Source organism: Myripristis murdjan, chromosome 19 (genome assembly GCF_902150065.1).
Source record: "Myripristis murdjan chromosome 19, fMyrMur1.1, whole genome shotgun sequence".
Lineage (NCBI taxonomy): Eukaryota > Metazoa > Chordata > Actinopteri > Holocentriformes > Holocentridae > Myripristis > Myripristis murdjan.
The window spans coordinates 4850609-4922336 of NC_043998.1; the positions used below are offsets into that span (position 1 = coordinate 4850609).

Here is a 71728-nt window from a genome sequence, read left to right on the forward strand (position 1 = left end):
GCACATTTTCTGCTTGGGTCAGCCTTTCAATGCGGTGAGGATCACTCTTTGTGCATTAATAACTGCACCATCCTTTTTGCTTATTATCATTTTTTTTTTTTTTTTTTTTTTTTTTTTTTATCTTACCTGGCAGAGTCAAACTGTCTGGCAAAAAGAACTGATACCATAGGTGGACAGTCATCATCAACCATCTATGGAACTCAGTTCTCAAGGCCAAACAATCATTTACACCATTCCATCTCTCTTTTAAGTCCCATAGCCATCCATCCCTCCCTTCAAACACACAAATCTGCATGACAGGATTTAACACTTTATAAACTCACAAGATCTTGGCAGCACCTGACTGATATCCAGGTGCAAGGTTTAAAAACCCTCCTCTAAGCTGCCCTCCTCCCCTCATCTGTGTTCATGATATATTTAATGATAATGGAAGGAAAATATATTCCTCTGGCAGGTACAAGTGCTCCCAGTATTTTGTACCATCACGAATAAAAAGCCCAGGCCAAGAGATTAGCCTAGGACTTTCACAATAAGTGAGATTTGGAAAGAAAAAAAAAAAAAAAAACACTGAAAACATTGAAAAGGAAACAAGGCTATCTCTTGGCTTCATTCTGGATCAGTATACCCAGATATTGTTGTTAATTTGTGCATTTTGTGTGTATTCATATGTTGTTTAGTGTTGGTGTTTTTCTTTTTCCCTGTGACAGTTTGTGAAAACGAATTTCCCTTTGGGACAATAAAGGCCATCTGTCTATCATATTATACTGGCAGTATGAGTCAACAGGCTATGTCTGGGTTAAGTCTGATTTAGTGAGCTACATGGGGGAGGGGAGTAACTTTCACAATACAGTTTATTAACGATTAGATTGCCTGCTATAATATGATTGCGTTCATTTACATTTTAGTTAGGCTCTAAAATGCATATATAGTGTTATTTAGACGTTTGCTCACTGCTGTAATCTGAGCAGTATGACTGTGGTGTGTCCTACCTGCACCAACCATTAGAGCTATAAACTTCTGTTGTACTCTCACAGTCTAGAGTTTCCTTGAGTATGTTTAGTCTGCAGAGTCTAAGGAAGTAGTGTATTGTCCTGCCTCGTGAAAGCTACCTGTAATCTGAACATGTTTGTGTTTGTTTTCAACAAATCTGCAACAGATTACTATGTCCCTGTTACACATGCAGGCGTAATCCTCAGCTTTGGCTACAAGTCAGACAGACAGAGCTCAGACTTTGTTCATTAACTTCATTTTGAGATTATCACCAGTTTGTGAGTAAGAGACAAAATAAGAAATGGACAGGGAGAGAGAGAAAGCTTTTTAACGTCATCACAGTGTAGCCTGCATGTCATGTAATGGCACACTTGACATTTGAACTGTGTTTCAAGACTGTTTAACTTCAATATATTCTCATATGAGAGATCTTTAAAAATAGTGCATTTACCTTGGTTTTTGGCTTTAATTCCTACATCAGTCACAGGCCAAGTAGCTGTTGATGCCCACTGAACCATTTGAATGTCCTCCTCCGCTCTCATTCTGTATCTGTCCATGTCTGTCTCTCTTGCCCTCTCTCTCTCTCATTTCATTTCCAACAGAAAAGAAAAGAGTGGGTGGGAACTTGTGAGTCAAATACACAAAGCAGTTCCAAGAAGAGGGAAACAGCTGACTGTCTACAGTTTTCTGGTTCCCATATCAAACACAAAAAGGAGTTGTTTGGAGGAGGAACTACAGGAATTCCCCTGGTGATGACAAGGAGCTGTAAAATGGGGGGAGGCTATATGGTAAAAAAAAAAAAAAAGAAAGAAAGAAAAAAGAAAAAGAAAGAAAAAGAAAAAAGAAAAAATGCTGCCTTCTAGGAAATGTAACTTAAAGCTCCATCTCTCATAAATATGTGGATTTTTAATACCCTAATTGTTCTAGTTTTTTTTTTTTTTTTGCTGTTGATGTTAAACCAATGTGACGGCCTCCATGCAGGCATGCGGTTTGCATGTCCATCTCTCTTCCAGCAGGGGGCAGTCATGAAACACCCAGCAGGTCCAGTACATTGCAGACTGTTTGGATTTGGAGAGAAACTGCTGAACTAATTTGTGCATATAGCCCACTTTTTATCTCAATATTTAAACTTAAAAAAGAAGAGGAAAAAATAGGTTTGCAAATGAGGGCAGCTAAAATACTCATAAAATATCACAGAAACAACCAGGTTACTCTTACGGAAACGGTTCTTATAATATTGTGAGTAACGTTTAATTAAGTTAAATTAAGCAAGTTAATTAAGTTAAACTTTTAATTAGTGCTATTGTCTAATTTGGTATCGCTACAGTGTATCAGTTAGGCTACTTGATGGTTGATGGATAGCTGAAGTCATTAGGGTTTTGTTTGCTTGTTTATTTATTAGTGTGTTTGTGTTGTAGCTAGCTACATTGCTGTTTTATGCTATTTTAAAATGCATGCATGGTTGTAAGCGTACAATCGTATTTGTGAATTTATGAGCATTAATGCATGGGTGCATGTAGGTATATAGTTTTATATTTTTATGATCTACAATCATATGTACGTTTTATTCACGTAAACTCTGCTTGTATTCAGTTGTCAGCTGTGAGCATGAATGTAGCTAAACTCAAACCTCTTTACTTTGGGTACGTACAGTCTGTCTGCTGTATTTGATAGTGAGTTGTTGACCATGTGACACTAATGATACCATTGTATCACTATAATATTCTTAGACTTATTCCTGTATGATATTGCAGAATATAAAATGTTGCTGCCGTTTCTACTGAAGGTTGTCATTAGTAAAGATTTATTTCTTTATTAACGGACAAATGAATGGAGTATAGAAGAATGGCAAAAATGTAGACAGAGGAAGGTCGACTTATTGGCTGCTGCTGTGAAAGCGTGTGTGTGTGTGTGTGTGTGTGTGTGTGTGTGTGTGTGTGAGAGAGAGAGAGAGAGAGAGAGAGAGAGAGAGAGAGACGTGTGTATGAGCAGAGGAGGACTGAAAGCTGCGCAGAGTAGCTCTCTTCTCACCAGGACGAGGAGGAGGAGAACGACACGGAGGATTTTTTGCAGACTCCGCCAGGCGCCCAGGTGAGTCCGCACACTTTATCTACACTGGAACCGAGACACTTCATCTATCCACACAGGCTTTGTATGTAGATTTCCACCCAGGTGAAGGCGACTTTATAGTGTGTGTGTGTGTGTGTGTGTGTGTGTGTGTGTGTGTGTGTGTGTGTGTGTGTGTGGTGTGCGCTTTGTCTTCTCCCCCCGTGCTGCAGTCCAGTCCGGACAGGTGCACATGGTGGAGGAGCCAGTTTTAAGGTGATCGCCCGGTGCAGCTCAACGCATACTCGCTTAGGCTGCATTGATAAAACAATAGGTGTTATGTGTGGAAAGTGTTTTCACCGCCTTGAGTCTAGCTGAGGTTAATGAAAAGAGCCCATAACCCACTTACCCCGTCCTGACTGTGCTGTTCCCTGCGGGGAGTCAGATCTAGGTCTGAAAAATAACCTAAACGTGCGAGTTTGCGTGGATATGCATGAGAGAGATTAAACTGTTTTTATTCCGACTGCTCAACAGCCCGGAGTGGTTTGTAGTTAAAGGTTTATAACCAACTTACAGGTCGAAACTTATGAGAGCAGATGCCAGGGGTCTTTGTTCTTCATTTGGCATGGATGGGATAATAAATGACTCTCCCAGAGCTGCAACTTTGATCCAAAATTAGTTTTGTAAGTTCATTTAATAAGGATCTGCAGTGTGCTTGAAGTGGTAATCTCAGCTCTCAAACTCACTTGATTCAAGGGCTCAGGAGATGAGTGGAGGAGGAGGAGATCTGTGTTTTCACACTGGATTTCTCTGATCCTGAAATATGCCTCCAATTTCTAGCCTGAAAATTTTCTTTGTATCCCAAGCAGCTCCATTTCAAGTCGCAATATCCATGTGACAGAGAGAGAGAGAGAGAGAGAGAGAGAGAGAGAGAGAGAGAGAGAGCAGTTACTGTTTGCAAATTTGATTTACATTCTTCACCTGCAGGGATTGCAATATACATTACAAGATGTGGTTGTCTTACACAGGGTTGTAGGATGAAGTGGGGGCGGGAGAGTAAATGACATCAAATCAGCGATTCATATCATCCTCCTCCTCTGTTTTCTTGTCAGTCACAGACTAATAACTAATATAAACCCTAATCCGCAATGCTGGGTTGATGTACAACACGGTTTCATAGTAATGAATAGTAGACAGACTTTGTTAATGTTTGTCTTTTACATCCAAATTTGAGATGGGTTTTTTTACACCATAATGTTAACAGTTCTGACCTAAAAATGTCTCCACATCCCCCAGAAGACCAATTTAGCTCTTAGATATCTTTTCCATCCTCCAACTCATTCTCAATGAAGATACAATTGGTGAGATTAAGCGGGTGGATGACTTTAATAATCAGATAAACTGCAAATTAACCCCAGAGAACAATTGAGACTATTCACAAGTTCAGACCTAACCTTCCCAGTGCAGAGGAAAACCCTATTTGAATGTTAAGATATATTAAGTATATCCCTTTAATTCAATTATAATAAATCTTGTGAAGCCTTTTTATTTTCATATCTGTAAATGAATGACATTTAATGAGGGATTTTGTCAGCTCTAATTATTTTACAGACTAACAGAGCAGCAATTCCCTGACAGATAGTATATTTCCACTCCAGAATGGCAGATTATTTGGGACACAATTGCAAATTCACGCTTCTCAGAGGAGATTTGTCTTAAGATTTCCCCATGACAGAGTGAATTTGCCCCACAGGGTGAGCCCACTCATTCTCCCTTTTGCTTGTGATTAATCTCTTTAGTGATGGTTCATGCTTTTCTCAGCTATTAGCCTGCTACAGTTGGCTTTGGGTAAGGAAAAAAAAAAAAAGCATGTCATGTATGAGTATCATGTTTGAGTATCATGTACTCATAAGCCCCGTAGTATATTTATCTTGTATTTGTCAAGAAAATTTGTTGTAACAAATTCATTGTTGCATTGTAAGGCCAGCAGTGACTCCACCTAGAGATTTTCAATGGACAGAAACTATCACAGAAATGAAGCCAGAGGTGCACACCAGCTCTCCAAATGACAAGCCAGTAGGTCTGTTGCAGCATCACGGATCAATAAACAGGAAGATATTGACAGATGTTGCCAGGTAAAATGAGCTTCAGACACAACCTGCTGTTTGGTTCGATTCCCCCCGACACGTGTGCCATGTTAGGCGTGCCAGTGCCAGGGCAGATGTGTTTACCTTTCCTTGTGGAGTTTCCATCCTTTCATCAGTGAGGTAACAACATGCTGTCATCGCCTTTGCCACCTACAACAGTGCACATCACACAAAGGCAGATGTGTGGAGGAAAAAACAGTGTTTGCCTTGCGCTCCACATGATGATAGCATGCAACAAAACGCACTCAAGGGCTCCTCCGTGCCATCACCAGGGTGCCTGCTTGGATGCTGTACGTGTTGTCATACGTTGGGCGGTCAGTGGTGTTGACAGCACACAAAAAGGCCAGGACACGTAGCAAGAAGCAGGTCGCACACCTGCTTGCTGCACTGCTGCTGCTCCAACACCAAGTGGAACGTTTTAGAAAGCCCTGTAGTTCTAGATAATGTAAGGCAATGGAACCCCCACAACAACACACACTTAAAATCATGATTATATTGTCATGTCAAAATATCAAGATATTCAATAAGATCAAACCTACACTGTAACAATCCATTTATTTTATTTGATTCTTCTTGAAACGCTCCTAAAATTATATGATTTATATGCATGAATTTAAAATATACAGTAAATTGCCACACTATTATTGATATTTTGTGCATCTATCTTCTGCAAAGTTTTAGGAAACTTGGTACAAGCTGCAGTGCCGACAATTTAACAAACTGTTTTGTTGTATTGATGTGATTGTTTGACACTGATGAAAGTCTCTATGGGCCTGAAATATATCTGTGTATTATTATTTGCAAGATTGGTGTGTGGGAGTGTTATCTGTAATGTGAACTTTTTACACCCCAACACACCCACACTGAGGAAAGAACTCAGGATGTGGCAGTTTCCAAATTGATTTAGTCAGTAAACAGTAAACAAAACTTAAAAAAAAAAAAGCAATGGGAGGTTTGATTTTAAAGATAAAACCACATATGGCCACACGTATTGCGATACTCAATATTATCAGATATCGGCCCAAGCCTACTTCCTCTCTCTCTATCTGCCCGTCACTCTCTCGCTCTCTCCCGCTCTCCCCAATTCTCTGTAATCTCATAGGTTGATTTCGTAGAAGCCAAACACCCATCCTGCGAACACAGAGGTCATTAGCCTTGTTGTGTTTCATGCTGAGAAGTGACTGGCAGCAGCAGCAGCACTGGAGATTAAGCTGGAAATTCTCCTGTGTCACTGTGCAGAGGAGCGGGATCCACGGTGCTGGCCCTTTGATCACTAACAGAACTAGAGAGCGGGGCAGCCAGGCGGAGATTGTACTGATGGCACGGCGCCTAATCGCTAGATTATCCATCATTCAGCTTCAGCGTGCACACAGCTAATTATGAAGTGGTGTTGTGCATCACAACTTCACAGGGGCACACCGTTTCAGTCCCAAAACATTTTTTTTTCAGCTGTGTTTTACATAACTGCACCTTAGTCATTAATTTTGGCTAATTGGTTGTAATCAGAGAGTGATGATGCATAGCCCATCAGCAAGTCATGTGGTCATGTAGTTCAAGTTCACGCGCAGTTTCTCTTGTCAGCAAAGTTCAGCGGAGTTAATCACAGCCACTTATTATCTGTGTTTTGAAATATCTGAAGGCACATGAAGGGCGCCCTCAGATATTTCCACACTTCCTGAGGCGGCACAAGATATGCTGATGGCTCGGTCTAGTGATGAGGGGGCGGCACGGTGGCTCAGTAGCTCAGTGGCTAGCACCGTCCTCTCACAGCAACAAGGTCCCCCAACACAGCCCAGAGACATGCAACCTGGCAGACTGGAGATCCTAAATCAGCCATAGATGTGAACGTGGGTGTGAGTGTGAATATCTGCATATCTGGGTTAATGCTGCGATGGACTGGTAAGATGTCCCGTGTGTTTCCCTGTCCTCCACCCACTCTATCCTCACTGTATGATATGATAAGCTTCATTTATCCATGACCTTAAATAGGAATAAGCGAGTAATGTCAGTGAAGGGACAAATTAAATAAACACATGAAAAGTTTCATTTTAAAATGCCATACACTGATTTTCTAAAAGTATTACCCCTGGAAATTCATCAGGTAAGGTTTGAAAAGCATAAATGATTGTGGCTTTAAAACATTAATAAAGTATACTAAGATAACATAACTTTATTATGAACCCATAATTTGCTTCATTTTTCTGCCTGCAGTCAATATGTGAGTGTTAAAAGTCATTTTTGGTGAAAAATGTTCCTCTCTACGTTTGACTGCTTTTTCTCCTGTGTACTTGTTTTAGCCTCTTTCTTCTCATATGTACCGTTCTTTCTGTTTACACTGATCTTCCCAAACTCCATTTCGAACTGGGAAGTGAAGCTGAACTTTCAGCCTTGAGTTGGGTATGTTGGTCCAAAGTCTGTTTTCATTGCAACCAGTGCATCTGTATTTAGCACTTTGCTTTCTCTCTTTTGTTTGTCTGCAGCTCAAGGATGAGTTAGAAGCGTGCATCTAACCAGGGAGACAGACAGAAGACACACTTGTTCTCACGCTGAAATTGTGTGTATGCGCAACCGGTTGAGTGCAATAGAAAACAAGCTTGGACCAAATCAGTCCGTCGAATATGAGGGACAAGAGATCAATCGAGCCCCTGCTGCTGCTGCTCCTGCTGCTGCTCGCCAGGCTGTCACAGCTGTGGGCCTTCCCCTTCAGTCCTTCCCTGGACCTGGACGTCACCCCGAGGACCACTGTGTTCTCCAAAGGTGAGCGGGACGCCTGCTGAACAGACAAAAACACATCAAAGTCACAAGGAAATGCCATTTTGAGAGCCTCCTGCTTCCTGAATTTTAGGTTTTTCTAGTTGAAAAATGTCACTGAAAGGCAGAGAGGTGGATTTTGAAAGTGTAAACCAATTGGTGATGAGAGAGAAAGGCAGTTTTAATTGATGGGAGAGGTGTGATTTTTCAAAAATGTGATGTTTTTATGGCTTGAAATCATTGACATCACTATTTTACGTACTAGATGCAGATGTGATGGGATTTTGATATAAAAGTATGTTATTAAAATATCCAAATTTAGTATTTTTTTTCCATTTCTTGTTAATAAGCTGAATATTAGAGGATGTAAACTTGACTTAACATTGTTGAAGAGGTCATCTCGAATTTCACTGTGACACACATGCACACCACAGATAGAGACATAAACACAGTAAACACACACCATACTGCCCTGATTCAGCGCTGTTCCGGTTCCTTCCTCCCCTCCCCTCTAAAGAAATGGCACAGTTTTTGAAGTTGGCCCTGAGGACAGCTTCTTTATCCTCAGAGTTATTAATCGCCTCTCCAGCCCTGTCCTAGATCACACCGCTCACCACACACCTCTAATGAAACAATAGACAAGAGGCTCTCTCAGCCCCCATAAAGCAGGACCTCTGCACGCCGGCCCTGATTAGCGCCTGCGTACTGAATACTGCTGAATAGGTGTGTTTTGGCCAAAGAGTGGGTTTTTACGCAGAAGCTCAGCACCTCTGCCATCCTCCCACCTTAAACCCACCCCCCGCTGCACACCCCACTCCCTCCCCCCTTCATCACTGCGGCAGAGGCTACCGCTGCAGCTGCAGAGGGAAGGGAACTCCGGCGCTGGCAGCCTCTTCAGATGGCTGTGCTGTACTTCCACTCCTCTTCAGTCCTCAGAGGACAAGTATTATTAGAGGAGAGGCAGAGTGGGCTGTATTGCCAGACCGGCTCCCTGATGCAGTGTCGTAAGACCTACGGAAACTGTTCCGGTGCGCAGTGGTGTTTTGGAGACGGTATATGCTGCTCGACGTTCTGAGTCATAATTACTCAGGGAAATTAAAGTACTACAGAAGCACTTGTGGTAGAAAGGAACCAATTTTTACCGGGCACTTGGTTCAATATGTTGCAGACTGTTTTCCTGCCCTGAGAGGAATTTATGTAGAAAATTAATCATTTGCTCTCTGTTGGGAGATGGAAGAAATTCTTCTGACAACTTGTCACTTCAGGGACACATTTTGCTTCACAGTATGTTAATTTTATTGCGCTTTTAATGCATTTTCTGTCAGTACCGAAGAGAAATGCAATAACAACTACTGCGGCACTAATACAGAAATACATAGATGTGAATGTAGTTTGATGGCTACTATTGTACTGCTGTCTCCTGCAGACAATGACTGCGGTCTATGGGAGAAGATGGCACTGTACTAATAACTAACATCAATACAGTCACTGTATCAGCTAAATGAGAGGAACGCACCACATTAAGTCTGAAGGGTTTGTCAGATGGGGCGGCACCATAGATCATTAAGCCTCATTTAGTAAGTTTGTAATAATATCTCAGACAGAATACTCTGCCGACAATGTCTATTCTGACGGCGCCAACTCCCATTTGCTCTGCCCCTGGCTATTTATTTAAACATCTCACTGCTCTCCCTCTGTCTTGGATTATAAATCGTACATCCTCAGCTCACTGTGGGCACTTTCTGGTGCTGCAGCCAGAGCCAGTCTGTCATCACAGATCTTATTTCTCTCCTTGCCCTCGTAGAAAGATGTCCTTGACCTACTTTCTAGCCATCAGGGGATGTGTGCGCCGGCGTGTGTGTGAATATATTATGTGTGCGTGTCTGCGTGTGTTTCAGCACGTCTGCATGCACCGCGTGTAGGGATGTATGCAAGCGCAGTCGTTTTTGTGTGTGTGTGTGTGTGTGTGTATCTAGGTGCATCCGTGTGTGTCTGCATATGTGTGCATTTTTGTTTTTTGTTTTTTGTGCAAAGCATGCAGTTACATTTAAAATCTGCACACATGCACCCTCTGTCACAGTCCCTTTGGAGACACTCGGTGAGGTGGAGAGTGCAGAGAGAAGCACATCATAATGATGATCCGTCCGCCTGACACTTGACTGGAGAGTGTATAGAAATGAGAAGGATGCTTTATGTGGGCGGAGCTGCCTCAACCACACCACTACCTATGGGAATGCGTCTGTATTAGTTTGCCTCTGTGGGTGGATTTGTAATGTGTTTCTCAGTTGGGGTGAGGGGGTGCTCGTTCATTTACAGTATGCTTTACAGATGGCGCATGCAAGCAAGAGAATGAGGATATGGAGTGGAAAGCGAGTCCAGATTTATAAGACACATAATGTATAGTATTTCAGAAATCCCATCGTGCAGCTTTCTCTGGCTACGTTTGACCCTTAAAGCAGCTGCCTCAGTGTGTGTGACTGTGTGAGCGTGCCCCTGTTTGGAGATTAATACCTGACAGCGTTGTGAACTCTCCCCTGTGCCCATGGGGTGCCTCTCTTGGCCTGCTTTTTCTGCCTCTGTCTACCAGACCTGAAATAATAAGCACCTGAAATATTGATGCACTGTAAGTTGTCTGCTGTTGCCATGACAAGCTGAGAGGGCAAAAAAAGGTCCACATAGTAACAGTCCCCTTTTTTATGAATAGCAAAGGGAGGATTATGACGCTGCTAATAAACCGTGTCAGCCAGATGTTTGACTGTCTTTGAGGTGTTTCCGTCATGAAGCATGGTTGTTGGCGCATGTAGCAATGTTTAGGAGTCAGACCTCTGCTGATCACTGATTTAGTATTCAGCCTAGTGTCTTTTTCCCCCGACAAGCAGGCAAAGCAGCTGCATGTTCTGCATATTGAACACAGAAGACAAACATGACTCTCTTACGTTATCGACTTCGCCGGGGCTGCTTCCCCGCAAATCGTTTCATCTCCCCCTCTCGCCCCCGTGGAGAGGAGGCAGTGTTGTACTATGTTGGCCCCGTGGTTCATTTGTTTTCCCACCAACGCTGCCACACGCACAAGTTTCCCTCTCTGTAGTGACACGTCTCCTGTGACAAAAGTGGGGATCGGACCCCAAATCCTCACTGAGACTTCCATGAGTGCTGCCGCTTTGATACATTCCCGTCTGATTGAGGCAAGGATCTTACTGGTGACTCTCTGATAGCATCTACCTAGCCCTGAAATAACACCGGCGCTGTTTGGGTATTGTACGTGTTGGTTGCGCTCGGCTTTCTTCGCTGAGATGAAAGTCTCGGCTGTCTTTCATCTCACTCTGCAATCTCCCCGGTAAAACAAAAGTCTTGTGGAAGTTTTGGATCTGACAAGTGCAGTGAAAGATGTTGCAGTGTACCGCTGGCATCACAGGAGTTGTGGCGCACATGACACACTGTGGTTGTTGGCATGATACTTAAAAAGCGTGTTTTATTCTGACGGCGGGTGACATCTTTATTCATGAAGAAGTAGGCACAGACTCTTCTGACTCGGAAGTTCCCGTTTTGTCTTGCACGCCATGAGATTTCTCAAGAAGTGGTGGATTGTACGAGGCTTGGACAAACTTTAACACATAAAATGCACATTAATATTCATGCCAAATTTTGAAGTTTCATTTTGAGGATACATAGCCTTGTGCCTTAACATTACATACTAGGGCTGAACAATATTACAAAAAAAAAAAAAAAAAAATCAGATAGATATTACAACTGATATTATTCAAAATTTTACTGGACATGGTAATTTCTGCATAATAATTTTCATTTTCACTGAAAAAAACCCTATTAAAATGATGATAATAAGATAAGATAAGATAAGATAAGATACTCCTTTATTAGTCCCACAGTGGGGAAATTTCACGCATTGCAGCAGCAAAGTGGATAGCAAGATATGAAGCATAATTTACATTATAAACAGATAATAAATAGCAAAAAGCAATATAAGCATTATAAAAAAGGAATATAGAAAAACAAAATAGAAATATGAACAATTTAAATTTTTGCGATTTTTGCTGTTTTCTTATGAGTGGAGAGTATGATTTGTAGGCCAGGGCGTCTCATTAGCACAACGCTTCATTTGTAATGGTATTTTGTCACAGATTGTACCTTTATCGAAACATTGCAGCTCCTGCAAATTGGATATTGCCCTTGGCCATACTGCATTTTCAATACCACTTGTTTTTTTCATACCTTGTGAAGAATGTAGTAAAATATTTACTTATACACTAAAATATGTGATTAAAGTATAAATGTGTAGTATTGTGCATTTTTTCAGATCAGAGGCATGTCCAACGTCTCTCAAGCCTGATAATGAAGCCTGTGCTTATATAACACTGATTGAGTTGACAGCAGCTGACAGTTCTCACACTGTCCAAAGCGGTTAAGTCACGGGCTTTCCTCCCAGCATTTGTACCCAAAACTTTGTATAAGTGTGTGTGTGTGTGTGTGTGTGTTTGTGTGTTTGTGTGTTTATGTGTGTGTGTCATGTGCCTGTCTAGTCTGAAAGGGCCCCACGAGTGATCACTGAGTCACACAGGAAGTCACGCACTGCATTGACTTCAGTAGCCGCAGACAAACACACACACACACACACACATACACACACACACACACACATGCACACACTCACACATATACAAACATACACTGGATTTACGATGATCTTGGACCCCATATGGAGGATTACAAATATGTCTGGAAGTGAGTACACACAGCCTGTGATGCGCCACCTGTAATGGCTCAGTGTTGGGACAGACGAGCTCAGAGTTCTGGCAAACTCAAACATCCCACACTCCTCAGAGCCTCAGACCGTCTGAGTCACTGACGGAGGAGCCTCACTCTTTCTCAAGAGACAGTTGAAGGGTAAAGTAACTCTGAAAAAAGTCAATGCTTTGGTGTCCTCACTGGAAAATCTGACAGATGTTTCAGAGGGTTGTTTTGACCTCTTACTCTTGCGCATGTGCCAGACTGTTCTCTGAACATACACAAACAAGGCCACGCGAAAGCACACACACACACACACACACACACACACACACACACACACACACAGACTCCCTCATATGTATGCATACATGATGACAACAGAAACTAGAAACCAGCCAGCGGGCTGAGAGGTTTCTGGCACACCCCAGCGCTCTGTTGATTCTCTTCATCGATTTGTAACGGAGCACAAGGTACTGTGTGTGTGTGTGTGTGTGTGTGTGTGTGTGCGCGTGTGTGCGTGCGTACAAAACAGTGGCCTCAGGGCAGGGTAGGTCTACTTTAAATTAGACTGTTGGCACAGTCGGCCTGTTTATGGCTATGCTAATGTTATAGATTGAAACATAAAGTTTTTTAATATGGCTTATGCCTCCACCTTTATTGGTCAGTCAGGTTCAAATATCCATCGCAGCACGTTTATGCAGTTTCAGTACTAACATAATAAAATTTGAATTGTATTAACAAATTTTCCGTGTAGTTCTTTGAGGTTAAGAAAAAGCCAAATAAAATGTAATCATGGGAAATAAGGATGTGATCAAAGCCTTTTTTTTTTTTTTAAACAAGCTCTCTGTAGCTGCCTGTTTTTATCTCCATAGTCTTAACTGTACTGTCCGTGCATGAGGGAGAGTAAGAGAGAGTTAGCACAAGTTGTTTTCTTCTTTATCTTTCCTCTTGAGCTGACAGATTTGGTTCGAAGCAAGACTGTGTTCGCACTCTATTGATTTCCGCTCATGAGATGACTTCAGAGCACGCTGAGCGTTGCTTTTATCTGCTTCATAAATTCTGGCCTGTTATCACAGAGATGTGAAGAGGCAGCAAGTGTCCAAAAAACGTGCCAACAAGGCAGCGTTGCTTGTGTAAAACAAGGCACCGGTCATGCCGGGTCCAAGACCAAGGTCGCTGTGGCTGCGCTGCCTCGGGCCGGGGACGTTTCCTACGTCACCACAGTCCTTCTCTTAAGCGCCACGCTTGTTATATCATTGGGCCACTATTTTTGTAAGATAGAACCCAAGGCTCGTGTTCACTCTTGGATGACTCACGAGTAGTGGGCTCTTTACATTGCCTAGGGCCGTTGTTGTGTTTGCATAACTTTTTCTTTAAGCGTGATCTCAGAGGATAACCAATGTTCCCATGAGGGGGTTGATGTGTTGTCACTTCTGCCTTTATGTGTGTGTGTGTGTGTGTGTGTGTGAGTGCACGTGCAATGTCTTACCTCTTTTTCTTGATGTCCCCCTCTTTGTCACTGTTTTTTCCACAATGTATGTCCCATTTATAGCATCAGTGTACACTGTAAAAAGAAAAACCTTGCTCAAATTAAAAAAATTTGATGTTCAATGGTCACATCTAAAATATTTGACTTCACATAATCTAAATTGAGTCACTTGTTATGAGCTGATTCTTCTATGTTGATGTAAACCATATTACTGCACTTGACCCAACCTTAATTCTTTGTCTTGATCCAAATGAACTAACCTAATGTATTTACATTGCACCAAATAAATAATTAATGTTTGCGTTGACACCAGTAAATTCATTTACACATAATCAAACTATATTCTTCACATTTCATTTTACTTCAATGCATTTCCCATCTTACACTCTATAAAAGATAAGACACTTGGCCAATACATTATTTCAAAAATTATTTATTCTTTCAACATTCAACTTTCAACAACTTTCAAAGTGCTTCATAATCTTAGAGAAGTGTATTGCAAAATAAATAAATAAATAAATAAAAACATAAAACATTTGTCCTGGTTTCACAGCTAACCTTTGAAAAATGTGTCTGGAATGAAGAAAAAATTACAGTCAAATGTGGACCAGCGATTTTCTCGACCATGACCCTCAGTTAAATTTGGTATCTTCACGACAACACCAGAGCTAATGTTCCAAAAGCATGCAAAGAGGGCGAGCTAGCTTTGGTGGTGGCTGATTAGCCAGCTTCAATGGGGCCATTCTTTGCCATTTTGCCAACACAAAACACTAAAAGTTTGAGTATCTCCTTCTGCTGTGCAACTTACATTTATTTTCGGGTGTAATCCATAAAAGATGTCTGCGACGATGCCTCTCACCCGTCAGGCCATGCAAAAAGAGAACTGTTTCTGGTGGGGCACATGTGATCTCACGCGAATCACATTTGACTCAAAATAAAAAATATTATCTGCTGAACATGAACTAAAAAATATATCCGAGAGAAATCAATAACAAAGTGTTGTGTCCTTTGGGCGGATATTTAGTTCTGTATAAATCAAAACTGATGTCTCAAAATCCAAAAAGAAAGACTTTCACAATCAAATCAATAATTTTATTCTGTTTTCAATGGAAGTTATTAGATTGAATGAACAACTGCATGTTAGACTTTTTACAGTGTAGTGATTTACGTATGTATTTTTCTGAGTGTATGTGTTTCTCGTGTGTGCCTGTGAGTGTGAGTGTGTGTGTGTGTGTGTGTGTGTGTGAGAGAGAGAGAGGGTGCCCTGCTGCGTGATGGCAGCCCCTTCATCCCAGAGCCCACAGCTTCACATGAATCCCCCCCGGCGTGTCCTGACCTTTGGCTTTGTCAGAGGAGCTGCTCATTGTCCACTCATGGCTGTGCTTGACTCGCAATTAGAAATAACATGAGACAATCGCACACTCCAAAACATTTCACTTCTTGGTCTTAGTGCATCATGGAGACGTACAAAATTATTCATCATTCCTGAGGGGGAAACGCATCTGAATTTCAGATGTGGTGAGGTGAACTCAAATGAACTTTTCAACCTCTTCATGAAATGTGTGGTATTTAATGTCCAGTCAGAGTCTTTCTGAATCTCCTTTATTGCTACGTTATTAATCCTATTACTAAAGCTTCTTCCATATGAAATTGTAATAAAAAATGCCTAAAAGAGTAAATAAAAGGCCACATTTTTTTTAGTCTGCATCTAAAAACGGTGATGTTGTTAGCACTTATAAAATTTAATACCACATTTCCCATAAGCCATGTTGCTTCATTTCACAAAGAGGATGTTGCCACTGGCAGTGTAGAAGCCAACAAAGGCTGCCAGCTTCTCAGTGGCATTGTACATTTACAGTAATTACACTAACGTTTCATAATTAATGTGTTATGATTTATTGATGTTAAAATTCTGCACGTTAAATGTCACCGCTCTCGGTGCCGCGGCAAGGCCGACTTCTCGGAGATTTCCTGGAGATTCCCTTCCACAAGGAGCTGCATGTCATGTCATCCCTGCTATCATGCATAAGATGGGTCTGACAGAGAGATATGATAATTATGGAGCGGTGAGAGGGCCCGTGTGGTTGGCTGGCTGTCACTCATCCTCCCAACATAAAAGGCGAGCAGGAAGGAAGGTGGGCAGCAGGAGAGGCATGAGCTGCAGTCTGACTCAGCGTGGTGTCGTATGGAGAGTCAGTCGAGGGCTTTCTAGCAGCTCCTCTGTCATCACCCGCTGTGTCCATGTGACGCTGAGACAGGCAGACAGTCATGTGGGAGAGGAGACTCTCTCCATGTGATGTCGGGGAAACGCAAAAAAATGTTTGATCGGGATTTTGTTATTTTTGTGCAAGATCCAACACGCCGGTGAAAGTCATCATCATCATTATCATCATCATCACTGTTGTTGTTGGCATCATCATTCTCACCAACAGCTCTAGTTGCAGTAGCAGTAGCACAGTAAAGTAGCAGTAATAGAAAAAAAAAAACAAAAAACAGAAAACTCAACACTAGTTTGGCCAAGGGTGCCATTTTTCATCAGTTTAAAGAAAAATGTGTAAATGTCAGGACATGTAGCTTGATTAAAAATGAGTGTTACAGTGCTATTGATGAAATGGATAGGCTCTGCCATTTATGTGTGTTAAAGGGAATTTAAAATGACATGCATTTTGACTTATTTTGTCCTTTGTATTATGATTTGAGGAAGTTTTTGGAGTTTTAGGGAACATCTTGATTATTTTTCAATGGAAGAATATTTGGATAAAGCATTTTCACAAAGAAAATAGATGTTTAAACAGATATGTTGTCTGATGTGGTCTAAGTGACTTGAAAGTCTGTGTTTTATGTTGCTTTAATTGTGTGTCATGTAATCTGTGGTGGGACGGGCCATTGAGATGATATGACATGAAGATAACAAAAAAAAAAAAATCATTCATTCATTCTTTCATTCATTCAGTCGTGGCAGCAGTTGTGGTGGGACATGCAGACTCTTCAGACATCTGCGTCTGTTTTTTTCGTCTCTGTGTTGTATAAACATGGATTTCAGTTGTCTGTTTAAGTTGGAGGGAGGGTCCCTGAACCAGTTTGGCAGCATTGCGTAACTGACTACAACCTGGCCACAGACAAACACCTTGTCGTTTTTGTCGTCACCATTTCCTGCTTATGAATTGGAGGAAACGGCTCCAAATACTTACCAGTTGTAGCGTTACAGTCCACAAGGAGGAGTTTTTTTTTTTTTTTTTTTAATTCAAATTGTGCTCTTTATCTTGACTTAACACTAGTTTGTAATTCCCAGTGAAATATAAGAACCCCAACCAAGCGTAGTGTGACTGAGGGTGAGGCTGAACAGCATCACCGGGCTGCTGCAGTGATTGCTGGGTGGATGGTGCTGAATGTGGGGATGAGGGGGCACGGGGGAGGCAAATTTAAGGGCATTCAGCAGGAATCGTGCCCCAGTACTGCCAAGTCTCATCAGCAATGCTGCCACAGCATCATCATCAGTGCTAAATGCATGTGTGTGTGTGTGAGTGGATGTGTGACGACAGAGGAGGGCGGTTCACAATCTAAGTGGGCCAAATTAGGGTTATCTCCACGATGCGCATCGTGTAGCACTAAATAGAAAATATTCACCCCCTTTTCGTTACCAGGCATCATTATGAGAATCTTTGGCCCTCAAGGCAGGAAAACAGATTATTTTGCCTGTTGCAAGGCTAAATATTTCATCACACCCTGGCCTAGCACCTCTGAAATGGGGGCAGGTTGCTCTGCTGCTGTGGGACAGTGAAAAGGAGGACATTGTTTTTATCTGGGGGTGGAAAATCTGCCTCGCTGCTCGTATCGCAGGAGGTTTACAGGAGGTTACAGCGCCTCTATCTGCACTAAAAGTTTGACACAGGCTGACATCCACGTCTGGCAGAGGAGATGTCGAGATAGGAGAGGAGAAGCAGACAGGACAGGTGTCGTTAGACCTCTACGGAATAGCGAATAGGGAAGGAGAGGGAGAGATCAGCGATGCTATTGAGGAATATGAGTCAGCGGGGTGCAGATGGGCATATTAATTGCCGTACATCCTCCCCTCCTATCCATTCTCTCTCTCTTTGTCTCACACACACACTCCTTTTCTCTGCCTCTCCCTCCCCCTCCTCCTCCTCCTTCTGTTGTGAATTGATGGGAGCGCGTCCCGGCTCCCAGTAATAAGAGAACTTATTTTCATCTCCCACCAATCGATTTACTGTGGTGGTGGGAGGGCTGCATGCTTGTCGCAATTAATCTGTTCTCCTGTTCATTTCACCCCTGATGGAGACAGAAGGGTCCAGTGCGGCTGCAAGAACCAGCGGGTCACAGTTTACCTGCTAGAAGTGTAGATCATTAGCAGCCTGCTCTATTTGAGTGAGCATTTACTGCTGGGAGTGCAGTATAATTTTATTATATGGTCTATGGTTCATAAGTTTCACTTAAAGTCGTTAAATTCGATCAGGGTCACTTGCAGTTTAGTGCCACTTCACTCAAATCTAGGCGTGTAAAATGATGTTACACTGGAAAATCACTGGGATATGATTGTAATAGTCACGAGATGAAGTGAGCTGGCTTGAATGTGTGTGTGTCCTCGTCTTTGTGCAGGTCTGCTGGGCAGCGAGCGTTTCACAGGTTCCTCTCAGAACTATAGCACCCTGCTGCTGGAGGAGGAGGCGGGCCTGCTGTACGTGGGAGGCAGAGGAGCTTTGTACGCGCTCAACACCTCCGACATCTCCACCCCTGGAAACCTCTCCGTGAGTGCCAAGACGCCGCGAGCCTCCTCTCACACTTTGCAGCGCAGATGCTGTGGAACGGCAAACCCCATTTCCCAAACCCCAAGTTTCCTCCCCTGTTTCCCAAGTATTAAAAGGAGGACAAACTAATAATAGCCTTAAGCAGATTGAGCAAATCCCATTGTGTTCCTCCAGTTTTGTGGATATCGGATTAAATGCACCAGGCGTTTATTCAAGGGCTACTGAATACAGTCGGAACTCAGCGGCGTGTTTTGTTGAGCAGCCAGAAAATTAAGACTGAAGTGCACTGTCCTCCTCTTGCTCTCCCTCCTCCTTTCTCTTATTTACTCTTTGTCTTTCCTCTCCTCTCCTCTCTCTCTCTCACACACAGACTTGCTGTCTCTCCTCTGTCTGTCTTCTTTACCCCTCTGTATTTGGCTAACCGTTGGTATTACCTCCCATTATTTGCAGATTGATTGGGAAGCCTCCCCTGAACAGAAGAGGCAGTGTCTAAACAAAGGCAGAGACAATCAGGTACAACCCTGCAGCACTGTTTGCACACACACACACACACACACACACACACCAATTTCACGCCTTCCTCTTTATAGAACAGTTGTGGTCTTTATTCTAAATATTACATTTATTGCATTTATCTATTGAGAAGTAATTGGAAAATTGTCAAATAATTCTGCCTTGTGCTCTGTGTATTGCTTCTAATGGCACCACAGTGCATTTTCTCAATTATTTTCCCTCTTTCCCTATTTCCAAGAAAAAATGAAACAGGAGTTTGAGCGCTGAAACCTTAATTACAGGAGCAGAAATGACCCCCATTTCTTGAAATAGTCCCATTATATGAAGCGAATGGATTGGCCTTTGTTCTTTTGCCTTTCTTACGTGGGAGGCTAGAAGTATTTTCTTTTTACCATTTTGCTCTCTGTTTCCCGCAGACAGAGTGTTACAATCACATCCGCTTCCTGCAGCGGTACAATGAGTCTCACCTGTACGTCTGTGGAACCCACGCCTTCAGGCCTCTCTGTGCTTACATAGTAAGAGCTGGTTTGTTTTCATTTCATAACCGTGCACATAATTACAGTTCAAGCTCGTAAGGATAATAAATGCATTTAAACTGCAACGGGAAAAAAGTGACCCCAAATAGAGGGAGACAAATGAGAGTTGAAGTGAACTGAATTGAATTCAATGGAAAGGAAACTTAAATTAACTGAACTGAATTGAACTGAAGTGACTCATTGGCTGTTCTCTCCTCCCTTGCTGTAAGGATGCAGAGCAGTTCAGCTTCTCCTCAGGCTTCGAGGAGGGCAGAGACAGGTGTCCATATGACCCGGCCAAGGGGTACACTGGCCTCCTCGTTGGTAAGCAACCCTAATTTGCACTGAGCGTGTCCTCTGTGTAAGTCAAGGCAGAATACAGGCCCAGGGAATATGCTGATATCTCTCCAGGGGCCGTGTTAGAGGCACCCAGAGCGATGGCCTCTGTGGTTAATGCATGTGTGCTGGGCATTTTAAAGGAAAACCGTGGAGAGACATGCGCTTGAACAAAATGGCCACAGAGCACAGTGAGGATCTATGTCTCATTACCATTTTTGAGTACTACAACCGCAGTGGGTGGCAGGGGTCACCGTCCGCACACCAACTGTACGCTAAAGTGCTTTAATCTACATCTGATTCCGACTCAGACTGCCCACTTTTTCCTGTTCTCCCTCCTCTCCTGTCCTCTGCTGATGTGTTTCTCAGATGGCGAGATGTTCACGGCCTCGCAGTACGAGTTCCGCAGCTCCCCAGATGTGCGCCGGAACTTCCCCTTCCCCACGCTCAGAACAGAGGAGGCTCCCACCAGGTGGCTTCTGGGTAAGTGTAAGGCATGACGAAAAGAAGGAAAATGCTCCCCTTTTTTGTGCTGTTTGCGATCGCCTGCGGTTTTATACCTGAAGACAGCACACGGTGGTTTTTACTCGGCATTACTTAACACCCAGTGGGCGAAGCCTCACTGACATTTTGCTCGTTTGGATTCCATCAGATATTTTGCTGTCATACAAAAATAGGTCTTCTGGCTCCTGAAATTTCTCATGCAATAGTTGAAATCCCATCTTAAAATATAACTTGTGTCATAAAATGCACTGCAGCACAAACTGGCTTAGTTGTGGCCATTCAATTATACTTAAAAGCTCCATCTAGTATCTGGTTTCCAAGGAGACGCTTCCTGGGCCGCTAATAGGTCTGTGTGTGTGTGTGTGTGTGTGTGTGTGTGTACAGAGGCTGACTTTGTGGGCTCTGTGCTGCTGAAGGAGAGCGTCAACAGCTCCATCGGTGATGATGACAAGATCTACTTCTTCTTCACGGAAAGGAGCCAGGAGCAGATGGCCTACCCCAGCCAGACCAAAGTGTCCAGAGTAGCCAGAGTCTGCAAGGTCAGAGAAAGACACTCACACAGGGGGCAAATTAAAAACATACTAATGGTTTTAGCGGGTTCGGAAAGTACACTCAAACAAAGCCAAACATATTTAAGTCAAGTGATTTGTAGCGTCTGCAAGGTCATGGGCAGAAAAGGTTAAAACAAGTGAGGGGGAAAAAAGTTGCTGAATGTTGGAAGTGCCTAAATGGCTGGACTTTAAGGCTTTACAGGAAACTGACTCAGAGCCAGATCATTATTGCATAAATGGATTTATGGGGTTCTTTGTTTTCGGTTTCTGAGCAGAGTTCCTATTCTCGAGCAGCACTTTGTGTCACTGTGGCTGTCTCTGATCTTGATTTCTTCACTGAGGGGCTTCCTGCCATGCCACTGTTGCCAGGCAAACTAGAAGAAGCCCACCAACCCCCACATCCAGTGGCGAACACCCCCCCTCTCTCTCTCTTTCCCCCCATCTCATTTCTCCCTCTTCCACTCCTCCTCCTCCTCTCTTTCTCTCTCACCTCATTTCACTCGCAATCAGCGTCTCCAGTGTAGACAGCATGCCCAGCAGCCATTCCTGGAGATTCAGAAGGCTGCTCTCTCTCTCTCTCTCTCTCTCTCTCTCTCGCTCCCTCTCTTTTTCTTTTTGGCTATGTAATCGCCACCACAATAAACTCTTGGGCTGATGTAGCCATTATAGAATCACAGTCTACGCAACTTCTCTTGATCCTTTCCGAATTCAGAGGAACTCATTTCTGGAAATAAGGTCTGGCCTCATCAGTGCCCTCCTCTCCAGCTCGGGAGTGGAGTTGCTCGAGCAGTAGAGAGTGTAACAACTCAGTTTGAACTAGGCCACAGCAGCACATGCAGATGTCGATCTAGTCCCTCGCTGATCCCCGTGGCAGCCAGACACACCACGGTGGTTGGAGACAGCTCCACATACGCTGAAGGCGCTGGCAGTCGCCTCCGGCCAGAAACCACTGGAGATCCGCCATTTTTTTAGCTGCCTAACTAGCTGTCCTCTTCTGTTTGTCCACTTCTCAGCCAAACAGCATCGACGTCCTCCACCGTCATAACCCATATTCACAGAGTAGGGTTGCATGAAAATAAGGTCTTTCCAGGCGAATAGCGCACTGAAGTCAACACCAAGTGCAATACCCAAATCACAAGAGCTGCAAAGTTTTGATAAAATGTGGTAAAATATGTGACAAAATGCCATCATAAATTAAGAATTGTGGTGCTACAGAGATGCTCTGGTGTGGGATTTTTTTTTTTTTTTTTTTTTTTTACCATATTGTTCAGCCCAAATATATATGATTATTTTGTTTATACCAGTGTTTGGCTAGTACGTGTCCACTTATTGCTTTGCTGTACTATTACTGCATAGATGTATAGAAACAAACCAGCTCAAACAGGTAAGGCCTAGTCTCCATCATCTGAGACATTCCACGGGTTAATTTCCCCACAGGCACGTCTTTACGGTGCTACGCTGCCACGCTTGACTCGTATTCCCTCAGAGTTATGACATGACAGCGCGATGACCCCGGGTGTGATTTGATTGACTTGGAGTGTGATCTATCAGTGCATTTCTCCACAGTGATTGTCTGGCATCTATCTCTATAAGAGGTGCTTTATGTTATTTTTTTTAGATGGCATCACTCTTACCTCTGCCTCTCTGAGCTCTCTGCCAGCTCTCTCTTGGGGTTTTGCTTTGCAGAAAAAAAAAAAAAAAAAGATTAAACACTGATGTGTTTGTCTGCAGGCCCATTCCCTCTCTTGTTATTTCCTTTATCTTTCCCCTGTACCGAGCAACCTTGCTGTTATTATTGATGGAACTGTACTCTCCAGATGCAGGCATTTTTGTTTTTGATATGTAAGTGTGCTTTGTTGATTAAAACTACCTTTTTCTTTTGTGTGGGAGGCCGATGTGAGGCAGAGAACATGCCGAGCGTTGTGATGAATGACACGTGTCTGCGGAAGACATAAACCAAGAGCGATGAGGCACCGTACCTCAGACAAACAAAGAGAAAAGTAGTTTCTGTCAAATTGTGTCGCTCCTAAATGAGGTGTGCTAAATCACTACTTCCTGGGAGAGGTTGCATGCAGCCTCGCCTCCCAGCGCTACAGAAATGCAATTAGAGCAAATGTGCTAAAGTAGGCACACTTGGAGCCAGAATACTAACATTAAGCTGCGCTCTCATAAAACTCTCCTGCATCCCCCTTTCTCTCTCCTCTCACTGTGTGTTTATGCATATATGCACTCTATAGGTTGATAGATAGATAGATAGATAGATAGATACTTTATTCATCCCGAAGGAAATTCACAGTTTTCAGCAGTATCCACAGATTACAAGATCAAATAAAAAATAAATAAATAAATAAAGAATAAAGATGACACTCGTGATCTAAAGATCTAAGTACCCAATGTGCAAAAAAACAATGTGCAAAAAACCAAAAAAACAGTGTGCATAGATGTATACAATGTGCATAGATGTGGGCAATGTGCAAATTTACAGTATAAACAGATGATAAATAGCAGCAAGCAATATATACACTATAAACAAGGAATATATAAAAAATAGAAATATGAACAGTTTACACAGCAGAAAAAAAATAAATAAAAATAAATAAATAAATAAATAAATAAAAATAACCTCTATGTGTAGATGTTTATGTTTATCTCTATGTAGATCCACGTGTACTGGAGTGTGTTTGTGCACGTGCCCATGCTGTAATTACCATCTATACATAGTTGTGTGTCCAGTGGTGTGTGTGGAAGTGTGTCTGCCAAAGCATATCAGGTCGAGTGAGTGATTTTGCTTATCAGCCCTCTCTTCTTCCATCCACCCATCCACCGCTCTGTGTCTCCTCCACCCTCAGGGCGACTGGGGTGGCCAGAGGACGCTGCAGCGCAAGTGGACCACCTTCCTCAAGGCTAGGATGGTGTGCTCCGTCCCAGACTACGAGCTCCACCTCAACATACTACGCAGCGTGTTTGTCCTGCAGGGGCGGGAGTCACACAGCAGCATCTTCTATGGCGTTTTTGGCCTGGAGTGGTAAGAGACGACATTATGTTTTTTGCTTCCTCGACAAGACAGCATGATTTTTTTTTTTTTTCCCCCTTTAAATGTTGTGCATATTTTACGTTACAGTCATGTTTTCTCTTATTCATGGCAGCTTACAGTGACTGAGCAGAGTGGAATGTGGTGTCTTTCTGTCAAGAGCAACTGGTTATGGGGGAGATTTTAATCTGTGACTTTCCGGTGACAGGACAGTCTTTCAGAGTTACTCATATATGGGAGACCATCATGAAAATACAATATGTGATATGATTCTACCCAGTGCAATGCAATACAACACGATATTGTGTTGGTACAAAAGAAGAGGCAAGAGGTTAGAAACAATGATGACACAATTAATAAACACTTGAAGAGTTCATTTGCAAAAACAGATAAAAGCCATCCTTAAAATGAATACACCTTTTTCACTGATACTGCTTGGAGTACACACACACACACATATATACACACACACACAAAGCAAGATTTAGGATAATAAACATTATGCCAGGCTAAATAAACATATAAAAATAGAAATAAATATAAAGTAAATTTTAATAAAATTCAAAAAAGTTTGAAAAGGTTTAATAAATTCAAATGGAGATATCTGTTTTTGCAAATGAACTCTTCACTTGGTTAAACAATACATAAAAAATAAGACTAAAACATGTCATTACCATATGTCTATCAGGATGACATCATTGCCATGCATGGTATGAGGACATTCTAAGTGTAGATGATCTTAAGATGAATGTAGATCCTTTTCATTGACACGTGTGAATGAAATAGTTAACTAAATCAGCACAAGCAGAGGCAGACTAGTCCCCGCTGCAGTCAGGGCTGATGTGACAATGTCAGAGGACGATGGCTGCCAGTAGAATAGCTGGCAGCGACGTGAGTGTGTGTTTATGCTGATATGCAGAGTCATGCTGCATAAAACCGTCCCAAGGGTATTTAGATTCAGATGGAGAGAGTATCAGTGCAATGGACCAGTAATACTATCACTCTGTGTCCCTTTCTCCATTTCTTAGTGCCACACTTCCTTTTTGTGGATGTTTGATCTCAGCTCTTGTCTGTTTATTCCCTCAATGCACCATCTGTCTCTTCTCTGTCTCTCCTTCTTTCTCGCCATAAACCTTTCTGCCTTTTCACTCCGTAGTGTGTATGTGAAAAAAATGTGCACCTGTATGACGAGTACCCATCACCATGCGTTAGTCTCAGCGGTGTGTAAGAATGAGTAAGCCCTTAAGCAATACTACTCATAGTTTTGAAGACAGAGCCTGGTTTCAGTTCGATCTCATTTTTCTTTCTTGAATGGTTTTGAAGGCTGAGGTGGGCACACAATGGGCTTAAGAATGTGACTCAGACATTTTCCGCCATTACTAATCTCACCTTTAGGGCTTAAGATTAAGGGTCACCTGGTTCCCACCTCCCAGCTCATGCTGTTATTATGCCGTTGGACAAAACTATTCTTTCATAGGCGCTGCACCAAAACCACCAGTGGGGCTATTTTGTTTATGACTCAGAGGCAAAAAAAAAAAAAAAAACCCTTAGAAAAATAATTTCCTCTGTAGTGGGAGCAGAAGGAATTGCCGGTAACCAGAGATAAGCAGAGGGACTTGCACACCTGGCAGTGATGCCACTCCCACATTTCCATTCAAGACAAATTGATATGATTCAAGAGGATGTTAAAACCAAAACCCCCCTCCTTCACGCCCACACTTTTCAGTGAGTAATTTACAGAACATCTCGTAGTAGGTTATTTACTTTTTGTCTGTCAGTGGGCACTCGTGACCTGCGGTGTGTTTGTAATCCGATCTGGGCGGCAGACAACAACGTTTTGGTGTGGGACTGTCTTTCAGGAAGAATATCAAAGCGTCCGCTATCTGCCAGTACTCCTTCTCAGAGATACAGAAGGCATTTGAGGGCCCATACATGGAGGTGCAGGACTCAAAGTGGAGAGAATATACAGGGAAGGTTCCAGAGCCGAGACCTGGATCGGTAAGAACCCTCTTTCAGGCCCCTTCCTCCTATGATCATGCACTACGCACTATACATCTCATATTACCATATCCTCTTTCACGCTCCTCTCTCCATCTCTTTGTACTTACACGAGGAACACTTTGATCATCTCTCCCTCCCCCTCCCTCCAGTGTATGACAGATGCGCACAGGTCCCAGAACATCAACTCATCCCGGGACCTCCCAGACAATGTGCTCACCTTCGCCCGGAGGCACCCACTGATGGCCAGCCAGATACACCCAATAGGGGCTCGCCCACTCATGTTCAAGAGGAGCGTCAACTACGTCAAGATAGCAGTGCACAAGGTGCCAGCACTGGACGAAAACATTTACACTGTGCTGTTTTTGGGAACTGGTGAGTTTTTGGGTATATGTCGTATACATTTTGCTGGAGTTGGGTCAGTGCAGTTGCTTCATCAGCTATCAGTGAAGTCAGTCATTTTTTTTTTTTGATAAATTGTCTGTGAGTCAGTCAGTCAATTAAAGAATCCATTTTACTTTTCTTTCATAAACATAACATCTATGTTGCAGTTCATTGTTAAAGGACCATGCCAGTGATTTGCAAAGAAATTTGACAGATCATGCATGTGTGCTGAAGATTTCACAACACAAAATCGAAATCCCCACCTTATCACGTTCTGTTTCTGCAGCTAACAAAGTCACAGGCATTCATAAACCACAGAACTGATAACTGGCTGTATAATAAATGCTTCCACGGGGACTATTTTCCGGTGGAGAGACCACTGTCAACTCCTCAAAACACAACAGTGCTGCTGCTTTTAGGAAAAACTAATGTGGAAGACTTTATTACAGTGATGGAATACTGGTGTGACCAAATTTTGATGTTAGTTTTCATATTGTAGTGGAATTAATAGAATCCAGTGACTTGATAAAAGGTAGGAAAAATTATATTGCAGTTTTATAATGTGACTGCTCGCCTTGGGAAAAGATTAGCAGGAATGTGATGTGTATAGATTTTGTAGATATTGTAGCTAAACATGCAAAATCACTGGTATGGCCCTGTAATGCACTCTGTTGGTGTAACATTGTGCTATATCTTTTCTTACAGATGATGGCTGGCTGCACAGAGCTGTAGAGATTGATGGGGAAATGCATATCATAGAGGAGCTGCAGTTGTTTGATAAACCTCAACCTATAGAAAGCATGGTCGTGTCTGCAGCTCTGGTAAGAGATCATATAACCCACTAGAAACTGTGTGTAAGTTCAGTGTGGTTTTAGGGAAGCCAGTCTGTAGTCAGCAGTCAGGGGCAGTTTCTCCTTTGAGCAGTTATCACAAGTTCAATAGGACCTCTGAATGACATACCAAACAAAATATCATTGTAATCATATTGAAAGTGTCTTGCATTGTCAGCAGCTCACAGACCAACATGCAGACACTGTCACGTGCACAGACTGATCATTTATCTTCTGTCTGACAGCGGAAGATCTATGTGGGTTCCCACTCTGGGGTTGTCCAGGTGCCTATGTCAGCCTGTCAGAGGTACACTTCCTGTTACGACTGCATTTTCTCCAGGGATCCCTTCTGTGCGTGGGACGGGAGGGTGTGCGCGGAAATTTCCTCACGTCCACAAAGGTGAGGACGTAGTTGCATTCAAACATGCACATACATTCACACATGTACATACACACTCTCACAAGCAAGCAGATACACACATTGGCTCACGCCGCCTATGGAAAGTGATGAAAGGAAAGGCATTCATCCACATACACACACATGGGCGCATGCTGCACATGGGGGGCTGCCGGTGTTTTGGCAGACCTGCTTTTGTCAAGACTGATTCATTTACATAGCGTCATCGAAATTTTACGCCTGAACCACCATGCACTATATTTCCACAAGCCTCCTATGTGGTTACACCTGCTCACTCTGCTTCCAAGGCTTCCTCCTTACACTCCCTTTTCACCTTCCCTGTCTTTATTTCTTCTCTGTCTCCTGCCTAACAAGGCAAGTGGCTTTGAGTGGCTTTCTGCACCCGTTCTTACAGTGCCATGGTCTCTCCATAGAAGCTGTACAAAGCTATATTTCCATGATCACATGCATTACATGCATTTCTTACAGTACATGATTCTGATTCTCACATGAAATGTGAGAATCAGCACTGTGGGTTTTTTCTTCCACCATAAACTTTAAAGCCACTCTGTTGTTACTTCCTGATTTTAGCTTTTTAAATTTCTGTATTTCTTCTCGAATAAGCTGCTCCTCTTCACCCCCTCGCTGATTCAGCGTAATTCAAAGTGTCTCTGAAATCACACATTCTGCACATAGACATATCCAAATTTTATTGCAAATAAGGGTAATTCAAAGCAGCTTGTAACTGAAGATCAGTAGTTTCAACACATTTTCAAATTATAGGCCAGAGACAAAATAACTGTAGATGTTTGCCAGGAGGTAGCTGATCATGTGCTTTGCCAATGCCATGAAGGATATCTCCCCCCTGATGCAGCTCTTGCTCACAGTACCTGTTTGACTTCAGACCATTTGGAGGGAGTGATGTCAAACTGCGAGTAGGGCTCAGAAGGGCGAGGAATGTGCCCCGGTGATCTAAAGGGGCTCTCGTTTGGGCTTTTACTGAGCTGCTATTTTATGTATTCCTCCAGCCCCTGCTTGGTGGTCTGCAGTGTCCCAGTCTTCCTCTCGTCCAGCAGGCATTAGGCATACTTGAAAGTGTTCCAGGAAGACGCTTGCCCTTGCTTTCTCCCTGCAACATCTGTGTTTCCTGATCCTTTCAGATCACCTCGGGTGTGAGTCTTGCTTTGATCTGGCTTCACATATTCTTCAAGTCCTTCTTTTCCTGGCCCTTGGCTTCCCTCCATGATTTCTGCAAAAGGTGTTGCTCCTTTAGCAGCTGGAGGATTTCCGTTTGGGAATGAGCCTCTCCTGAAGCATCTCTTTGCCTTTCTCGTAGATGATGTGACCAAAAAGTTTGGAGGTTGTGCTTCCTCTTAGCATGTTCTGGTGGGTGATGTGCAGGCTCTGGTCAAAGCTTCTCCATGCGTCCTTGTCACTGGCTTTTGGCCACTTGACTTTGGGTTTTCAGATGTGTTTCTTTGGTGCTCCTCTTGTGGGTTCTCTGCTTGGTGTTCATTGTGAGGCTCATGCTGCGGGCTGTGCTGTTGTTGATGTAAATCCTGCTGAGAAGACTGGCCTTTCTTTCGCTCACCTGCTGAAAGGGTGGGATCGATAGCGCTGTGGTGCTCAACCTGGCTATTATTGCTCCTTGTCTGGTCTGTTGTTGCAGTGCAAGCTTGTGTCTGCTGCATTTTTCCTCCCCTGGTGCATTTGTGGGCCCAGGTAGATTGTCACTTTGGACCGCCACATTCTCTTTGATGATTCGTCGTTGCCATGCCAGTCCTTACTGTGTTATCCACCCTGATTGGGCCATCTTCCATCATGCCTGTTGGTGAGCCCCCAGGCTGTTTTCCTCTTGTTCTGCTTGTAATTGATTGAGGGAGTTTATGTAGCAGGAGTTTGAAGTGGGTAACTTGCCCCTCCACCCCTGGTGCAGTCTTTCCTGCCACCAGCCAGTGCTCCCTTGCAGCCCTCTAGTCATTGCTGGACTTCAGTTACTCTATTCAGAGTAGTCACTGGTGAACCACATTAACTACATGTGAGCACAGGTGGGTCCATCTGCTGGACATTTCTGCCTGACACACCTCAGATGGTGCCATTGTGCCATTTGAAGGGTAGTCAGCCGGGAGCCACCCCTCTGTGATGTTTTGGTCCTTTAACCCCTAATTAATCCCTAACTAATTAATCAATTTCATTAATTTCTGTAGTTTTACTAGCAAACACTTTTTAAATGATAAGTAGCTTTATGTAGCTGTAGTAGTTTATGCATATATCTTGAACCACAAACGACTAATTTCACTACAGTTGTAGTTGTTCTGGTACATGATTCCTGATTTTTTTCTTCCTTCAGGGAAATCAGGCTTGTTAAAAATTTAGTACCTAACTTATATATCTAACCATATTCCTAAAAAAAAGCAGGTTCAAAATCTGCAATCAATCAGTGAGCCTTTCTCGATCAGCTCTGTTCAGCTCAGCTATGATATGGCTCTTTCACAGCCCAAACCAGCAGGTCCTCTTGTCAATGGCTTACTTACTGAGATGTTATTTTAAACTTGTGGTCAATGATCATTCATCTTTAATGTTGAAGCTTGCAGCATTTCCAGGTTGTGAAATGTCCAGGTCGATTTGATCAAGATGTGAAGATACTGTAGGCGCTTGGATTGATCCAGAAAAACCTAGACAGCAGAGAGGCACATACATACCCGCAAAACATATACACACCCCCACACGCACACACACTGAGTTGGGCTTGCAGTGGGGCTGAGGACTATTTGTGCCTCAGTTCATTCATTCTGCATGACTGAGTTGCAGACATCTTAATCTCCATTAATGCAGCAGACACATCGTCGTCTCCTGTGGATTTGTTTTGTGGTTTGGATGCAGCATCACTTTTAGTCTGCGGTAAAAAGAATAGGATGTTAATTATATAATGGAACAGAATACATTTACTTGTTAATGTTACAGAATATCAGCTGAAAAATCTATCACACTATAGTGGACTCCAGTGTCTTTTTAAAATTAAATCTAAAATCTGAAACATTTGTGCAGGTCAACCCTCACCCAGGATATACAGAGAGGGAGCCGGGGCTGTGAGAACACCACAGGAAACGGTATGTGTTAACACACACACACACACACACACACACACACACACACGGTCCAGAGAGACTATGACATCAAAATATTCTGTCACTCAGCTCTTCTTAGCTCTGCCTGAAAACTCAACCATTTAAAGGCTATTAAGGGATTTCATCAGGTATACTTTCTTACCCATCCCCCAGACTCCCGGTGCACATTTTAATCAGCTCTTCTCTTGCTGGAGGTCAGCCGGTCATGCCGGCTGCATTGCAGGACTCGACACATTTACAGAGGCTTATGAATTGTGATGAGAAGCGATTTTGAAAGGTTGAGCCGTACAGGTTGCTCATCTCCACTTTTAAAATGTGACCACGGTGACCAGATGTCTCTTTGTCTCACTGGCCCTTTTCTTCTTTTTTTCACCTCTGTTATATTTCTTGCTCAAACTTTTCCATCTGACTCTCATTTAATGTCTTTTTAAAAATCGTCTTATTTCATTTATCGCTTTGTTTTTAATCCCTCACCTCTGTGTGTTCCCACATGTGTACAGTGAAGCTGTCTCTCCGTCTCTTGCCCTCTCTTAGTGATCCACCGTAGGCGTTCTGTGATGGCAGGGGATGATGTGCTCCTCCAGTGTGAACTGCGCTCCAACCTGGCTGCCCCACGCTGGACAGTAAATGGGCGAGAACTCCAGGGTTATGGCCTCAATTCAGGTTACCGAATTGGGACAGATGGTCTCCTCATCATCGGGGCGCGTCCCCAGCAGAGTGGATCGTACCGCTGCTTTGCCGTTGAGAACGCCGTCTGGGTGCCAGTTCATCTGTACACAGTCAGGGTGCACACAGACCCATCCTTCCCGTTGGAGCCCACCGCCACGACGAACCCCACTACAGTTTCCAGCCCAACCGTTTTCTCCACCAACAGCCCCACTGAGCAGCCCCTGCCCTCGCCTCCCGTCCCGCCGCCTCCAGAGCCGGAGTTCCAGACTTACAGGCACATGGAGGCCATGTACATCTCCCTGGTGGCCGTCCTGGGAGGGCTGTGTCTCGTTTTGACTGTGGTGCTGCTCTATGTGAGCTTCTGCACTAGACGATCCTCTCGAAACCGCAAATTCTCCCAACAGGGGCTGCAGGTCCTGGGAGCCTCCGAGAGGAAAAGGAGCTCCCATTTTGAGCTTAAGACCATCTCCAGCCACTGTAATGGCCGCCAGGGACGCAGATCCATCTCGGTGCCCAACATGGAGGACCTAGGGGACGGCTTCCTCCAGATAGTTCCAGGGGAGGGCCACTTGTCACCCAGTAAGACGCCACCGCCAGCGCCTCCTCTTCCCATGCCCCCGCCGCTGCCCAACATGGACTATGCCAACGGGCTGTCGGCCACCTTGCCCAGCGTACTGCGCAAGATGAATGGGAACAGCTACGTGCTGCTGAGGCAGGCCGACGGCGAAGGCACCTCGCCACTCTATCACTCCTTCACCGAGGAGCTCAACAGGATCCTGGAGAAAAGGAAACACACACAGCTGGACCTCCAGCCCGATGAGAGCTCCATCTAGAACCCCCCCTCCCTCCCTGTCTCCCAGTTATTTATTTTTACCCCAACGGTGACCCATAAGCAGTGGGGAGGACTAACTGTTGTATCAAAAGCTGCTGTTATTTACCCAGTGTCAGAGTACCTGTGGGATGTGTCCTAACCTGATCTGAAATGTGCAGCCTCTTGTGATTCCCATGCCCATGAATTTCACTAATTAATGGACAGTGCCAGTCGCGGACCACCATTCACAAAATGGAGCTGTGTAAAATTTTGACACCCTTACAGTATCACAATTAAGACAGGTAGAGAGCTTAATGATCCTACCTCAGTGTCCCTGGAAGTTAAAGAAGGACAGAAAAGTAAAGGTACAATGTGAGACATGGGCAAGAAACCAAGGCTAATCAAAGTGTAGGAGCTGATCAAGAGAGCGTGGAGGTTTTCAGAGTTAGTGCCAAATAATATTAGCTCTGCCGGGAGCTCAAGACGTTGGCTGTGTCACCGTGCATAAGCCAGAGCGCAGGTGGTTACCTCTCAAACTTCATTCAAACCGCTCTCTCCTCATTTTCCTTTGTTCTCATGTAAATAGCAATAATAACATCACAGTTGCAGCCATTAGTAGCAATGTGTTGTGCCAATGCCAATGGAAATAAGTGTAGCAAACCCGAGACGGGGTGTGATTTTCTTTTCTAGTCTGTTTCTGTTATTAGGATATGTGTGAGAAAACTGAGTTAAAGGCACGGAGGTATAGCCCAATAGTCAAATGAAGACCATTAAAGGAGCAGCCAGTTTGTGGTCAGATTGACTGGAGGATACACCGGGACCTGGGTGGAGAAGAGGGAACCACAACACACACTGGGAAACAAAGGTAAGTGGGGTGGTGGAGAGAAAATGTCTTCTTACTGTTTTGTATTTCGATTCTCACATACTGTATACTCTACTGATTGACTGCTGGGAATAACTCTTCATCAAAAATCTTCATCTTGACAAGTCATGCAAGTCATTAGGCCCTCGCCCTCCATCGGAGAGAGGGCCTATTGTTTTTGTACTGTTTTTTGTTCTCCTTTTTATTATTATTACGTCTAAATAACCTGTAATTTGACCCCCTGAACATGCTCAAAAACTCACCAAATTTGGCACGCACCCCAGGTATGGCGAAAAATTCGATAAAATGGCAACTCGGACCCCCAAAGTGCAAAAATGGGCTCGCTAGCGCCACCTAGGCACAAAAAGGCACACGAAGGCGGCCGCTGCGGCCCACAGGAACGTGATAGAAAGACCAAACCAGCGCCGAAACGTAGGTCTCATCAAGGCCGAGATTTCACGCGCTCGCCCCCCCGACCTAAAACCAACAGGAAGTCCGCAATTTGCCTTTCAAAGTAAAAGTCGGGCCCCGAAATTGCGCGTTGAACAAAATTTATCTCCTCCGAGACCGTAAATTGTGGCGACTCAAAAAGCTAATACATGAAAGAGGATACAGTGTTTAACAAAACTTCTGAAGGATTTCGTCATTCCGGCCTTAGTTTTTAAACTATAAGCCCTCGAAGTCGGCAACGCCGACTTCGAGGGCGTCGTTTTTCCCATGGAGTTTGGCGTGAACAGGCGCACACTGGGCGCTAATTAGGCCCCTGGCATCTAAAGTAAACGTCGCACGGCTTCGAAAATTATGCCACACGAAAGAGGACGAAAATTCCTACAAAAATATGAAATTAATTTTTAAATTGGAACAACTTTGTGGCCGCTGTGAAGAGTTTTCGAACATTTTGGACCCTGGCGTCCTCTCCTCTGCACTCTGCCCGGTCATGTGACTCACTCTAGGCAACGGACAGTTCCGCAATACACACCCATTTTAAACTGTCAGCGGGAGCAGAGAAAACAGTCAAACTTAAACTGCCATAACTCAAAAACGGTATAAGATAGCAAAATCGTGTAAATACAAGATTTTTAGAGCCGAGTCTTGTGCCTCGTTTAAAATTCGAATCGCGTCTGTAACTCAAACTATGTCCGAGCAGCGTTACCTCAAACAGGGGTGGGTTTGATCGATTTCTCCATTTGATTGAATGAGGATTTCTCTGTGTGCCTGCATTTCGGTCTGCCAATGCCTCAGCTGCCAGTACTCATGTCACAGGCACACGCATGCACACACACACAAACACACACAAATACACACACACACACACACTGAGACCATACCTGCCATGCATAGCAGCCATTCACACACACTGGCAGCTACGGCCTTGGCCACATACACACACAGACACGGATACTAATGTCACACGCACACGCAGAACTAATGTCACACTCACGCACACGCGCGCGCTCACACACACACACACGTACACACCAAGCACACACACACACACACACACACACACATACAGGCACACACACGCACGCACCAAGCATGCAAACACACACACACACACACACACACACACACACCAAGCATGCACACACACACACACACACACACACACAAATACACACATGCACACACACATATACACACATGCACATGTCACACGCACACACACACACACACACACACCAAGCATGCGCACACATGCACACGCACGCACACACACACGCACACACACACGCACACAAACAAACACGCATACACCGAGGCCGTATGAGTACGGCAGCTACGGCCGTACTCATATCACACACACACATACACACACACACAAACAAACACACACACACGCACCAAGCACGCACACACAAACGCACGCACACACACCCCACTGGCAGCTATGGTCTCGGTACTCATATCACACACACACACACACGCACCAAGCACGCACACACACATACACACACACACATAAGCAAACACACACACACACACACACACACACAGGTACACACACACACACGCAAACACACACCAAGCACGCACACACACACATACACACACACACACACAAACACACGCATGCACACACACACACACACGCGCGCTCCATGCACGCACACACACACGCACGCACACACACACACACACACACACACACACACACAGGCACACACGCACCAAGCACGCACACACAAACGCACACACACACAGGCACACACACACCAAGCACACACACACACACACACGCACGCACCAAGAACGCACACACAAACGCACACACACACACATGCACACACACACACACACACACACATACACACACACACACCAAGCACACACACACACACATACACACCAAGCACGCACACACACACACGCGCACACACATGCACTCGTACTCATATCACACACACACACACACACACACACACACACACACACTTTTCTTGAAAATGGTGACATTATGTTCTACATTTTAACTCACCAAGACCTCAAGAGGTTTTAAATTTATACATCAAAATAGAGCCAACGGACCTCAATGAACATTCATTTGGGTGACAGTGGTGTGAGCAACACAAACACATCTCACCCTGCGTGATCTCCTCACTGCTGACATGTCAAGCACACTGTTGACCAGGCTACATGGATCATGCTACAGACTCTCACATTTAAAGCATTATATTTTCAAAATAAAATCACTTTAAAAGATGACTTTAAAAGCCTTTTAAGTTATTTTCATTATCATTTCTCCTTACCCAGCTGAGAAAGCTGCAGGGTTACATCACATCAACACATTTCAAGTACAAGTCCCTACAAATCAGACATACCTTTGAAAGATTCAGAAGGGAATTACAGAAAGGTTTCCACATCAGGCAGGTTAACATGCAGCTGAGGGAATATTACACTCATGACTTACACATTATAAGCTCCTCTGTTGGTCATCTCTTCATTCTTGATACCATCAATGCTGGATAATTTACTCATGTTTCCATGTCCTCTTTACCCATGTGAATAATATACTTTTAATCCATTACAATTTATACATACAACCTTCTATGTAGTTATATAACATTGCATTACACAGTAAAGCAGGAGTAGTATTACTACAGACTTGTTTTTCACAATACACTGAAAGGACCTTCATTCATAATATGACAGACAACATCTTGTACTTCAAAATATAAAATTTATTTTTCAATTCAATTTCATTTACATGTAAATGTTTTGATGATTGCATTTTACTTTTAGTCATTGACCTCTTTTCTCAGTACAGTTTAGTTATTTATTCTGTTAAGACAAACATTTAGAAAAATCATGGCTGTACTTCATGTATTGTTCATGTAAGAAAAATGAAATAGCATAGGCCTGGATTCCAATTCAATTCAATTTTATTTATTTGTATAGCCCAGAATCACAAATACAAATTTGTCCCAAAGGGCTTTACAGAAAAATACAACATCCTCTGTCCTTAGACCCTCACATCGGATGAGGAACAACTCCCTAAAAAACCCCTTTAACAGGGAGAAAAATAGGAAGAAACCTCAGGGGAGCAACAGAGGAGGGATCCCTCCCCAGGACGGACAGACGTGCAATAGATGTTGTAAACACAGATAACAAACTACAATTAAGATAGGATTACTTTTTTAACTATTACCTCATACATCTCATGTCCCAGACCTACAATACTGAGACTAAAGTTCATCTGAACCACTTTGACAGGACATAGATACAGTACATGTGCTTTCTCTGTCCCACGATGCCACTTGCTACAAGGCGACATCATCATCACTTGGGAGGTAGGGAAGTTTGGGACGCTGCACCACAGTAGCATCTTCAACCAGGAAGTTCCCCTTCGAGTAAAAAAAGACAACATTTTGAGGCAAACATCACTGACTAACTGCATCTCATAGTACACTAACTAAAGTAACTACAATTTGTTGACAGGGCCACCCAACTGTGTAAAGTTGGTGAGGCATAGGGAGACAGAAAAGTTAAGAATGGGGGACACAAATGGGAGCAGAAAACCTGGAAAATAGACGACTGGTAATGGATTTACTTTTAATATAAATAACTGTCCTGTTGTGGCAGCTCAGGTGTACAGAATGGGGAGTCTGTGCCTTGTTGTGCCACAACAGTTTTGCTCTGAGTTCATGCACACCAGAGGGAACACTTCAGTATTGAAAGTGAACCTCTTGTGTACAGACAGTACACATGAAGGTGACATGGACTCAAACATGCAGAACTATATACATTTAAACTTTAAACAGATATACATTTAAACTTTAAACAGACATACATTTAAATTTTTAACAGATATACATGAAGAGCTCATTTGCAAAAACAGATCCCCATTTGATTTATTATCCTACATCATGTCCTGTGTGTGTGTGTGTGTGTGTGTGTGTGTGTGTGTGTGTATGTGTACTCCAAGCAGTATCAGTGAAACGGTGTATCCATTTTAAGAATGGCTTTTATCTGTTTTTGCAAATGAACTCTTCACATTTAAACTTTAAACAGACATACATTTAAAATTTTAACAGATATACATGAAGAGCTCATTTGCAAAAACAGATCCCCATTTGATTTATTATCCTAAATCATGCCCTGTGTGTGTGTGTGTGTGTGTGTGTGTGTACTCCAAGCAGTATCAGTGAAACGGTGTATCCATTTTAAGAATGGCTTTTATCTGTTTTTGCAAATGAACTCTTCACATTTAAACTTTAAACAGAGACCAACAGCTAACACGTGGCAAACAGAGACTAACACATCCATAAACCTGTGGCACGATTACATGATATACGTCCCTACACATGATTCTCCACAACTAAACCTTCCCTAATTCCCCCTGAAACACATGATTTGCTTAATCTAAGATCTAACCATGATCATCTATTCCACATCATAAATACATAATCTAAAATCAATAATAAATACACGATATAAATACTATAAATAATCACAATAAATAACAATCTATACAATTATAGTGGGACAGGCTCTAAAAAGACAACATTCATAGTGGTAGCCAATGTACACACCATGAACAACACAACACACTACAAGTCAGTTTCCTCTGAACCAACACACAAACGCGACAACACTAACCTTTGCACCGGGACACTGCAATGTAGCTCCGTTTGACTCATCAAACAAAGAATTTAGTGTGAATTCATTGTTTGCTTCCTTTGCCAAACAAACCAACCTAAACCTCATCAAAATCCACGTCTGACTCGAAGAGGCCCTCTACCTCCTCCAAGTCAACAACTAACCCCTGATCATCGTTAACACTAAAACTACAAACAACACCTTCGTGATCACTAAAATACGTGGGCATCACTGCACACTCCACATTATACTGTGTTGTTTTAACATAAACGTGATCAATTAGTGTCCCCTTCTCCGTAGTTTCTTGTGTTACATGCTGACTAAATCCTTTTTCACCCATAAATTTGCAAATTGAGGATGTTTTTAAAATGTTGTCATTGAAATCCCCCATTATTACAATTGTGTTACTGATTGGATTTAACCAATCAAGTAACTTCCCCAGATTTTGTTTGAATAAAGAAATTGGATAACACGGTGGACGATAAATTACTGCCAACAATATGTTGAATTTGTTGCACAGGCACACCAAACACTCCAGATTCAAATCGGGCACCTGCAGAATGTTACAGTCCAAATTGTCTACACTATACAAACCAACTCCACCGTGTTCTAGGTTCTTTAGCTCTAACAATTTGGGGTTACTGCTGCTGTAACACAAGCCACGAGGACGATTGTGGAAAGTGTAACCTTCAATTTGGACACCGTCTAATGAAGACTGTGCAGTGAGCCACGTTTCTGTCACAGCAATACAGGTAAGCTGTAAATGCTGCGTGCAAGACACCAAATCTAACACATGCCGACTTAAATTTTGAACGTTCATTAAATACACAGAGAAACTGTGTGCATTTAATGAAGGCTCTGGCTGCTCAATCAAAAATGGAGGCATGCTATCCAAGGCCTCCTTTATGGCGTTCTTGCAATAAATTGCCTTCTCTGAAAAATCCTCGATGATCAGTCCAGACAAGGCCCTAACACGACTAAGCGCTACATATGCCTGCCCCGGTGCAAACACCCTCTTCAAAGACACTACCGCCTCGTCCACAGTGAGTCCTTGCACTTTGTGAACAGTGCAAGCCCACGCTAACCTCAGAGGAAACTGACGACGCAAACCGCCACGCTTGGTGGCTCTATCCTCCTCTGGATCAATGGCAGTAGACTGCAGGCATTCTACTGCTGCATGTGCACGGTTTTTCCTCCTATCTGAACCAATATTCACATCATCAAATCTAACATACACGGTGAGAGGAAACGTGGAATCCTCTCCAAAAACTATCTGAGTAACCGTGCCACATGCTCCATTGACCAGGCCGTCCGCAACATCCACGTTCTTACATAACATGACTCGCGCGTTCCTCGCTATACACAAAGTCTCCGGTAGAGACGTGTCCGCCGCAACGCCGTGATGCCCGGGCATCCGTTCCAAATTCCCTGTTGTCCTGTTAGTCACAAAATCCTGCGCCTCAATGGTGACATAATCAGGACAACAGTCAAACAGATAATTTAGGTTGTGCTCACTTACTTGCCTATTCGTCGCAAAGATATGCAAGGCTGAGCTCACCTCGCCGGTCTCGCGCATCTTCAACATTTCAACGTCGCTATCTAACATTGGGGTGGCCCTGGAACGCACTCTTAACCTATTCAGCATCTCTGCAAAAACACTATCCTTCTGCCTAACTATCTTTTTCAGCTCCACGGTGCTGAAATTACACCACAGGTCCACACCAACAGGACTACTATACAGAGGCTTCCCTTTAACGGGAGGCAACTGATAGAAGTCTCCGACAGCTATCACGCTAACATTACCAAACGGGGAAAAGTCGCCTGTCTGTTTTATCTGTCTCAATCTACCGTGGACATAAGCCAACAAGTTGTGATTAACCATACTTATTTCATCTATAATTAAAATTTGGAGGTGACTTAATTTTGCTCGCAAAGAGTTTAGTTTATCTTCACCCAGAGGGGTGTAAGGTAAACTAGCCTGTTTGCCAATACTCAATGTGTGATGAATTGTTGCTGCATTTAAATTGTATGCAGCTATTCCTGTTGGAGCAGTTAACAAAATACAGATATCGTCTGGTTGATCACAAAGTGTTGACAGCAGCCGCGCTGCCTCATACTGGATAGCCCTAATTAAATGACTTTTCCCCGTCCCTGCACCACCTGTCACAAATACACGCAGAGGCTCTGGGTTTTTACCCATCACCTTCTGCAGACACCAGTGTCTCACCTTATAAAAAACAGCAAGCTGTGTCTCATTCAGAGACCTAACAAGCGCTAAACCCTCAGTTCTAGATAAAATGGACCTGTTTCTCTCTAACTGCGCTACCTGTCTGCCACCAACAATCAAATCTGGCACATTCACCAATGACTCAACCAACTGTTCCTCAGCTAACTCACCTTCCCGCTGCTGCCTCATCTCCTCTAAACCCTCAAGGCGTTCCGCTTCCTGTTCAGGACAAAGCTCACCCCAAACATCCTCATCTACACCGTTATTCTGCGCAGCTATCTCCTGAGCTAACTCAAGGTGAGGACAATTTACCTCAAACCTTGCCCTATTCTCATCGACAACATCACTAACCGAATGTACGGAGCCGTTGCTAAACATCACCTCACCATCGTTATAGAACTGCTCAAACAGCTCAAAGCCATCAGGTTTGAGGTCTGAGTCAGTTCTATAAGGAAGAAACAACTGCAACAGGCTCTGAAAATGTGCCTCCTCCTCTCTATCCAAATTAAAACGCATGTACCGCACCACTGCAAACTGAGTGCGTGTTCTCCTAAGAATGAATCCTAAGTCATTCTTAAGTTCAATTCTGTCTTTAGACATTTCATTTTTGCTGAGAACACGATACTCAGATGCAAAGGTGGCCATACACATGTTTTCAAACACGTCGCTATCAGGCCTATTTCTATATCTATCTACAATACTTATCATAAACATATCCTCCTCCCGTAGATCACGGGAGGCCGCCATCTGCCTCAACACACTGAGGGGCAAACTCATTCTAACTATCCTACTGCCTGTCGGCACAAACACAACCTTTCTGGAACACTCCCTAAGGTGCATGTTCGTTAGCCTATACACCGACTCCTGCGCACAAACATCTCTGTTGTGTAAATATACACTGCCCAGCTTCCGCAGGGCTTCTTTAGCAGAGAGATTCCCTTGTTTTTTTGCTTCTTTTTGGGCATTACTCAATAAGAGGCCAATTTCTCTCTCTGCTTTCGTAATATACGATATTATGTATATTACTACTGCGTAGGCGTCGGTGACAAAGCTAATGTCCATGTTAGCATTCCAGCACTTCAACAACTTCTTGCTATATTGATTAACCCAAACCTCGTTCACCCCTCTCCTATACACTACCTTATGCCTCTTCTCTAAACGCCTATAAGCCCTCTCAAAAATCTCCTGATTAATACGCAAACTATGAAACAACTCCTCTACACTAGCAGGAGGCACATCGCATTCCACAGCTTTCTTGACATCTTCAAGAATTTTGTGCGCAAACTCTTTGGGCATTTTATCCCTGTCCTCAAAACATTTACAGGCTGGCTTGTTTTCTGAATTAGATTCAGCCTCACCTGTCTTCTTGTTCTTATCACACTTGCACTCAGGCATTCTACAAATGAATGTACGCGCAGACACAGGTTTTGGAAAATTGAAACGACACGTCGTTTTGTGTTTTCTGCATGACTTTGAATGTCGTTTGGAATGTGTTTGAACAGATGACACTGTGTCCAATAGTGTGTCATCATCTGAGGGTAGCTCACACGTAACGTAGCGGTCGATAAACTCAACTACCTCCTCATCTGTGTTTTTATCAATTTGGGGAGCACCCTCGATCCAAAATAAACAGTGTACATGTGGTGAGCCTCTTTGTTGAAATTCTACCCTATAAAAGTAATCAACGATCTTGCCGATTGGTTGACAGGGAGACATGAGAACCTCTTTCAGAAAACAATGCCACCTGTAATCAAACATCCGCGCCGCGGTCACAGGATTACGTCGCAACAACGCACACCTATCTGCCCACTCCAAATCCTCTACCGTCTGCGATCTGCCTTCCTGTTTCAGGATGCTGGTCAGAAGATTCTGCCAGCGCATATCCGCAGACGAAAACGAGCAAAACCACGTCGGAATGCCTAACTGACGCACACAAGCCATCACGTCCTTCTGGACAGACTGCCAGAAGGCCGGAGTTCCTCTAATGGGTTTAAGAAACCTAAACCCATCATCACACGCCAACAACTGCTTCAAGGCGTCCGCATCTGCCAACATATCCTCACTAACCCGTTGAGGCCTCTGACCTCCTTTATCCTTACGCAATGCGACGGAAACACTTGACACAACCTTGTCCAACTCCGACACATACTGAGCAAAAAATATATACTCTACATTACGCGCAAAACGACCGTCGGCATGCATAATCCTATTATTAAGATAACGCGCCAACGTCAAGTCGTGCCACCGACCATCATGAAAAGTCTTACCACCCGTCGGAAACAACACCGGGAAACACTTTGCCTCGTTCGTGTGGTCAGAAAGCATTCTTACCGGACTATTCCCTTCTGCAGGCGCAATGTTCAAAATATCCTTAAAATACTGATCTAAAGCTTCCTGACCAATATCAACAGGCATAAGACAAGTGTCCTGAAACATGCAGTGCTGTTGTCTGTCATGTAACAGTTCATCCTGTCCTATGTCTGCTGATTCCACTAGCTCACACATTTCAGACTGAACCGTAACCTGACCTAACCTAACCTCAGCCTCATCCTCACTGCCTGATTCGGCCTCTTCCTTCTCCCTATCTTCCTCCCTAACAAACTCATTAACCCAGTGCTCATTAAATTCAATATTTCTATAGTGAACATTTGTCCTCTTTAAGTACTCTAGCGCCTGTCTTACACGCAACGTATCGACAAACTGATACTCGTAATACCCTTTATAGGTGAGTTTCCGCTTCAGCTTAACCTGAAGCAGAGACCCTTCCATGCTCGAACGCGGCAACACATTCACAGTCTGAACAATGTTGGCTGGAACACATGTCACCGGTCCATGTACTCCATTCTGCCCGCCTTTAGGCAGTGCCAACATCTTCATGAATGGAATATGTAACGCAATAAGATGCTGTTCTAAACTATTCAAAGATCCCAGTTCAGCAGGAATGGGATCAAGCTCCAAGTTATTAACCCAGCATTCAGCTGGCATCTCACCTGAACTAAGCTTCCTATGACATGTGTAACAAATCCACAAATTACCGCGCGATGAAACCAACAAACACGGCGCAACACACTCCCCACTACACCTATGTAAATACTGCTGGCCTATACACCTATCTGCCACAGCCGCTGTCGCTGAACTTTCCCTATAAGTTTCCCTATCACAACTAACCACCTGATATCTAAAAAACAACCTATGACACACACAGCACACAAAATCAGGTCCATCTCTGACCTTTTCTAAAAACTGTGCCATAACAAAGCCAAAATCTTTTGCTTTCTCTACCTTCTGCTTTCTGCCTAACCTAACACTGGAAATAACTCTCTCCTTATACTCTACACTACCATGATACTTACTCTTAATGCTTTCTATTTCTTTTTCCCTTTGGTCAATGCTGTCCCTATATCTGACCAACCTCTTAGCCTTAACACTCTCCCTATGCTCAACACTGTCCCTATATCTGACCAACTTCTTAGCCTTAACACTCTCCCTGTGCTCAACACTGTCCCTATATCTGACCAACCTCTTGGCCTTAAAACTCTCCCTGTACTCAACACTGTCCCTATATTTGACCATAATCTTGGCCTTAACACTCTCCCTGTGCGCTACACTTTCTCTATATTTACTAACACTCAGCTTCTTAACCCTCTCTCTGTGGGGTAAATTCTTACTATAATTCCCTACACTCCACAACTTAGCTTTCTCCCTGAAAAACACATTTTCTTGATAAATCTTCCTTATCCTTGACTGACGTTTCTCTCTAAGCGACAAATTCAACTTTTCCTGCTTCCTCTGCTTCCGCCTTAAGTACTTAGACTTCCCTGACATTCTACCTGACACTAACTCCCTAGCACCCTCCATAACCTTGGCACAATTCTCTACACCTACAACAGAACCAACTACATCACTACACCTAACCGCTGTGTTGTCACTATCTACAACATCCATCATTCTAGACCTAATTCTATAACCTGACACTTCACTAACTTTACAGTACCCGTAACAACTATGCAGTCCAGGCTTACACACGCAAACAACATTCTCAAAATGCCGTCCCATGGCATTGTCTATGTAAATACACTCCGCTGACAAATGCTTACTACTACAGCTATACTTTATCCAACGTCCGTCATGGAACGTAAACACACTAACACCTAACCAGTCGGCCGTCGCCTGAATTTCCACCTCTGTGGCCCAACTGCCGACACGCCTCATCCTGGACTGCTGAATATACTCTAACACAGAGGAGTACTCAGTCCTCAAAAAACTCTGATATCTATCAGTGTTCCTTTCTAACTCTTTACAGACAACTAACCTAATCCTACGATGGTGCTTCTGAGAACCACTCACAGCCTGAGAGATGGCTCTGAAGAAGCAGTTCCCATCGGCAACAATCCTCTCTTTGCTACAAGGAACACCTAACAACCCCTCCTCTGTGGCTACCGGACTAACAACTTTCACGCAATCGACGTTCAACTTTGTGCATAAAGCACGACAAACATCTAAGCCGAGGGGATGGAAGACCAGCTCTTCGCTTCTCACCTCGCTAACAAATTCGACGTCCAAATTGACCTCTCGGACATCGAAACTCTTGGATTTCTTCGACATACAAGTGCCGGAAGAAATGACACGCTTTCTGCCATCGGTCACCGTTGGTTCTGCTGCTGAACCGCTGCTCACCTCGCTGGAGAAACTAAAAACAGAAATGCCAGACAGTGCCGGACTTGCGGCAATGCTGACACCACACTCAGGCACACAAACGCCTGCAGACACCTCACTTTTTCTCCCAGCCTCAGTGAGCACACTAGACTCTGGTGCTGGAGCAGCGCTCATCCCAGTGATGAGACTCTCCACAGACACACCAGACCGCGCTGGGCTTACACCTGTGCTGACCGTAACACCACACAGCTCAAAGAGCTTCTGCCTTGAACTGAGACTGTCGGCCAAACGACAGATGTAGTGGTGCAGGTCGTCGAGACACGCGAAATGCAGAACCACGCTTGTACCATTGTGGTGCAACAAGCCAGTGTTACTGCGTGAGTGACTGTCGACCACAGCGAACCGTCCACCCTCACGCACGATGGCAGTGGTGTTTCCACACATTGTCAAAAGACATGTGGTGTATTGACTGAAGATTCTCTCCAGTCCATTACGCAAGCTGATGAATACACCGAAATCGATGTATTCACCTTCGGTCACGCCTACTTCGCCTAACACTGTGTCACCAAAACCAAACCTAAACAACTGTCCGTCTAATTCCAGCTGTTGTGGCAAATCTGGCACAGACAGCAGATTAGACACATGGCTGAAGATGTTGAGGTCACGCAGACTCGTGTACAACTCATCACCTTCAACCAACGCGCGATCCAGATCCAGCCTGTCCCACGAGAACGCGCTCCTCACCGTGTGTTTGGCTAAGCTGACCAAAGCTATAGCCATACACTGGACTCCACCATACACAAATCGGGCATTTCCCTGATGAAACGACCCGCGCACAACTTTAGCTAGCCTAATCCTGCTGCTATCTATGTTAGACCCTGTTGCCACAGCATTAGCGCTAGACTCTGACTGAACATCACTAACACAAACAGAAGGAACAAAAACAGCCTTAGCTTTGATGATCTTCTGTCGCTCCTCTGGGACAGCAGGGCCCGCTGCGGCGACCTCCTCCCGACCGACGACCACCCCCGGCACCTCGCTGGCCGACTCCTGAGCTGTCGCCTCCACCTGATTAAAAAAAAAAAAAAAAAAAAACACAGCAGTGAGATTTTGGCAACGAAACGTTGCTTGGCTTCCGGATTACAGCAGAGATGGAATTGTGGGACCGTTTAAAAATTAAATATAATCTATATAACTAGTGCTAAAAAACAAGAGCTAAATAATAATGAGTGCAATTGAGAGTAACTAGATAAAACAGAATGTAAACAACAGACTAAACAGTATAAATAATACTGAGTGCAATTGAGAATAACTAGATAAAACAGAATGTACACAACAGACAAATATGAAAAAAGGAGAACCATTTTCCTGCTACCTCTCAATGCTAACTCACATATTATATTTAAACAAAGACAAACCTGTTGCACCGCTGGTCTGGGCCCGGAGGCGGACACGGTCCCACGGGCTGGTGAAGGTCTTGCCGGCACCTAAAAAAGATGGGGAAGAAAAAAAAGCCTCATTTACATAATGCCCTCATTCACTCGGGTTCTGCACTTTATAAAAAGTACTCTGCTGCACCTCCGGGACGGCCGGGCACGCTGCGGCAACCTCCTCCCGGACGACGACCACCCCTGGCACCACGCTGGACGACTCCTGGGCTGTCGCCTCCACCTGACACAAGACAAAAAAAAAAAAAAAAAATCAAACAAGGTCTCACTAAATCACAGGAGAACCATTTCCCTGCAACCTCTCAAAACGATAACTCGCATATTATATTTAAACAAAGACAAACCTGCTGCACCGCTGGTCTGGGCCCGGAGGCAGGCACGGTCCCACGGGCAGGTGAAGGTGTTGCCGGCACCTAAAAAAGATAGGGGAAGACAAAAGACTCATTTCAATAATGCACTCATTCATTCGGGTTCTGCATGTGTTATCAAAATATGGCAAAAACAATCCACATATTTCACATACTAAATATGATACCAACCTGCCGCTTTCCTCCTCTACGCCTTGTGGCAACACCTTTCGGCGAACGCCTCACACGGGAAGTCTAAAAGAAGGAAAACAAACCTTGTTAAATGCAGTCTTCAATTCAATTTTGTCCAGGACATACACACCTGCAATGGATGTTGCAAGCACAGAAAAAAACAACAACAAAAGATCTGTATGTATAATATAAAGGAAAAAAATGTAAAAACAGTTGGTAGATGAGGAATGCGGATGCCGAGGGGAGCCACATGCACTGGAGCAGCCTGGGACCTGAGCCACACAACCACCAGCAGCATGATGACCTGGCTCAAAAAGACACAGCACGCACTCAGAAAAACTCACAACCATTCACACACACACTCACACAGAGACAAGGGGAAACATCAGAGGCAAACCCATTTAACATTTTATAACTTAACAGAAACACCTTAAAGTCAGAACTAATATGGATTACTTCATACTATATAAATGTAATTATCAGGCACTTTACCTGGCCAGCTGGCAGAAGGGAAGTGACGCTGCAGTCCGAGGATGGCGAAACCCTCTCCATGGCCTCCAGGATGTCGCCGCTGAACCACACGGGGTTGGACGGGAGGACAGACTCTTGCACCGGAGATGCTCGAATCTTAAAAACCACAACAAAAAAAAATTTGTCACCATTAAAAACACACACACACACACACACACACAAAATAAAGGCGTAAAACCAGAAAAGATGCACAAATGTACAGCCAGAAAATGACTCAAACACATTACCTTGCCCTCCTGTCCGACGACGGTCCACTCCAGTGGGTTGCGGTGACGAGCCGCGGGGCTGTGTCCCGTCACGACCAGCACGGGGGAGACCCTGGCACGAGGCGATGTCCGGGGGGGCACCGAAGGAGGAGGAGGAGGAGGAGGAGGAGTCAGCTGGCGGACCGCGGCGTCCCACAGGGCCTGGACGAGGATCGGCGTTCCATCGCTGTCGCTGAGGTGCACCTGGAAAACAGTGAAACGCAGAACACATTGCGCTCAGCTTGTGTATCGAAAATGGAAACCTTCAACTCCTCCATGTGTCATGTCACAACAACAAAGTATGCTGTACTTACACCGTCACGGCTCCACAGCTCCAAACGATCCATCGGGAGGTGCTCTGCCACAGACACGTATGGGAGACCTGCCGCAAAAGTGAGAAACATCATACATTCTGGTAATAAATACACTCATGTAAAACATATGAGGTTAAGTTCACGATACGTCAGTTATAATCAAACTGATGACCAAAACTAAGACGTACCCATGCGTGCTGCGACACGGTGGAACTCCTGGCGGAACAGCTCCTGCAGGCCAGGCTCGATGTTCAGGCGTGGAGGGAAATCCAGCACGAACACCTACACACACACACACACACACACACACACACACACACAAAAAAATCACGTTTAGAATCACATTTAGGTTTCTAAAAAAGCACATGTGAAAACACACGCTTACTGTGACAGCACAGGACAAAACAAATACTGCCAACTGCAAATTAAACACACCTTCGCCCAGCGGTTGCAGACTGTAGCCAGGAGAGCACCGAAGTCCAGCGACGCCTCTCCGATGTTCCTGCTGGCTGTCAGGTTGTTGCTCGGGGCGAGCACACACACCACGTCCGGGGTCCAGGGGAGAGCGGCGTGGGACACCTCCGTCCTCAGCTCTGCTGCATGCGCACCTGGAACAGAGAGAAAAGAAAAACACAGAGGTACCTCCGGCATCGCGACGATCCCATCCACCAGGGCCCGCAGGTGGGAGTCTCCCACGACGAACACCATCTGCAACGACAGAGACACGGCTTTAGAACATAGACACCGACTTCTTACGACAAGCACTGTGTTTCTGAAAAAGAAAAACTAATACCTTCTGGTCCGGCTTCTGGGCAGGAGTGACCAACTTGAAGCTGCGCTGGGTCAGCTTCGAAGTCGGCCATCTCCGCACGCGATGGCGGTACCCTGTACCGCGCCCTGTGTAGTTGACAACAAAGTTAAGTATGATGACACAAAATTCGTACTTCTTCACACAACATTCAAAATGCATCAGTTAAACATTAAAAAAAAAATAAACAAACTGTTTGATACTTACGAGCAACGAACTCGGGGACAGGCGGCTGGGGGATCCATGGCAGCGGCTGCGCCATCCTCTGCTTCAGGGCCTGGGCCCGCCGGTGGGACTTGGCACGGGGCATCTAGGAATGAAAAACAAACAAACAAACAAAAAAAAATAAAATAAAATTTCCTCCAAAGTTCAAAGAAACTTTAAAAATTCAAGTGAATCTGTGCCAATCATACTCACAAACAATGCTTTCCCAGACAAGGTCAGCCTTCAAATACACAAACGTTTCAACTTACCTTGGCAGAGTGTGTGTGTGGGTGTGTGTGTGTGTGTGTGTGTCTGTGTGTGTCTGTATGTGTCTGTGTGTTGAAGGAGTCCAAATATGTGTGTTGATTAACAATTAGTTATGTGTGTTTTTAAATGGAATAAATGTATCTGTGTTAAGTGGTTCTGGATCAGACGATCACAGATGTAGGTGCAGGTAGCTCGCCGGTCAATCGCAGGTCAATCGCAGGTCAAACGCAGGTCAGTCGCTCTCAATAGCAGCCAAAGCAAAGACAACACCAGATCTCACAGCCAATCGATATCAATATCTGTAAATTAAACAAACCATGTTTGATTTAAACATTACTTGTCTAATAGAAAAAAACAACACATTTAATTGAACAGAAAGTTACTGAAAGCATCCTGAATACACTTAGCTGTAGGAAATTTTTAGGTTTTAATTTTAAATAAGGTCTTTCTCTCTACAACATGGTTAAGACACAAACCAGCATCCACATTGTGTTCAAGTAATCGAAAAAAAATGGCCAACAACACGACTGTGCTGCTCAAAACAGAGACACATCTTAAGAAAACCTTTTCCTCTCAAAATCATAATAAACCAGCAAACTGGCATCCTAATTACATTATTTGCTTCCTCATTACACAGAAAGTGGCTGACACAACATCTCACAGCTTAGCCATGCCGGGGGACACAGACACAACCAACTAAATACATCAAACCACGGTTCATGCACACAGCAAAGGACACACACCCGCATGAAAAAAAAAAAAAAAAAAAAAAAAAAACTATTACAGTTATCAATATTGAATCAAATAATGTCCCTTTGTCACACAAGGAAGACCTTCTCTTACAATCATATTGGACCAACCACTAACACAGCTATGCCTATGACACAACTATTAGCTCTTTGAATGCACACAAAAGCCACACACACTGAACTGAATTACATCAAACACTTCCATGCAAATAAAACCTGATATAAACCTACACAAAAAAAAAACATGCAACTATTCATCATCAAAACAAATAACTTTCCTTTTTCACACAGCAAAAAATTCTTCCTCTCAAAATGTTATTACACCACACACCAGCCAAACTAAGACACTCTACACCTGCTTTTTGAATGCACACAATCCACACACACTCAGCTCAACAACATATATAACAAACTCAGTTCCATGCAAATAAAACCTGATATCAAACTACAAAAAAAGAAACACACACAAACACACACACACACACACACACACACTAGCAAAGCTATGACTGGTGTACATGCAAAGAGTAGATATAGCTCTGTCACAAAGCCACACACACTCAGCTCAAGTACATATTACAAACTCAGCTCTATGCAAATAAAACCTGATATCAAAATACGCACACACAAAAAAAATGCAATTATTCATCAAGTCCAATAATTTTCCCTCTTCACACAGCAAGAGAAAGTTTTCCTCTCAAACCAAACACTAGCACAGCTTTGCCTATATCTGCTCTTTGACTGCACACACAAGCCACACACACTCAGCTCAACAACATATATCACAAACTCAGTTCCATGCAAATAAAACCTTATAACTACAAAACACACACACACACACACACACACACACACACACACACACACACACGTAAGTGAAATAGTTTTCCTTTGTCACAGCAAGAAAAAGATTGCCTCTCAAAATCTTATGGAACCACACACTAGCACAACTAGGCCTATGACACAACTTTTCTTTATATGGGCACAAAATGGCCGACACAATGTCTCTCAGCTAAGCTACACAGAGCTAGGCCTATGACACAGCTTTTCTTTATATGGGCACAAAATGGCCGACACAATGTCTCTCAGCTAAGCTACACAGAGCTAGGCCTATGACACAGCTTTTCTTTATATGAACACAAAATGGCTGACACAATGTCTCTCAGCTACACCTGCTCTTTGAACACACACACACACACACACACACACACACACACACACACAGGCCACACACTCTCAGCTCAACAACATATATCACAAACTCAGTTCAATGCAAATAAAACCTTATATCAAACTACAAAAAAAGAACACACACACACACACACACACACAAACACACACACACCAAGTCAAATAATTTTCATTTGTCACAGCAAGAGAAAGTTTTCATCTCAAAATCTGGTTGAACCACACACACACACACACACACTAGCAGAGCTATGACTGGTGTACATTCAAAGAGCAGATATAGCTCTGTCACAAAGCCACACACACTCAGCTCAAGTACATATTACAAACTCAGTTCCATGCAAATAAAACATGATAGCAAACTACAAAAAACACACATAGCAGTTTTCATCATCAAGTCCAATAATTTTCCCTCTTCACACAGCAAGAGAAAGTTTTCATCTCAAACCAAACACTAGCACAGCTTTGCCTATGACACAGCAACACCTGCTCTTTGAATGCACACAAAAGCCACACACACACTCAGCTCAACATCATATCACAAAATCACTTCTATGCAAATAAAACCTTGTAACTACAAACACACACACAGACACACACACATACACACACACACTAGCAGAGCTATGACTGGTGTACATTCAAAGAGCAGATATAGCTCTGTCACAAAGCCACACACACTCAGCTCAAGTACATATCACAAACTCAGCTCCATGCAAATAAAACCTGATTTAAAACTACTAAAAAGCACACACACATGCAACAACTCATTATCAAGTCCAATAATTTTCCTTTAACACACAACAAGAACAGGTTTTCCTCTCAAACCAAACACTAGCACAGCTTTGCATATGACACAGCAACACCTGCTCTTTGAATGCACACAAAAGCCACACACACTCAGCGACATACATCATAAGCTTAGTTTCATGCAAATAAAACATGATAGCAAACTACAGAAAACACACACACATAGCAGTTTTCATCATCAAGTCCAATAATTTCCCTTTTTCACACAGCAAGAGAAAGTTTTCATCTCAAAATCTGGTTGAACCACACACACACACACACACACACACACACACGCAAAGCTATGACTGGTGTACATTCAAAGAGCAGATATAGCTCTATAAAAAAGCCACACACACTCAGCTCAAGTACATATCACAAACTCAGTTCCATGCAAATAAAACCTTATATCAAAATACACACACACACACACACACACACACAAAAAATGCAATTATTCATCAAGTCCAATAATTTTCCTTTTCCACACAACAAGAATAAGTTTTCCTCTCAAACCAAACACTAGCACAGCTTTGCCTATATCTGCTCTTTGAATGCACACAAGCCACACACACACACAGCTCAACAACATATATCACAAACTCAGCTCCATGCAAATAAAACCTTATAACTACAAAAAAAAAAAAAAAAAAAAAAACACACACACACAAGTGAAATAGTTTTCATTTGTCACAGCAAGAAAAAGTTTGCCTCTCAAAATCTTATGGAACCACACACTAGCACAACTAGGCCTATGACACAGCTTTTCTTTATATAGGCACAAAATGGCCGACACAATGTCTCTCAGCTAAGCTACACAGAGCTAGGCCTATGACACAGCTTTTCTTTATATGGGCATAAAATGGCCGACACAATGTCTCTCAGCTAAGCTACACAGAGCTAGGCCTATGACACAGCTTTTCTTTATATGGGCACAAAATGGCCGACACAATGTCTCTCAGCTACACCTGCTCTTTGAATACACACACACACACACACACACAGGCCACACACACTCAGCTCAACAACATCTCACAAACTCAGTTCCATGCAAATAAAACCTTATATCAAAATACAAAAAAGGACACACACACACACACAAACACACACATGCATCAAGTCAAATAATTTTCATTTGTCACAGCAAGAGAAAGTTTTCATCTCAAAATCTGGTTGAACCACACACACACACACACACACACACACACACACACACTAGCAAAGCTATGACTGGTGTACATTCAAAGAGCAGATATAGCTCTGTCACAAAGCCACACACACTCAGCTCAACAACATATATCACAAACTCAGTTCCATGCAAATAAAACCTGATATCAAACTACTAAAAAGCACACACACCTGCAACAACTCATCATCAAGTCCAATAATTTTCCCTCTTCACAAAGCAAGAGAAAGTTTTCCTCTCAAACCAAACACTAGCACAGCTTTGCATATGACACAACACCTGCTCTTTGAATGCACACAAAAGCCACACACACTCAGTGACATACATCATAAGCTTAGTTTCATGCAAATAAAACATGATAGCAAACTACAAAAAACACACATAGCAGTTTTCATCATCAAGTCCAATAATTTTCCTTTTTCACACAGCAAGAGAAAGTTTTCATCTCAAAATCTGGTTGAACCACACACACACACACACACACACACACACACACACACACACACACACACACACACACTAGCAAAGCTATGACTGGTGTACATTCAAAGAGCAGATATAGCTCTGTCACAAAGCCACACACACTCAGCTCAAGCACATATCACAAACTCAGTTCCATGCAAATAAAACCTTATCAAAATACACACACACACACAAAATGCAATTATTCATCATCAAGTCCAATAATTTTCCTTTTCCACACAAGAGTAAGTTTTCCTCTCAAACCAAACACTAGCACAGCTTTGCCTATATCTGCTCATTGAATGCACACAAGCCACACACACTCAGCTCAACAACATATATCACAAACTCAGTTCCATGCAAATAAAACCTTGTAACTAAAAAAAAAAAAAAAAAAAACCCACAAGTGAAGTGAAATAACAAGTGAAATAATTTTCCTTTGTCACAGCAAGAAAAAGTTTGCCTCTCAAAATCTTATGGAACCACACACTAGCACAACTAGGCCTAAGACACAGCTTTTCTTTATATGCACACAAAATGGCCGACACAATGTCTCCCAGCTAAGCTACACAGAGCTAGGCCTATGACACAGCTTTTCTTTATATGGGCACAAAATGGCCGACACAATGTCTCTCAGCTAAGCTACACAGAGCTAGGCCTATGACACAGCTTTTCTTTATATGGGCACAAAATGGCCGACACAATGTCTCAGCTAAGCTACACAGAGCTAGGCCTATGACACAGCTTTTCTTTATATGGGCACAAAATGGCCGACACAATGTCTCTCAGCTAAGCTAGCGGGCTAGCAAGGCTAGCGTTCCATTCAAATAAAACCTAATCTACTCGACTAAACACCATCAAAACACTTTAAAATTCATCACACGTCGATGGTAATGCCTTTTCTACAACTTAATAAATGTTTCAAGCCAACCACTTGTATCTCAGAAGTTAAGATTATCAAATAAAAGTTAGCTTTACATGTAAAGCTAAACGCCAGTAGGCCTCAGGCCTAGGTTAGCGCGCTAAGCTAGCGCTAGCTAGCGCTAGCTTAGCGCGCTAATCCAATCGACCAAATGCCATCTAAACACTTTAAAATTCATCTCACGTCGATGGTAATGCCTTTTCTATTTCTTAATAAATGTTTGAAGTCAACCACTTGTATCTCAGAAGTTAAGATTATCAAATAAAAGTTAGCTTTACATGTAAAGATAAACGCCAGTAGGCCTCAGGCCTAGGTTAGCGCGCTAAGCTAGCGCTAGCTAGCGCTAGCTTAGCGCGCTAATCCAATCGACCAAATACCATCAATAAACTTTAAAATTCATCTCACGTCGATGGTAATGCCTTGTCTATGTCCTAATAAATGTTTCAAGTCAATCACTTGTACCTCAGGAGTTGAGATTATCAAATACAGGTTAGCTTTGCATGTAAAGCTCGACGGCCCCTCCATCAAAACTCACCAAAAGCACAAGCAAACAGCACAATGCAAAGTACACAATCACTCTCTGAAATATAACATTTAAATTACCTGTGTTATCATCAACCATAGCCTCATATTAGCACAGAGTTCAAACAATAGGCTAACGTTAAGCTAACAGAGATGAAAACAGGTCTTACCTCTTAGTCTGTGAGAAGAAGTGGGGGGGAGGGACACAGACGCAGGCGGCTTTTATACGCAGCCCCCCCTGCGCCCCTCCCGATCTCTTTTTCAAATCAAAACAAGATGGATTACCATAGCACTGGTCATGTAAATACCTACTACATAATGTAATTGTAATTTAAAAAAAAAAAGTAATAATAATTATTATTTAGTAACTATTATTTTGTTAATAATAATTGATAATAATATTGTTAATAATATATATTATATGATATTATATTATAGTTATTATACTCTATTTTATTATTATTATTATATATTACATTATGCCTGTCTGTGGATACTTCCTCTACCTCTTTTTTTACCATGGACTCTGGTGTGAAGAGGCAGACACTTGGCACTAATTAGGCCCCTGCTGTCTAAAGTAAAATACTGACAGCTTTCAAACCTACGCCGATGGAAAGAGGACAAAAATTCCTACAAAAATATGATATTTTGGTGTAGATTTGAACAAGTTTGTGGCTGCTGTGCAGACTTTTTTACCCTTTTTGACACTGGTGTGTTCTGTTCTGCACTCTGCCTGATCATGTGACTCACTCTAGCTGCTTGCACATTCCCCTATACATACCCATTATAAGCTCCCAGAGGGAGCAGAAAGCACACTCAAACTTAAATTGTCATAGCTCAAAAATGGTAAAAGATAGCAAAATCATGTAAATACAAGATTTATAGATCCAAGTCTTGTGACTCGTTTAAACCCTGAAAAACGTCTGTAACTCAAACTATGTCCGAGCGGCGTTACTTCAAACGGGTGTGGGTTTTTATGGATTTCTCCATTGGATTGAATGTGGATTTCTCTGTCTGCCTGCATTTTGGTCTGATTATGACACAGTTGCTCATGTATTAGCGCAGTACTCATGTCACTCACACACTAGGATGTCCTGGGCCTTTCAAAATAAAAGCCCAAAACTCTTTCCAACTGAAAGCACAGAAAAATACCCTTACAAATGGGAAACATGGATAAATTGTCTGCACTTCAATGACACAAACATCGTGGCGGACCGGCACCGGTGCGAGGGCCGACCAACGCTGCTTGCAGCTTTAATTTATTCTTATATTTAGTGTTAAAATCTTATTTTTCGAGATGAGATAGTGGGATGAGATAATTCCAGTTGTTTCCAGTGCAGTTTCAGGGAACAATTATGAATATGTTGAAACGAGGAAGAAAAATCCCACAATCCAGACAAGGACACTTGATTTAGGAAAAACAAATCCGGAAACAAGCTGATTAGCATTGCAAACAAGTGTGGCTGACAGATTATTTCACTTCTTCCCAAAATTCTGACACTGAGTATGAGACTAAATGACTTAGACAGACGTTGGTCCAGTCCCAGGTTTCTGTTTATGCTATGCTGGGTGTCCTTTGCTGTGAGAGGCTGCTGGCAACTGTCCAAACCAGGGCACAGGACCTTCACACTGCAAAACCTGCGTCACGCTTACCCAACCCACAATGAACCATTAGTGTTTACCTGACATCAGTGCAATGCTAATGCAACATGACCTGCAGGCTGAATGCACACAAATTTGTCTTGGCAAGGCAACCAGAGCTATAATTAAATAGTGAATGCACAACTTTGAGGAACCTGACCATGCTGTATCTCCTGGAAGTTTGTAAACCCGTCACGGCCAGTGGTAAATAAAGATTTGTCTTCCTGCTAAATTGTTGAGTCAGCTCTTGTAGCAGCAGTGCAGCAGCAGCCCTCGCAGCGGGCGAGCCGTGTATCTGTCAGAGCGTTGCTGACAGTAACACTGCTATTTGGCTTAGCTGTGGTGGGCTCTGTGTCCACACTAATTCCACTAACTGCTATCTGTTTATCTGTGGCCTGAGGAGGTAGAACCACACAGAAAACATTTGACCTGTGTGTCCTGTGTGTGTCCTGGTAGCCATGTGGGCATGATGATGATACAACAGGGGAGGCTGGCAGGAGTTACTCTGCACTTCCTGCTTCTCTCCTTTCCTTCTCCCCTCCCTTTTCATCCCTTTTGACCTCTTTCCCTTTCCCTCACTCCCTGTAATCCTCACCTTCATTCTGTCCCTCTCGTTCCTCCCTCTCCCATTTCTCTCTTCCATCACCTCTGCACAAGCGTATCATCTATTACTCTCTCCTCTCCACGTTCTCAGTCCCTCTCAAGGACCCTGCTGAGTGTACAAACGGCCGTGATGGCCCCTAATCAATTAGAGCTAGCTTTCAAAGAGCCCTTGACCTTGTGTTTGTGAAAGGCCTGGAAAAACAGCAGGGTTTCCCCCACTGTTTCAGCATGACAGTGACAGTAATGCTAAATACTATGCTCACATCTCAAGCTGATGAATATAGTCATGCTCTGTCAGAGCAGTTTCATTACGCATGCTGTTTCCTCCAGGAGCCAGACAGTGTACGTTTCATTTAAGTCACAATGTCCCTGCATTAGTTTGTTTTGTAATGCACCAAAATGTCTATCAGAATTGACATTCGTGAAGAAAGGTTTTCTGATGAAGATCAAGCAATCTGCTTCACCATATTTTTGTAGGTGTGATTCGTGAAACTGTTCTGAAAATGAATTAAAATGACAACAAACTCTTTCACTCTGAGTTTTAAATTAAATTGAAATCACAATTTCCCTGAATTATTTTGTTTTTGGGATGCTCAAAAAGCTCTTCCAAAATTGGCAATCATGATGAGCAAAGCTCTCCAAAGATGATGACAAACAATGTTGGATTGGCAGTTTTATAGGTGTGATTCATAAATCTATTCTGAACACTGATTTACAGTAAGTCAGTTGTAACAAATTTGTTCCACTGCATTATGTATCTTACATTATAATGTTTAAAGCAACTTTTATGCAAAATGATTGCCATGTCAGCTGAGCTCATGTGTTTTTGTTTGCTCTCCTTGCACAGAGATGGAGGGGCCCAGATCAAGTGGATGAAACCTTTGTGGACAAATATTAACATGGTGAAAGCTGTGACTACTGCTGCTGCTTCATTCTCACTGAAGGACAATCTGTTTACAATGGACGTTGAAACTGGGCGCCGTTACGTGTGTTGAACTCTGGACTTTGAGTAAGACGGCGAACATGTTGGCTACAAGCCCCACCCTCATCTTATTTCTGTACACAAACCCATGGTGAAGCACTTGTTTTTTGCAAGTCACACAGCACTGCTCACACACTGGTTTGCTCTTATGCAAGACATAGTTTGTGTAGATAAACTCCAGGAGTTGGCCAAAGAGACTGAAGAAAGCTCACGATTTGCACTATTCTTACCTGAGTACTTTGTTAAAAAAAAAAAAAACTTGTAACATACCCTTGTAAACAACTACACTTTGCATAAACTTGGTTCTATATTGTGTTATTATTTTATATGTAGATAATGAGCTCGTCTGTGTGGTTTATTCAGTATTTTACTGGCTGCAATGACATCAATGCTTCATGTAATATAGTTAAGAAGCCTGAGCTGTTGATGGAAACTGCCTATTTATATTGGATCCCCTGTGTTATATTTATTTACGTTCATTGCTGCTGTCTTTTGTGCAGATAAAAAAAAAAACAAAAAAAAAAAACACGTTGCATTCACTTGAGCTGGGGAAATAATTTTCTCTGTCAACAGCCTTGAGGGGAAGTCAGGAAATTACATGCAAAACATGTTCACACTGAATCCTATTCTCCAGGCGCCACGATACTCGGCTGTTTTTGGCTTGTTCTTTTCTCATTCGGGACCGCCCTCCAAATTATCAGGAGTCATTCACATGTGTATCTGACAAACCAGGGGGGTGCAACACATTTTTATGCTGTTGGGGGGGGGTAAAGGGGGAAAAGGACCATTTTCAGTGCAGCATCCAAGGTAGTAACTTAGCAACAGCAATCTTTATTTAGAGCTTTAAATGTCCTAGTGTGGGTCAAGCTCTGCCAGTTCCCATTGGGGAGTGTGGTGTGATGTGAGCGCAGTGATCCTCTGGTTCCCATAATTGGTTGTAGATATATTAGCGATGGAAATTCCAGAGGCAGACATTACCTTAATCAATACAAGTAAGCAAACTGTACTCACAAAATATTTTCACACCACCATTTGATGAGGTTTATGCATCTCCAGGCGCTTTTTTTTTAAATTTGATCAGACAACTCCCTGAAGGCAGCGGCGCCCCTATCTTTTAACCTGTCATCGCGGGTGTATAATGTGACGCACATATGGCAGCAGAGTTTTAAATTATTCAAAAACTAATTGCACAGACGCAGCGTGTCATTTTCCTTGGATGTGCGGTGACAAACCAAGTGGCTGCTGTGCATGTATTAGGGAGCAAATTTGAGGGGAGGACTCCTTCCCCCGAGTAACAAACACTTGGAAAACGAGTGAGCACAGCCAACAGCGAGATCCTGCTGCAGAGAGCTCAGCCTCCACTGTCCTGCACTCTGATGCTCACCTCCATCCTCTGCAGTCATCTCACACTCTCACCTAATTCTACACAATTTTCGGAGAGATAACCTAACCGTTTCCCAGGGCCGGAGTTGTGTGCCAGCGGAGTGGTACACATCAATCAGCAGAAACAAAGAATCTGTCCTAGGGCACCTTTCACATCACTTCCATGCATGATTGCACTTATCTGTATTCGCCTGGTGACCAGCAAAGGGTAGTGTGTATCTGTGTGCCCGCTTGGGAGGGTCATTTGAGGAGGGAAGGGGGTCAGACCGCATGACCCCTGCTGTCAAACATGATGAATTTATGGCGAGAACTGCGGAGAAAGCAATGAGTTGCTCTGCCGCCGTCCACCTTATTAAACTGAAACAAATCCCCCCGTCGGAGTGTACGCTTCCTTTCCAGCACACAGCCAGCGTGGTGGAAAGCTCCTCGCTGAAGGTTAAGAGATGTCCCTCAAGCTGTCACATGGCCATCTGTCATGATCATTTAAGCTCTGGATCATTTAAGATAGACAGCGAAGACAAACTGAATCTCTATCAGTGTTACGACTGTAAAACTATTTATTTCTCCCATGTCATGCAAATAAAAAGTTAAGAATCCGCTGTGTCTTGCCTGTTAAGTACATACCTGCAGTATCAGTCAAACCTAACGATGTTGACAGCACCACCAAACACGGACAGCTCGGCTTTCTTGATCTCCCGCTGTCAAGACTCACAAATCTCAAAGAGGCCTTCTAAATTTAGAGATGGCATCTGAACAAAACATATTTTCTCTTTTTTTTTTATTATTATTTCATTACAAAGCTCCAGCTGCTGCGGGCTGCTGCACTTAATACATGAATCGCTGTGTAACCTTGGGATGAAAAACATTATCTGCATTTTAGTATGCTCGCTGACAAGCCTCTGGTGTAATCATGTAAAGTTTATTCAAATGTGGTATTCAGAGCTGGTACAGGATGCATTGTTCTGTACGGCTGAGTGGAACCAGACAAGTGGCTTTGCTGCCACTGCCAGACAGGAGGGAGGGTGTGGTGATGAAAAACAATATTCAGTCTCTAGTGGGGTCCCCGGCAGACATGCTCCAAACACACCCCGCAAAACGGCTGTCAATACTACAGCTGTCGGAGCTGTCAGACGCTCCATCAGCCTCCAAGATGAGTGACATCTCTTGCATGATTGATAGAAATCAAGCTCTGTTTTGGTGGAAATGTCCCAGCTTTGATTGTCATTTCGCCCAGGTCTGGTCCTCATTTTGCCTCCTGTGTCGGGGGCCTGACGGGGCCGACGGTGGGGGCCCGGTTGGTGAAGGGGTGCCACAGGCCCTGGATGCTGGGGCTGTCGGTGTGGAAGGGCTTCCGGATGCGGATGATGTCCAGGCCGGACTGACTGGCCAGCTTGGTCACGAGCTCGGAAATCTGCTGAGAGGTTTTGTTTGTGACAGTTTCCTCCCTCACGTTGCCATTTACTGCAGAGAAGTGAGAAAGAAACTCGGTGAGTGTTCAGACGAAAGCAGACGGGCCAAAACACTTCTTTCACTCTGAACTGTAACCACGTCAGCAGGAATAAATTATTCCGCTTGACAATGTTTGACTAAGTCATGTGAAACGCCCGTAGCATTTCTCTTGGTGACATTTTCACTTGGAGTGAATCAAGCAGGGGCCTGATGAAACCCTGTATTACAGCGCCCCCTACAGTATTTACAAGTAGTGACAGCTTCTTTTGTAACTAACTTTCTTCGACATGATTTTAACAGAGAAAAATTAATTATTACCCTACACCCAAACTTAAACTAATTGGACACTTTATGCAAAAAAAAAAACAAAAAACTGCATTTTGACTTTGTGGCATGGCCCACCGAAATCAATGCCTCCTTTCTGATTCTCAGGTATGTTTCAGTAATTTCAACATTTCTCCAAGTTATTTATTTTGTTAAAATCAACCAGAGTTCATGCAGAGTTAGTCAGATATGTCATAAATACACCGAGCCATTAATACTTACAGTATTCTGCTACTATTTTGGGTATCCTGCAGGTCTGGGGAGACACATAGACCACAGTTCCAGGGTTTTTCTTGGCATAATCCACCACTCCCTCTTCAATGAAGTCCCTGGGAAAGAAAAGGTTACAGTCACTGGATGTGGCTAAACGTATACACAGTACAGGGTTTGTGGGAATAATGGTGCTTTGTGGTTTGTGGCACTTCTTTTGATGTCTACACAGTGATGTTAGACTAATATAATTGATTGTGATGCTGATCTCAGTATTAGCCCTGAACTAGTTCGTGGCAGCCTTTATGTTCCTGTCGTGGGAGGCTGCCAATGCTGCTGTGGCAAACATTAACAATGATAACGATACATAATCATTTTTAAAAGGCCTTACCTGACCCCCAGCGAGCTCTGGGCTTTTTTGGAGAAGATGATGGAGATGCGCTTCAGCTGGCAGACATAGCGGCCAACCCCGTTGTGGAGAACACTCTGCAGGAAGCGGCTCGGCGTCCCTCTGGATGTCATTTTCCAATCGCCTCCCAATAATTATCTACCTATTCATATGGTGGTGGTACAACTGGACGAAAACAAACACGGTAATGAAGTTAAATAACAGCGAAATTCATAGAGGACGACTTGACGGGCATGTACAGCAAGGAGTCCGACGGGAATGAGCTCCGGAGTCAAACACACGCGTGAACACGTCTCAGTTGATAAAAATACAAGATGGAACTCAGCTTCATTCAGTGTACAGTAAAATATTAGACAGCTTATATTTTCGCTTCATAAGACACGAGGAGATATATTTGCGCCGTTTTGTGCATGTATTATGATAATTAGTAAAGCGGCACCTGTGACGGTGCGGTTCAGCCGGACTTGTTTTGGAAGCGCACCGAAAGCCCGGGTTGGAGAGTGAAGCATGGAGGAAGACACATGAGACAGAGAGTAAGCCGAAGCTGACCTGTTTTTTTCTCTCTGCTAACGCTAATTTATCTCGAATAATGTTGCGTACACACACATTCAAACGTGTGCTACCGCAAAACTTGTGTCCAGTTTATGGAAGGTAGCTGTTATTGCCTCCCCGGCTGGTTAGCCTCTCTGACCTCTCAAAGTGGGTCACCCAAATATAGGCTGTTAAACGGACTGCTTTATGTTTAGCTCATATATGCACGCCTGTATATTACTGCCTCCTATGTTAAACTAGGGCTGCATCATTCGTTTTAGCTTGAATGGTCATTTTTCACCATCATTTTTATTTTTATGAGGCATTAGAATGATCCTCCTGTGTTTTTTTGCTGGTTTTATTAGCCTATATCTGGAAAATATGATCAATAGGTCAGGGGAACACCACAAAACTCCAGTTATAATGCTGTTTTGTGTCATTGTCAGTCCTGGCGTATTCATAATAAAGTGTCTTTTGCAGGTTGGATGTCTTAAACAGGTAACCGATGTGGAGGAGCTTGCTGCTGAAGGGCACCTCCTGTCTCCTGCAGGTGGCAGCCCGAGGCTCCGTAAAGCTGCTCCACCAAAGACGTTATTCATCCGCCTGTGTGAGTCTCTTAACCCAGAGGCTCACTCACAGGCTGGCTTCATGTTTCCTGCACGGACAGCTAAGGGGTCCAGGCTGCGCGCCGCTCACTGCGACCAGAACGTACAAAAAGGACACCAAGTCCACCATAGACTTCCCCGCGAGCCACGTCACAGTCACAGACATCAAACAGTATCTGCGCTCCAGAGATATTCCATTCCACGATGGGTACAGCTGCCTGCACACCCCCAGCATCTTTTTGGAGCCGGCCGCCAGGAAAGACAGCTCTCTGTTCATCGACAAAACCACCGGCCAGTTTCTCTGTAAAGACACGCTGGTGGAAGGGAGCTGGGAGGACCTGCAGGACTGCCTGGAGGTGATGCACAAGGAGGGCCGGGACTTCCTCAGTCCACATGTGCTGCTGGGATATCCAGAGAGTGTGGAGGAGCAGGAGGAGAGAGAGAGGGAGCTGAGGGAGGTGCAGAACATCTGGTCCAGCTCTGTGCCTCTCTCTGACGTCCTAGAGGAGGAGGCTCAGCTGATAAAAACCATGTTTCAGGTATTAATGCAAAAACTTTGATTTGCAAAAAAATATATATATCTGTCCATCTAGCTATCTCTATATCTATATACTATACATGGATAGATAGTTAGGTATAGATATGAGTGTACACAGTGGTTAATCAAGCATATCCTTAAAAATGGGATTCAAAGGCAGTCTAAAAATATATTAAAAGCCTTTCAGAGAGTTAATAATAAACTTTAAATTTTGATTAAGTTCATTTTGTCTTCTGTTAATTAAAAAAATCTAGCATAGTGGTGGTAGTAGACTACCAAAAGGTGACGATTCTAATTGCCTTAGGTAACACGTGTCAACAAGCTTAAGAAAAGAAATTGAAAGCCATGTTGTCCTAACTGCAGTGGCCTATTTAAGATACAGTGGTGGAAAAAAGTTTTCAGACACCCCATGCATTTGTGAAATATTGCATTAAGAGTCACTCTTAGGTCTTCAAGTGCAATTTCTTTCAGTACAGTCACAGCCAAAATACTAAACAAATCCTAAAAAAGCCATTAAAAACTTCAAATTGATTGGTTCCATAAAAATACATAAGACATTTTGAGTATTGGGTCATTTTGGTACCAGTGATGAAGGTCGTTCTTTTATCAAAAGACACAATTCTTGTTGCCAAGCTTCGTGTCTGTATAAAGCCAGCACATTTGAAAGTTCTTCAGACACAAAAATGGCTAAAACAAGGAACCTAACGCAGGAAACACGCCTGAAGATAAAGATTCTCAGCCAGGAAAGGTACAGCTGCCGCCAGATAGCCAGGAAGTGCAGATGCAGTCCTTCAGCAGTTGAATCCACTCTGCAGAAATACAGACGAACCAACAGCTTGGAAGACAAACCAAGATCTGGGCGTCCAAGAGTTTCTTCAGCAAGAAATGACCGCATCCTGATCCGCATGTGCAGGCAAAACCACCGAATGACATCACAGGAGCTTCAGCAGCAGTGGTCAAACCAAACTGTTCCACCTGCACTGCACGTGGCTGACTTTTAGATCATGGCTTAAGGTCCTACAAGGCTATCAAGAAGCCCCTGATCAATGAGAGACAGAGGCTAGCCCGGCGTCGTTGGGCCCAGGCACACAAGAACTGGACAGCCAGGAACTGGAAGAAGATTCTGTGGTCAGAAGAATTTGTCAAGAATTTAGTTTGTTAGTTTTTCTTGTAAACAATAAACAAAAAAGATATATAGTTTATTTGTTTGTATCTGTCTAATGCAGCCACACCTTTTGAAACTCAAAAAAGATTTTTCCACAAATATTTCATGATATTTGAGATTGTGTAAAATTTTAAGGGTGTCCGAAAACGTTTTTCCACCACTCTATGTTTAGCCATATAGAATAAAGGCTGTTTAATGAATTTTTCAGGAGATGTTTCAGGTATGTTGAGTGTGCCAGTGTGTGAATGAATGACAAGAAGACACGGATGTATCTTGAGTTGACATGAGTGATTAAAATTTTAAGTTTTTCATTTTCTAAATCGTTCACATTTTGCTGTTCTTAACTGCCATCTGCATGAGAATATCCCAAGAAATTTCCTTGCAGGATGATAAAATGTATCTGTGCTGTATTTCAGATCACTAAGGTCTCTAACGCCACCCTCAAGAGGTTTGGAGTGAGGCTCTTCAAGCCCACCAAGAGCCTGGTTTTCCCCTGGTTTGGAGGACCGACGGCCAGCTTGAAGGGGCTCAAGCTCCTGTCCGCCCAAAGCACCGAGACTGGAAAAGTGACTTACAACGAAGCCACAGTCCCCAAATGTAGCTCCTACTACAACCTGTTTGGGCTGCCTCTGGTGGGCCGTATGGACTCTGAGGTGGTGCTGACAGGTCATGAGCTGGACACGCTCTCTGTGAGCCAGGCCACGGGACTCCCCTGTGTGGCTCTGCCTCGCGGGGTCAGCTGCCTTCCTCCCATTCTTCTGCCCTACCTGGAGCAGTTTAAGCGGGTGACTTTGTGGCTGGGGGATGACATGCGCTCCTGGGAGGCGTCCAAGATCTTTTCTCGCAAGCTGGGGCTGAAGCGCTGTGCCTTGGTGCGGCCGGGAGAGTACCACCCACGCCCGGTGGAGGCGCTGGCCCAAGGAAAGAACTTAAGCCGCATCGTCAAGACGTCCATCCCAGCGGCTCATAAGTCCATAGTGTCCTTCAAGCAGCTCAGGGAGGATGTTTACGGGGAGCTGGTCAACACAGAGCAGGTGGCGGGGGTGAAGTGGACAAGGTTCCCAGAGCTCACCAAGATCCTAAAAGGCCACCGGAAGGGGGAGCTGACGGTCTTCACAGGTATGGGGAGCAGCAAAGTGTGGAAAATAAATGACATGACATTAACATACTCAGCAGGCCGAGGCTTTATTTTGATTTACCAAAATACTAAATGTACTACAAACAGTACATTTGGTATTTGATTGGTCATTTATTGTAAAATAAAAACAATAACAGCAATTGAATGATGAATAAATCAACTGAAAGCTTTTCATCAATTAGGGCATAAGTCAGCATGATTCATTCTAATTATTTCATTTGGCAGATTTATATATATAAATTTATAATCATCAATACAGTGAATGAGGCATTACACCCCCGCTGTTACTGCCTTTTCCTCTTTAACCTTGTTCACCAGGTCCTACGGGCAGTGGGAAGACCACCTTCATCAGTGAGCTGGCCTTGGACCTTTGCATGCAGGGTGTCATCACCCTGTGGGGCAGCTTTGAGATCAACAATGTCCGTCTGGCGAAGATCATGCTGACCCAGTTTGCCATGCAGAGGCTGGAGGAGAACTTGGAGCAGTACGACTTCTGGGCTGACAAGTTTGAGGAGCTGCCACTCTACTTTATGACTTTTCATGGGCAGCAGAATATCAAGTGAGTGGATGCCCCAGTATCCAGTTACCTCCCTTCCACAGATAGAACCAGCTTTCCTGCTTAGTCACTCCTGGCAGTTTATGATTCTGGATGGAAGCAAAATGCTGATATGGACTGAATGTCAGTCAAGAACCGAGCATTCGCTGAACAGGATTTCTTTTGCAGCAGAGGGTGGTAATAGTAGCAGTGGTAAGCTGTAGGAGTATGCCAGTTTTTCTTTAAATTCCTTGATACTGCACCTCATTTATGCTGGAATGCAGGTACTGGTATTATTTGAAAGCTATGCCATATCAATATGCAGTTGCTAACATCGCTAGACTATGAGCTAAATACACCCATTTTCTGTCAATTCACTGACTGTGCAACATGGATTTCACATCACAAGCTTAATATGAAGCAAAAACAGGATTTTATTATTGATTGCCAGTTGATATCCATTGTAAATCAATGATAAAGCAATGAGAGAGGATATTTATCAGTTCTTAAGCATGGTTCACTCACTTTGGCCCTTCCTTGTTTTCTCTAGGACGGTGCTTGATGCCATGGAGCATGCTGTCTACCTCTATGATATCAACCATGTCATCATCGACAACCTGCAGTTCATGATGGGACAGGAGCATCACACAGTGGACAAGTAAGAGCCACATGTTAACTTACAAATTAGAAGGTCAACGTTCAGTTTTTATCCTTAATCTGTGTGTTTCTGTGTGAATAAATGTTTCATGTGATTCAGGTTTGCCGTCCAGGACCACATCATCGCTGCGTTCAGGAAATTTGCCACCAACAGCAGCTGCCACGTCACTCTGATCATCCACCCCCGGAAAGAGGAGGATGACAGAGAACTGCAAACAGCATCCATCTTTGGATCTGCTAAGGTAAGACTGGGATCTGGTTGGAGGACACATTATATTTAAGACAGATACTGTAGTTGTAGCTGTTTTCAGCTCAGTCAGCTGAGCATGCACACTAAAGGGCAAGGACAAAGTCTTAATGCTCTCAGTGCTCTGTTTCATCATGAATTATAGGCGAGCTGTGCAGTCAGCATTTAATTTTGAATAAAATACAGCTTTTAAATTTAACTTTATGTAATTTGACCCCAATCACTGTTCATATTTACTTTGAATTTAACAGTATTGGACTTTAATTTTAATTTATTTATGACTATATTAGGTTTTAAATAAGGTATATTTTGAAATGTATTGTTTTTAATGTGTGAAGTGGATGTTCCTGTGTAATTGCTGTTCTATCTTTGTTATCCTTGTTTATAGTTTTAATGTAATTTTGATATATGCTGCCTTCCTGGCCAGGTCTCTTGCAACTTATAAACTTATAAATTGTAACAGATCAATCAGTTTTCAATCCACTGCACTTTTGGACTACCTGGAACTGTAAATGTGAAATTATGAAATTCACTAAGTATAATTAATGTGTGTCATTTTATTCCACACCCATGCACTCAAGCATTGAATTGAGAATATAATTTTAAAAAAGGTATGTCCTTACTCTCTTCACAATGCTGCAGTTATTTGATCTAACTAAAACATCTCCTGCCCTTTAATCCCTTCCAGGCCAGCCAGGAAGCAGACAACGTGCTCATCCTGCAGGAGAAGAAGCTGGTCACCTGTCCAGGCCGCAGGTCCCTGCAGGTGACCAAGAACCGCTTCGACGGAGATGTGGGAATCTTCCCCCTGGATTTCCTCAAGTCTTCGCTCACCTTCACCACCCCCATCAAGGGCAAGCAGAGGCTGAAGAAGGTCAGCAAGCCGGAAAACGAGGAGGTCAAGGAAGACAACAAGGTGGTGAAGAAGGAAGAGACAAGTGCGAAGAAAGAGAAGGCAGAGAAAGCCGCCAAAACAACGAAAACACGAGTGGTAAAGACTCCTGCAGCAGGAAAGGAAACGACGCCAAAGTGAACATGTGGATCATCAGTACAATATTGGTCTTTACTGATAGTACAGAAGAATCTTTTTCACCACGTTACCATAATATTTGAAGGTCAGACGAGAAAAGGAAAGCTGATCCCTGAAGCCAGCACTGGATCCATTAATGATGGTGTTATGTGATAATTATGAGATGATGATTTTTGATAAATAGCGTCAGACAGATGGCTTATGTTCGTAATACAATAGAGAGTTATATGTTCTATGGTGGTAATGCATATATAAATATGCAGTATATATGACTGAATGTGATATGAAATAACAGCTCTGGTATTAGTTAATAATAAAACATATAGTTAGACCCGAAGAAGTCCGTTTATTAAAGATGAATTTCATAATGGAATGAAATACGGAGAATTCACCCAGCATGTAGAAAGAGGCCGCGGAAGTATTAGTCTTTGTTAAAGCTGAACGGTTTAATCCATGTTGGACCTTTGTACAGTTTCTAAAGCTTTTGTATACAGCCCTCACTGTATGTTACAACTGACATGTGGATGAAATTTCTCATGTATTTAAAGTTCATACACTACTGTGATTCCAAGAGGTTTTCTGTATTTCATGATGAAACACTCTGTCCATGTCCATCTGTCAGGATGGTGTAAGCACTTACACATTGCCATAATGTGCTTTCTACTGTTTTTGTTTGTTTGTTTGTTTGTTTTTTTAACACTGTTGAAACTTGAAACTTGAACGAGAAGCTTTTCTTCAATTAAAATACCTGTGATAAAACTGTTGGGCTGTGATTTCACTTTTGGTCAGTAGGGGGTGTTTGTGCCTCACAGGTGTCAGTTCATCTCACTCTCCATGAAGGCTGACTGGGGATAAACCAAACCAGCAAATGTCATTAGACCTATTTACACCTGACAGTAAAATGTAACTGAGGGCAGGTGCACTTAATTAATTCATATTGAGGCTATTTTAACACATTTAGAAATTTCAACAGTGACTATAGCCTTGGATGTCAGCATGATTTATTAGGGTAATTAAAGCAATGTCAGTACACATTCATTTGCACAGGAGGTGGTTTCAAACCTGTGGAAGCACTGTATCACAGCTGGCTATTTTTGGTCCGCACCTTTTGGGAAAAAAACTGCACTCGGTTCTCCTGTGTCAATATCTGAGGCTCGGGACTGATTGGTGCTCATGTGAATCTTTGAGTGAAAGTCATCATTTCTAAGAGCATCAAAGAGCTTTTGCCCCCTGTCTTGAAGGGTTAATTATAAAGTGTGTGCGTGACTCATGCTGCCTTTGAACACTGATAAAAGCAAGCAGGTCAGGTTACTCTTAACTTGGGTGGTAAGTTGATGAGGCTTTTGAAGGTTTTCCCTCACCTGCCTGCCTTTCCCTGTATTGGCAGAAGGAGCTGTCTCCAGTTTCACATTAACACAATACATTATTTACAGTGAGTGACTTTTAATAAATGCAGAGTGGGTTGCACAATTACCTATATGTTGCGCATGAATATTTCATGGGGGAAAATCCATGTGGTTTAACTTAACGGGTGTGGGGTTACATGCAGCATCAACATCTTCCAGAGGAGCAAAAACGTGCGTTCCAAGTTGCCGCAGGATCTTTTAATGGTAGCCCGTGTTGTCCTATTTCCTCACTGTCGTCTCGTATCAGCGAAGCCAAATAAAAATTCAGATCTACGAACAGGGTACAGTTCAAAGAGGGGATGTGAGACTATCTATGTTTCATTTGAGGGCGTCTTTGATGTTTCTCATCCCTGGCATCCGCGTTGAGGAAATTGTGTCTCACCCTGGGAATCAAACTCATTAAAAAATTAAACATCCAAGGACTCTTGAAATCTCATTAAAACATTCTAGGACTCTTGTCATGAGGGTAGAGAAACAGCCCACCCCCAAATTTTAATCCGAACATCACATGGGGAGTAGGAGCATTAATGCCGCCCAGATGATGGCGGCGGAGATGCCATTATGTTTTGGACGTTATGAGCGTTTCATATTGTTCTTGCCTCCTTCGCCTCTGTCTGGAGTTCACAGACAGTGGGGCCTCTCTGTCTCGCTCTCAGATCCTTGCTGGCTCCGTCTCTGACAGAGCAGGCCAGGGAAGCTCCTGGCACCGCGCTCGGTTTATACACATGGCATGTAGACTCCTGAGCTCCTTGGCTTGCTGGAGCTGTAAAATATTGTTCTAAGTTGTGGGAATAATCCCTCAGCAAAAAAAAAAAAAAAAAAAAAAAAAAAAAAAAAAAAAGTTCTCTGTTGTCTCTCACCGTACACAGTGAGACGCATGTTGTGTTTGGCTTGAGAAGGAAGGAAAACAGGCTGCAGGAGCTTGTGAAGGAGAGGTTTTGCATGTGTGTGTGTGTGCATGTGTGTTTATGCGCATAAAACACTTTGGATGACACGGCAAGAGGGAGACGGTTTCTGGGCAGATGTTGTGATAGCTCAGTTTATGTTCTATCATTTTCCTGTCCTTTCTAAGGCTTACTGTAATGCTCTGTTTTCGTGTGAATGTTTTACTGCTGTGTAAGAACACACTGCTTCCCATAATGACTACAGGCTGTGTGCTGGATGGGTCTGGGTGTCCTCTTGACTGTGTGGGTGTGGGATATGGCTGCTGGGGCCTGTGAATGGGGCTCTTTGTGTTTTAAGGCGTTCCTGCAC

General features: G+C 43.4%; 4 protein-coding genes and 1 long non-coding RNA gene across 7 annotated transcripts; 2 read left to right on the forward strand and 3 right to left on the reverse strand.

Moving 5' to 3' along the window:
* The first annotated feature begins 3013 nt into the window (after nt 1–3013).
* sema4gb (sema domain, immunoglobulin domain (Ig), transmembrane domain (TM) and short cytoplasmic domain, (semaphorin) 4Gb) lies at nt 3014–59109 on the forward strand. The gene is made up of 16 exons (XM_030078580.1): nt 3014–3081; nt 7664–7940; nt 18787–18935; nt 19386–19448; nt 19865–19963; nt 20194–20287; nt 20669–20782; nt 21188–21342; nt 24204–24379; nt 26245–26383; nt 26536–26758; nt 27473–27588; nt 27843–27997; nt 31043–31104; nt 31657–33467; nt 58713–59109. The coding sequence occupies exons 2-15, from the start codon at nt 7802–7804 to the stop codon at nt 32622–32624; spliced, it is 2652 nt and encodes an 883-aa protein (XP_029934440.1). The 5' UTR covers nt 3014–3081; nt 7664–7801; the 3' UTR covers nt 32625–33467; nt 58713–59109.
* LOC115378375 (uncharacterized) lies at nt 46127–47106 on the reverse strand. Its single transcript, XR_003930114.1, has 3 exons — nt 47026–47106; nt 46866–46934; nt 46127–46515 (listed from the first exon to the last, which is right to left on the reverse strand). It is a non-coding gene; the product is annotated as an uncharacterized LOC115378375 (long non-coding RNA).
* Nucleotides 47897–49642, reverse strand: LOC115378171 (uncharacterized). Its single transcript, XM_030078353.1, has 7 exons — nt 49540–49642; nt 49318–49421; nt 48960–49232; nt 48713–48806; nt 48525–48568; nt 48193–48414; nt 47897–48061 (listed from the first exon to the last, which is right to left on the reverse strand). Exons 1-7 carry the CDS (start codon nt 49640–49642, stop codon nt 47897–47899), a joined length of 1005 nt encoding a protein of 334 aa, XP_029934213.1.
* Nucleotides 59110–60932: 1823 nt separating the features above from the next.
* On the reverse strand, nt 60933–62880 carry mrpl43 (mitochondrial ribosomal protein L43). The gene is made up of 3 exons (XM_030078621.1): nt 62605–62880; nt 62226–62332; nt 60933–61691 (listed from the first exon to the last, which is right to left on the reverse strand). Exons 1-3 carry the CDS (start codon nt 62733–62735, stop codon nt 61474–61476), a joined length of 456 nt encoding a protein of 151 aa, XP_029934481.1. The 5' UTR covers nt 62736–62880; the 3' UTR covers nt 60933–61473.
* Nucleotides 62881–62906: 26 nt separating this feature from the next.
* Nucleotides 62907–69824, forward strand: twnk (twinkle mtDNA helicase). 3 transcript variants are annotated; one of them, XM_030078586.1, is made up of 7 exons: nt 62907–63155; nt 63634–64297; nt 65878–66580; nt 66918–67158; nt 67685–67792; nt 67892–68033; nt 68727–69824. In XM_030078586.1, exons 2-7 carry the CDS (start codon nt 63659–63661, stop codon nt 69069–69071), a joined length of 2178 nt encoding a protein of 725 aa, XP_029934446.1. In that variant the 5' UTR covers nt 62907–63155; nt 63634–63658; the 3' UTR covers nt 69072–69824. The 3 variants fall into 3 exon arrangements, with proteins under 3 accessions (XP_029934446.1, XP_029934447.1, XP_029934448.1); XM_030078587.1 differs by having other exon boundaries at nt 63086–63159; XM_030078588.1 differs by lacking the exon at nt 62907–63155 and adding an exon at nt 63174–63273.
* Nucleotides 69825–71728: the final 1904 nt, after the last annotated feature.

Bases quoted from the DNA above. Each gene is read 5' to 3' on its own strand.
- sema4gb (XM_030078580.1), top strand. From the start codon at position 7,802: ATGAGGGACAAGAGATCAATCGAGCCCCTGCTGCTGCTGCTCCTGCTG. The intron at 18,936-19,385 runs GTGAGTGCCAAG...CATTATTTGCAG, and splicing joins CCACCCCTGGAAACCTCTCC to ATTGATTGGGAAGCCTCCCC. The intron at 19,964-20,193 runs GTAAGAGCTGGT...CCTTGCTGTAAG, and splicing joins GGCCTCTCTGTGCTTACATA to GATGCAGAGCAGTTCAGCTT.
- twnk (XM_030078586.1), top strand. From the start codon at position 63,659: ATGTGGAGGAGCTTGCTGCTGAAGGGCACCTCCTGTCTCCTGCAGGTG. The intron at 67,159-67,684 runs GTGAGTGGATGC...TGTTTTCTCTAG, and splicing joins CATGGGCAGCAGAATATCAA to GACGGTGCTTGATGCCATGG. The intron at 67,793-67,891 runs GTAAGAGCCACA...CATGTGATTCAG, and splicing joins GAGCATCACACAGTGGACAA to GTTTGCCGTCCAGGACCACA.
- mrpl43 (XM_030078621.1), bottom strand. From the start codon at position 62,735: ATGACATCCAGAGGGACGCCGAGCCGCTTCCTGCAGAGTGTTCTCCAC. The intron at 62,333-62,604 runs GTAAGGCCTTTT...TTTCTTTCCCAG, and splicing joins CAGAGCTCGCTGGGGGTCAG to GGACTTCATTGAAGAGGGAG. The intron at 61,692-62,225 runs GTAAGTATTAAT...ACTTCTCTGCAG, and splicing joins CAAAATAGTAGCAGAATACT to TAAATGGCAACGTGAGGGAG.
- LOC115378171 (XM_030078353.1), bottom strand. From the start codon at position 49,642: ATGCCCCGTGCCAAGTCCCACCGGCGGGCCCAGGCCCTGAAGCAGAGG. The intron at 49,422-49,539 runs GTAAGTATCAAA...TCAACTACACAG, and splicing joins TGTCCCCGAGTTCGTTGCTC to GGCGCGGTACAGGGTACCGC. The intron at 48,569-48,712 runs GTACGTCTTAGT...TGTCTGTGGCAG, and splicing joins CCGTGTCGCAGCACGCATGG to AGCACCTCCCGATGGATCGT.